This window comes from Clupea harengus, chromosome 16 (genome assembly GCF_900700415.2).
Source record: "Clupea harengus chromosome 16, Ch_v2.0.2, whole genome shotgun sequence".
Lineage (NCBI taxonomy): Eukaryota > Metazoa > Chordata > Actinopteri > Clupeiformes > Clupeidae > Clupea > Clupea harengus.
The window spans coordinates 3,745,527-3,817,615 of record NC_045167.1 but is presented as its reverse complement, the minus strand read 5'-3'; the positions used below and the strand labels follow the sequence as shown (position 1 = coordinate 3,817,615).

General features: G+C 43.5%; 3 protein-coding genes and 1 long non-coding RNA gene across 6 annotated transcripts in view; all 4 read left to right on the top strand.

The window, feature by feature from the left end:
* Positions 1-16,810: 16,810 nt before the first annotated feature.
* LOC116224175 lies at positions 16,811-19,043 on the top strand. The gene is made up of 2 exons (XR_004165483.2): positions 16,811-16,852; positions 18,603-19,043. It is a non-coding gene; the product is annotated as an uncharacterized LOC116224175 (long non-coding RNA).
* A 3,906-nt stretch (positions 19,044-22,949) lies between these two features.
* LOC105904115 (sphingomyelin synthase-related protein 1) lies at positions 22,950-28,082 on the top strand. Its single transcript, XM_031583339.2, has 6 exons — positions 22,950-23,171; positions 23,668-24,054; positions 24,276-24,371; positions 25,379-25,496; positions 26,633-26,783; positions 27,591-28,082. The coding sequence occupies exons 1-6, from the start codon at positions 22,951-22,953 to the stop codon at positions 27,893-27,895; spliced, it is 1,278 nt and encodes a 425-aa protein (XP_031439199.1). The 5' UTR covers position 22,950; the 3' UTR covers positions 27,896-28,082.
* A 6,461-nt stretch (positions 28,083-34,543) lies between these two features.
* LOC105904125 (bone morphogenetic protein receptor type-1A-like) lies at positions 34,544-62,643 on the top strand. Of its 2 annotated transcripts, none has more exons than XM_031583240.2 (13): positions 34,544-34,671; positions 43,917-44,028; positions 47,708-47,885; positions 54,395-54,560; positions 54,661-54,763; positions 54,961-55,060; positions 56,851-56,947; positions 57,221-57,356; positions 59,253-59,445; positions 59,768-60,065; positions 60,415-60,590; positions 61,411-61,541; positions 61,747-62,643. In XM_031583240.2, the coding sequence occupies exons 3-13, from the start codon at positions 47,816-47,818 to the stop codon at positions 61,870-61,872; spliced, it is 1,596 nt and encodes a 531-aa protein (XP_031439100.1). In that variant the 5' UTR covers positions 34,544-34,671; positions 43,917-44,028; positions 47,708-47,815; the 3' UTR covers positions 61,873-62,643. The 2 variants fall into 2 exon arrangements, with proteins under 2 accessions (XP_031439100.1, XP_031439099.1); XM_031583239.2 differs by having other exon boundaries at positions 34,544-34,889.
* An 8,589-nt stretch (positions 62,644-71,232) lies between these two features.
* Positions 71,233-72,089, top strand: part of LOC105904117 (synuclein-like) — a 9,758-nt gene continuing 8,901 nt past the window's right edge. Inside the window, exon 1 of one of the 2 annotated variants that reach the window (XM_031582322.2) lies at positions 71,233-71,816. In XM_031582322.2, the coding sequence (XP_031438182.1) occupies positions 71,696-71,816 (121 nt within the window). In that variant the 5' untranslated portion in view covers positions 71,233-71,695. The remainder of the gene's footprint in view (positions 71,817-72,089) is intronic. The other variant, XM_031582323.2, reaches the window with a different exon arrangement.

Sequence of the window (72,089 nt, the reverse complement as noted above, 5' to 3'; positions counted from 1 at the left end):
GGCTGTTTTTTTTTTTTTTGTCGACAGCCAGAGTGCTGTTGAGTTCTTGTGTTCTCCTCTGTGACGGTTCTACCACATTCAGCTCTGTGTGGGGACTGCCCCATGGGGCCGGCCTCCCCGCCGCGGCAGGTGGTTCCGTGCGGTCAGAACTCTGGGTCAGTTCCTCTGGGGTGTGTGTGGTGTCGCTGGGCCGCCCTGAGGGCCGCTGGGCCGGGACTAGACCTCCGCTGACCTCCGCTGCCTACTCCCCGTGTGCCTCCGAGAAGATTCCCATAGCGTGCTAACAGCCAATACCAAAGTTACTCTTTACAATACTTGTGAGACCAGGATAATTCTTTATTCTTTCTTTCTCTCTCTGTCTCTTTCTCTCCAATTCTCTCTAACTATTTTGGCCTGATGCAGGAAACCTGCCTCCCTGCCCCGCTCCCTACAATACTTGTGTGACACAGGAAGTGTTGTGGTCTCGGTGAGGTGTGCATGGAAAGGCAGACCGTATCAGTGGTGGAAGCACCGTTAACCTTTTGTCTTTTTATTTTAATCTGCAGCACAGCTTGGGCCGTCGTCCAAGGAGCTAATGCATTTGTCAATTACGCCCCAGTGCTATGGAACATACTGCCTATAGACATCAGGGAAGCCAGCTCGCTTAACATCTTTAAAAGAAAACTAAAAACGTACCTCTTCACATTAGCCTTTAACTAGCTACCACATCGCACTATATATATATATATACTAGGAACGTGGAAAACAAAACCTTTGTTTCCTATAAGAAATATAAGCAAACACTTGAGATGCAGAAGCAAAATAACAACGGATGGCCATCACAAGATACTTTATCATTGCTAAGAATGTCATCAAAAAGTGAAGCATAAAAGGAAACCAAAGTAGCATTTTGCGGGAGATATGTAGAGTTTCGCATTTTGTGTGTGTGGTTTTTGGATTTGTGTTTTGAGAAAATGAGCTATGCTTTTAAAAAATGTAAGCAATTGAAAAAAACTGTAAAATACCGAAGACAACTACAGGACACCCCCTCACCCCTTAGTGTTTGCTCTATGGGGATCGGGCTCAGGGCTCTGTAAAGCGTCTAGACTCTAGGCACCCATATTTCTAACCGGATCAAGTCTGTGAACAATAGGAATTACTAACAAAGTGTTCGAGTGCTAGTGAAAATACAGTATAGCTAGCATCTAGCTTTCTTTTGTAGGGTTATTCAGTTCATTGAATTCGTTCAGTATTCCATTAAAACATTTTAGGTGATCTTTTCTGTAAACCTTATAAAAGGGGTGCTCTACTTCTGTGATACCCTGTGTCTTAGTTGGGGGTTGAGATTTGTAAAATCAAAACACTTGCTTAAAGGCCATGGGCAAAAATTCAAGAAAGCTCATAAAGGTAATTACTGTGAGTTGTTTAATTTATCACCCACCCAGAGCTTTAATAAAAAATGAATAATTTTAAAATTGCAATTATACATAAACTACATAGCATCATGTCTTATTTAAAATGACATCAGAGCTTTAATTATCTTGAAATGTTTTGGAATAGGGAGGAAAATGTTGTTGAAATGCCAAGTAAGGAAACAATCCACCATTACCGAAGACACTTTATAGACCCAGTAAACTTATTGCCAATCCACAAACACAGCGAATCTGCAAAATAACAATATAAAGGAAATCATTTTGTATAAGTATGATGTATTTCATATTCTTGAATTCTGATGGAAAAATCTATCTCTTGAAGTTCTTTCTTTCTTTCTTCTGAATATATACTCACCATGGGAATGCTGTTTTTTTTTAACTAATATGAAGTCCTGCAGAAAAAGGTTTCGATGTGGTTAAATTAAATCTATGCTTACTGCAACATTTAACACGTGTATTGTATTTTGTATCTTGTAATAACAAAAAGGGAATATCATTCAAATAAACATATAAACTAATATTTACTATTAAAACACACGCTCCCAGTATGACAGCCTTTAGTGTGACATCCATATCCAGCGGAAACTCCAGTTCATAGTCTCGTATGCCTTCACATTTGGATATGTTCCCTATGACAACGTTTCCATCCAGTGATGTGATCTGTTGGAATATAATGCTGCAAATTTGTATGCTTCTTTGTACTTTTGAAACATGTAATATTTCCTTTTCATGCTGTTTTTTTAACCTTTTTTTTCTTACTAAAAGAGAATGCCTTTGTATATGACCTGCATGATGCCACGCTGAGAGATCCCAAATGACTTGATTTGACTGAAGTAACTAAATACTGCATCAGCTCTGTAGTAGATCATATACTATGGATTACCTGGAAAGTGATCCTGCCAGAGCATCGCATTTTCAGACATGACGGGCCTGCTATCTTCAGCACTGGCTTTCTTCTCTCATTCTCAACGGTCAGTCGGGGCCAGATGGTAGAAGTGTTGCATATGACATACCCTATAGGAAGGCCTGGGGGACACTGGACCTCCAGCTACAGAACATGAACGTGGAAAAAAAACGACTTTCTCTAAGAGAAAACTCTAAGTTAAACAGCTGAACTTCCTGTATTGAAAATGCAGTGCAGGGCAACTACAGATGGCAAAGTTATGCTACTGAACTGATGAGAGCTTTCAGTGAAAAGTGATAGTGTGTACACAGATTTTTCATTTTCTATTATGAAATACATTTGTGCAAATAATACATTATAAACAACAATAAAAACAAATTGACCAACTAAAGGTACAGCCCACGATTCGTATTCTATCTCTAACTGTCTGCTCTGTGTGTCCTGGCACAGACCTGGCATAGTAAATGGGAAGCAAACATAGTGGCTCAGGCTGAGCTATAAACAATTCCAGCTAATCAGTACATTGCTTTGAAAGCACAGAAAGTGGGGGTGGTTGCTGTTGAGGTCCAAAAGCAACAAACTGTCGCCACAGAATCGCGGACTGCACCTTGAAATAACTACAAATAGTATAAACAATTCCAATACCTTAGCACTTTGGCAGTTACAGACATCTGATTTTATTAAAGAGATGGCATGACGGCCAGTGATGTCTGTGACAGGCATGGTGAAGGAACGTCCTGAGCCACAGCACAGGCGACAGCAGAAGGCTTCCTCTTCGTTCACACTGAACATCTTCCGTCCAGTAGTACCCATCACCACGTACATATTACTGCTCGGGATACCAAAACATTCTAGCAAGAAAAAGATTACTGCATGTAAAAAGCAATATAGAAATATAGCAATACAGAAAGCAATATAGTAAGTTATAATATAGCATTAGTATAACAAAGTATAGTTTTAAGATATAAAGGTTGTCTTCATTTTTGTGCAGTGTGTGTCCTACTGTTTACAACTGTCCCACAATCTTGAGGCTGGTCCTCTGTTTGAACCCAGAGATGAGTAAGCTGTGAAAATAAATCAAATTCGTAGTATACATCAGACAATAAAAAACAAAGAAGCATTACTTGTAAGTTGCTGTATGTGCATTTAAACTATACCTATATCAAATCAACATACCTGAGTCAAAGACTGCAGTACAGGTGGACAACGAGAGGCTCTTTCAGAAGTATCCATCAACTCAGTCGCTTCATGTTAAGTTTCAAAGGGACGTCCAACATACGTACATGGTTAAACATATTCAATCATTACAGTGGTGTAGATTCTATTTTCTTGATATCAAGGCAGTGACAGTGGAGGTTTGGGTTAACTAAGCATACCATCTATAACTACTTCAGGAGTGTCACCACAGCTAAGTAAAACTCTGCCCAGGTGTCTTCATAGTATGGGAGATATGTTCAATCATTAGAATTCTTTAGATTACATTATTTATTGATATTGTGTCATTTGTGATCTAAACGTACCCTCTACAACTGCTTCCGGACTATTGTCATCATCTTGGCTGTCAACATCAAGTAGGTTCATCTACAAAAAAATATTACACAAATACACAAAAACAACTACTACTAACAACTACTAAAACAAAGACTAAAGAACTACCTTTCAAAAATATAGCAAGGGGAAGAGTAATGACTTTGTATCCAGGGAGTAGAAATGAAATGGGAAGCATACTGTCACTGCTGTTTCGTACTGAATTAAATGAGTCACCTGGGTTGAGAATTCCTCTTTGATTGAGCCCTCGGAAGGTATCTCAGGGCTTGCCATCATCTCGGGATCTTCTGCTGTTGTGTCAGCTGCAGTAGGAACACCAACACTAGACTGCTGAAACTGTTTATCTCTGTGAACCGCAGTGTGGGTGCTTCTTCATAGTGTTGCCAACTAGTTCACCATATCCTTTGACCTAGAAAGGTTTCATGTTAGGGTCTTTTAACTGCAACACAAAAATCTCTGTTTTCCTCACTTGTCTCTGGGAGGCGAGGGTAACATTACAAGGCAATTAACCTTTTTTTACCAGTCATCCTTACCTTCTAGGTCGAGCATTCCTCAGTAGTGCACTTTATAATGATGCTAAATTCAAATTCAAGGCCGTTTATACAGTAGATGCACAGTATATATAGAGAACACAGAGTATTATGTCACACAAAAAAAATCACTATTGTACCATTCATGATGCATGACACAAACACAGCCTAATCACTGTAATATGTATATGATGTGCAAAGTGGAAACTGATGACATGGTACCTAAAAACATTCAGTCTCCAATAACTTACAGCTGCCTCGAGCCACATCCTGTGCCATCTTATCGGTGTTCATTTACTCTGCATTGTCCTGCTCTCTGTGTGATCAACACCTATATTAGTTCGTTTCAGTAGACCTATATTTCCTATAGTCCACAGCATGCTTTCCCACACTCAGTATTTTCCGGTGCTTGTGGTTAACTGTGCTCTTGTGAGCTGGGGTGGGTGGTTAGGTTAGTGGTGAGGTTGGCCCCATTTCGGTGGGATGAGTGTTCACAGCAAAAAAAAACACTTGTTGGTGTTGACTGTCTTTCAGTAGGTTGCCAGCGAAATAATCATGGTCTGTCATCGTCATGCCGTTGATCCTGGTGTTTCTCCACTGTCTGTTCTTTTAAATGCAGTACTGAGTCATTACTAGGAAGTGAAGTTAAGTAAATGTACTAGTTTGCATATAGCTGTTTATTGTGTGCAAGCACACAAACCAAAAAAACAACAATAGACGATCCTTGTTTTGTGTTTATGATGCATCATCTGTCTGCTCAGGATCTGTTGCTTGCCATTTGTGCCATTTTACCATTTTGCACTGCCTTGCTCTATGCAGTCATTTACATTTACATTTAGTCATTTAGCAGACGTTTTTGTCCAAAGCGACGTACAAGGGAGAGAACAGTCAAGCTAAGAGCAATAAAAAAGCATGGTGTAACAATAAATACTACTTTACATGAGAATTAGAAAAACAACAACCTAGAAAAGAGGAAAAAGAAGTGCAGGAATGTAACTGCTGAAGTGCAAGTTAAGCGCTAGTCAGGTGCCAGTTAGGAGGGGAGGTGCTCTCTGAAGAGTTGGGTCTTCAAAAGCTTCTTGAAGGTAGAGAGGGACGCCCCATCCCTGCCATCTGCCATCTTCTGATCAAGGGGTTACTCTCCAGATCCTCATCACCTAGATCATCTAACCCCGCGTTTATCAGAGTCTGGGAAGCACCCCGTGACAGGTGGGGCGCGAATGGACACGATGAATGGGAGATTTTCCCGTTGCAATGCCTTCCTTTATAGACAATAACGATCATACACCCCCATCGCACTAAACCACACTCAAACAAAGAAATATTGTATTAATTTGCTTATTAAGTATTGTATTGTATGACAGTTTTTCTCAATTGCTTACACACATTTTTTGAAAGTATACCTAATTTTCTCAAAACTCTAAACACAAATCCCAAAACCACACACACAAAATGCAAAACCCTACATATCTCCTGCAAAATGCTACTCTGCCTTCAAAACAATCTTGTCTTCTCAAAATTGTATTTTGTGTTCAAATGACACACACAGACCATCATATGAGTAGACACTTCTAAGCATCTATTGAACACTGATGTGCTAAACCGAAAACACTACTATGAATGGGAAAACACCAGTATGAAGGCCTTATCAGGAGCATTATGCCTTTTCATGTTCAGTGTTACTGTACGCTTACTCCTGTTGTAAAATATAACTGTATAATGTTTTTACTCAAATATAAAACAACACACAAATATATAGTAACAACAAAAATATTTCTTTATTTTTTCTAAAGGTGCTGTAGCCTATACATCACAGCAAACACAACTGGATGTGTAAATGATTTGCACAGAACAAACAATAGAAAATAGGCCAGTACAGTCAACAACACTTTGTATTTGTTTGATTGTTATAGCATTATTTTCCAGAACTATATTGACTATTGCAGTCTCCTGTTCAGCCGTCAAGACACGCTCCCTCCCACCACGTCGAGGTAATCTTTCAGTTCTGCAAAATATACAAATACATTACAATGTAAAATCCTCTAAATACAAAAATACTATGCTCCCGAGTCAAAAACATTCAAACTAGTGTTTTCCTGTCATACTAGTGTTTCTTACCTATTTGCTCTTCTGAATGTCCGGAGAATGGATGCAACTGAGAAGCGGCTTATGTTTGGTTGAACCCTCTGGCCAGCCTCCTGCATGGTCAAACCATGGTTTTCTCATCAGAGATAATGACTCTCCTTCTTGCTCTTCCTCGGTCTCCTTTTCCTCCTCCTCCTCTTCCTCTCACTCCTCTGCCTCTCGAATCACCTCTCACTTCAATGTTGCCATCCATTGTTCTCCCTAGCAGGAGCTATCTAATTGGCCTTTGTGACTTGGCACTGGGAAAGGCACGGCTCAAATCAAATGTGACTGATTTGGAGGTGTGTACCTACATGTATTAGTAATAGAAACTGAACCAAGGTGAGTTTACTTCATCTCTAAACTCAGCCATAGGCCTCTTTCTATTAAGAGGTTTACTAACTCAAAAGAACACCTGTGTTAGTGGCATCAGAGATTTTTGTTGTGTGACAAATATATTTGTGTCAATATTAACCTTGTAAAAAAGAACACTGAGATAAAATAAAAAAGACTCATGCTTGATTGCTGGTTGCGTTTTATAGGTATTGTAGACTCAAAATAAAACGAGGAATAGAATGGCATTTCTCATTGCCTGCAGGTGAAAAGTTAAAAAGATCTTATCAGCTCAAGTTTCAGGAACTTCCTGGACTGCAAATTTGCACATTTTTTCGACTATAAATTTGTGGAGGAACATCTTCTTCAGATGCAATCATTGCTCTGCTTGTAATCATGTTACATAATCATGTATGCATTGTGCCTTTTCCTTAATACTTCTGGAATACTGAAACATTAACACTGGAAATTATAACGAGACATTACTAAACTTCCTTAAAGTAAAGCCGTATGGCTTTGTTTTGCTGAGGACTAGAATGGCATGTCTCATTGCCTGCAGGTGAAAAGTTAAAAAGATCTTATCAGCAAAAGTTTCAGGAACTTCCTGGACTGCAAATTTGCAGATTGCATTGTGCCTTTTACTTAATATTTCTGGAATACTGAAACATTAACACTGGAAGTTATAACGAGACATTACAAAATACAAGTCACTATTGAACATTTGTACACTTGAAAGTGTCAACTTATTTGAACATATTATGACAGTGCTTGTTGAACGACGTCCATGTCAAACTAATGTGGTGTGTTTTGTACCATTTCTGTTTGGCTAAAAAGAAGAATTGCCTGGGGAAAAAATATTCAGGTTATTGTTAACGATAACTTTGGATACACCACACATTTTCAACTTTTGACCAAACATTCACTGTCAGACTTCAAGACATCACCCAACACCTGCATGAATTTGTGGCTTTCTCTTTATCTACAAATATGGACATAGATGATCAATTATCCATGTCCTAATGAATTTCTCAGAATGTACACAAAACTGCACATATGAACCTAATCAACAAAAATGCAAGAATACAGTACTTATTTTATTACTAATTGGTAAACATTCATTTCATCATTACATTAATTGAAACATTTTCTCTGGCCTAAATTTAGAGTTAATGGTTGTGTAAAGGCCACAATATTTCTGTAAATAAATACTATAGCTGTTATACAAATGTTTGTGAGGGCATGTGTGGATATGCATGAGTGTGTTTGTGTGTGTGAGGATTTTTTTTGCAGCAAATACTCACTAGAGGGCACATACTGTAGGTTGTTATCTTCATAGATCCATTGGCTGGAAATTATTTCATAATGAAGTTAAACCGTGGATGTAGACAAGTCAATTCCTGGACATAATCTTTGGATTTATCTTCAATAGACTTCATTTTGGCTTTCAGTGACAACTCAGTTTAATCAGAAACAAATCCAGGACCCAATGTATTCATCCTCCCTTTTAGTATTTAAAGGTTTTCTTTCTGGTGTTTTCCATTTACTCAATCCATAGTTGTCTGTGTGAGAGCAGAGAGTACTTATCCATGCAGCTGTGTGAGCCAACAGATGATTTTAAGATTTTCACACAGCCTGTTTGAAAACAAGCTTATTGTTATTAAATGACAACACATGGCAGCTTCAGTTGTATGCATAGTAGTAGCAGAAATCTTCTCAAAACAGGATGTCAGGAGGCGGAGCTCAGCTAAATTGCTCCAGCCGCTGCCGCCACAATAGTCACTGTACCAACCAACAATGCAAGAACTTACGTCAGTGGGTAGCTTACTTTAAATATTTCCAATATGTCATAAAAATGCTAATTAATTGAATTTGAATACTTGTTGGTTGGGCTAGGCTACTTACACAGTGCCATAGTTGTTTATGTCCGGTAGAAACACTGTCATTGGTATGTTTGAAGATAAATGAAACTCAAAATGCCTAATTTGGTATTTATAACTAAGCGGCAATTTCCAGAGAAAATGAAACTCAAAACTAGCACACCCTTTGGGTGTAATTAAACATGCCCCGGTTGGAATTCCATGGGAGGCATTGTCAGGCTATATTTCCTCATCTTGATCATGGCCTTCCTACAGACCAATAGAATGCACTTCAGGTAACCTCGGCCCCTCCTTTCTGCTCACACACAGGAAGAGGGATGCACAGTTCTGTTCAGACAGTTGGGATCATGTTAAACACCACTTTATCAGTCACTTGACATACATTGCTTGACACACATTTGATCAGGTATGACATGATTTTAAGATGTTAAGTAGGCCTCAAAGACACACAGTTTGAACTGGTGGTAGAATGTGAAGGTAAACAACCCTTAGTTTATTTCAATATAAAAGCTATGTGTTGATCTTTAAATAAACCACTGCATCCTTTGAATTTACTTCCACCGCTTATCAAAAGGCGGTGGAAGTCAATTGTAGAGCTACCTGCTCTTCCTGCCCAGTGGCGTAACGTAGTAACGACGGGCCCAGGTGCAAGATATTATTACGGGCCCCCCTAGTGAACGCAAAAAAAAAAAAAAAAAAAAAAATCGTAGCCTTCCGTACTTCCCCAACCGCGTCTAAAAAACGCTAATCAAAGGTGTTTGTATACCGTAAAAAATGTTAGAAAGCAATAATAATAGCGACCACTATTTACCCAACTTGTAGCCTAGTAATCCTGCCCTACCATAATGTATGTAGGCAATAACTTGTCTTGAAATGTATATCTATCACAATAGCCGTAGGTTACCTGTTGCATGGTTGCTGACACACCACTGACGGCAGAAGCAGCGATGCTAATCCCAGTTGAACTGCTGCACTGCTGACTCCGTGGGCTGGCGACTCGTTGACGGGCTGGTTAAAAAGCCAAAATAATCTAATTTAGGCAGCTTTGCCGCCTTCTCCTCGTTGTTTTTTCTCTTGCCCTTTTCTACTTCCACTCTTGTGCTTAAAAGGCATTGTTACGAGTAAAGTTGTGCTGTGCTCAAAGAACTAGGACCTAATTACTAGGTTATCAGACCTTCGAATTGGTATTGGCTATAGCGTATTGTAGCGTAGCTCGGATTCCGCTACACGGACTGGTGTTGTTGTTATGCCGCGGTGTATTGTGGGAGTACTACACCGCAGCTGTTAGCTTAGCCACAGTGCTATCTGTTGTCTATGTCCCATTGTTGTGTGTGTGGTTGATGTAGAATTGTTCCTGTTCTGTATTGATGTGTTTTGTATATATGACTGAAGTGTCAACCGTGTTTATGTGTTATAGATGTTGTGAATATAATCCTGTGTATTTAGTGTTAATCTTTGTACGAGTATGAATGAGTGTTCGAGAACCAGTAAAAAGTTCTAAAACCATTCAAACGTCTCGAGCCCATTCTTATCTTCGCCACATTGGTGTCAGAAGTGGGATTGACGGAGATCAAGAATGTACACGCCATGGGGAGCACCTGGAGGTGCCACCGGACCGGCGAACTACGCAAGGACCACTCTGCCAGGCTACGGGATGGAGGAGTCACCGCTGGACGCACCACCACGACGCCTCTTCGAGGGAACAGACGGCGCCAGCGGCCTGCGGCAGAGGAGCGACACGAAGGGGACGACATCGCCTTGCCCGCCGTGGACCAGCTGCCCGCCCTGGAGCCGCTATATCCGGGACAGCTGCAGGATCGACGGCTCCCGATGCCCACCCTGGACGCCGGACCCATCTACAACCCGCCCCGGCGAGCAACCATGAAGCTGCCGAAGTACCATGGAGAGGGACTGCTGGAGACCTACTTCGTCCAGGTGCAGCTGGCGGCTAATTTCAACGGCTGGTCGAGCGAAGAGACCGGCGTGCAAGTCGCACTCGCCCTGGAGGGAAAGGCGCTGCAAGCGCTGATGGACATATCGCCGGGCCAGCACGCCAGCTGGCCGGCGATCAGAGACGCGTTGCAGCGCCGTTTCGGACAGCGGGTGTTCACCGACGACGCACGGGAGAAGCTGGCCAACCGCTTCAGGAAGGAAGGAGAGAGCCTCGGGGCCTTCGCCGCTGACCTGAGGTTCTACACCCAGAGAGGATATTCCACCTTTGCGGATGCCGAGCAGGAGGTGCTCACACTGCAGGCGTTTGTGCGAGGTCTGCGCCCAGAACGGCTCCGAGAGCACATTCGCCTGAACTTTCCTCACTCCCTGGCTACGGCGCTGGACGAAGCAGAGCGAGTGGAACATGTCCTCTGCGTCTCAAGACATCAGATACGGCAGGCGGACGTGACCGGGGAGATCGATGAGGACGAAGTGGTGACACGACAGGCAGCGGCGACCGACGCACGTCGATACCCCAGACGGAGCCCCGGACAGCAGAGGAGGCGAGACGACGGCTGCTACCGATGCGGGGAACCTGGGCATGTGGCACGCCAATGCTTGGCGCCGGCACCACGGATCGCACCTCAGCAGCCGGCGTTAAACTGATAGAGGGTGGCCTAATGGGAGGATCGCCACCCTCGTCTATCACCATAGCCCCCTCCCCTGATCAACAGAGACTGGGACGTATTGGCCAAGCACATGGACTGTATGTGGACTGCGACATTGATGGTGTGCCCGTGCGGGCGTTGGTAGACACGGGGTCCACCATTTCCATCATCCGACCGGGTGTTCTACCCAACACCGACCAGCCAACACCACCGGGCTGGGTAGCCACAAAGACACGCATCGCGACAGTAACTGGAGAACAAGCGTCAATGAGAGGAAGAAAAGCCCTGACAGTCTCCATTGCTGGCCGCACTGTCCAACATTGGTTCTGGCTGGCCAATATCCAAGATAAGAGCATCATTGGCTTGGATCTATTGACTCTGTGGGGGGCTACAGTGAACATAAAAGACTCTCAGCTTCACATAGGCAGAGTGACCGTGAGTCTGCGCGCCGTTGGAGAAGAGTCAACGACAAGAAGCGCTGCAGCAGTCAGTGCCGGGCCGGCAGCTAGAAGCTCATCAGCTGTCAGGCAACCGAAGGCTGGCAGTCCTCGACAAGGTCCGCTCCACCAACAGCACGCCCCTCCCAGCCCGGGCCAGTCTCCGCCCACCGCCACAGCAGAGCCAGGCTCCGGAAGAACAACATCACGCCGGAAGCAAAACAACGCAGGGCCGAGCAGTTTCAACACTACGACACCACAGCCGTCCGAGGAAACAAGGCAAGCAGTCCAGGACCTGTGTGCTCGTAGTGAAGAAGGGCTGCTGCCTGCCCAAAAGCTCCGACTACGGCAACTGCTGCAGGGATTTATTGACATTTTCGCTGCACGAGACGAAGAGTGTGTTGGCACGAGATTAGTGCAACACGACATCAACACGGGTAATGCTCACCCGATTCGCCTTCGTCCCCGGCGGTTGCCCCTAGCCAAACGGGAGGCAGCAGAGCAGCAGATTGCGGAGATGGCGGCAGCAGGGGTCATCGAGCCCAGCAACAGTCCATGGACGGCGCCGGCGGTCCTGGTAAGGAAAAAAGATCAGTCATGGCGCTTCTGTGTGGATTACCGACGACTGAACGATGTCACACGAAAGGACTCGTACCCCTTACCACGGATCGACGACGCCCTCGACGACATTGCTGGGTCGAGATTGTTCAGCTCGCTGGACCTACGGAGCGGGTATTGGCAAGTACACCTGACGGCAGAGGCCCGCGCCAAGACGGCGTTTTCCATCGGGCAAGGGCTATGGCAATTCCGAGTCTTGCCATTCGGACTATGCAACGGGCCCGCCACCTTCGAGCGCTTAATGGAAAGAGTGCTCGCTGGTGTGCCACGGAGTCGCTGTGTGGTGTTCCTTGACGACTTGCTAAGCCATGCTGCGGACTTTGAAGGGGCTATGGCTAACCTGCAAGAAGTGTTCGAGGCCATCCGAACAGCAGGACTCCGATTACACCCACGGAAATGCCATCTGCTGCGGAGACAAACAGCCTTCCTCGGACACATCGTCAGCGAGGCCGGCGTGTCTACTGACCCGGGCAAAGTCGCCGCCGTGAGGGACTGGTCAACCCCCCACAACGTCGCTGAGCTACGGAGTTTCCTGGGACTGGCATCTTACTACAGGCGCTTCGTCAAGGGCTTCGCCGACATAGCTACCCCGCTGCATCGACTGACGCAGAAAGCGCAGCCCTTCGACTGGAGCGCGGACTGCGCAACTCATTCAACAGGCTGCGGGCAGCGCTGGTGGAGGCACCAGTGTTAGCATTCCCCGACCCCACTCGCTCCTTCATCCTCGACACCGATGCCAGCGACGTGGGTGTTGGGGCAGTGCTATCGCAAAAAGGTGAGCACGGAGAGCAGGTAATCGGCTACTTCAGTCGAGCCCTTAGCCGACCAGAGAGGAATTACTGCGTCACGAGAAGAGAACTGCTGGCGTTGGTCCTGGGGATAAAGAATTTTCGGACTTATCTCTATGGAAAAAAAATTCCTCCTACGCACAGACCATGCCGCCCTCACCTGGCTGTTGAACTTCCGTGAACCAGAGGGGCAGTTAGCTCGGTGGCTAGAAACACTGCAGGATTACGACTTCAACATCCAACACCGGGCTGGCAAACTGCACGGCAATGCAGACGCACTGTCGCGACGACCGTGTGTGACGACGGAGTGCCGGCAGTGTGAGCGTCACGAGAAGAAGAGCACGGCGACGGCTGAGACAACACACGACCAGCATCCGAGAGAGGCAGATGTCCGCACAGCCAACACCGCGGACGCAGCGCCAGCCACAGACAACGAGTGGGAGGTCTTCGACAGACAACAGCTGCAGCAGATGCAAGAGCAAGACCCTGTCCTCACCAGGCTCCGTTCTTGGGTGGGAGAGGGGCAGCGTCCACCGTGGTCTGCTGTTTCCGCTCTGGATCCAGAGACCAAAACACTGTACTCGCAGTGGCCCAACTTCACCATCAGAGAAGGGCTGCTGTATCGCCGCTGGCAAAAACCATCTGGACAGCGCGAGACACTACAGCTGCTGGTGCCTCCCTGTGTGCGTGGCCAGGTGCTACGGATGAACCACGGCGCGGTGGGGACAGGACACTTTGGCATTTCAAAGACATTACACCGACTCCGGTCACGGTTCTACTGGCCGGGTTGCCGCCTCGACACAGAACAATACGTGCATTGCTGTGACGCCTGCACAGCCAGGAAAGGGCCCGGGCGGCGGTCCCATGCCCCACTACAGCAATACCAGGTCGGGGCACCCATGGAACGAGTCGGCGTGGACTTCCTCGGACCTTTTCCTGTCACTGAGCGGAATAACCGCTACATCCTGGTGGCAATGGACTACTTCACCAAGTGGCCCGAGGCGTACGCCACTTCCGACCAGAGTGCCGCAACAACAGCAAAGTTCCTGGTGAATGAGATGTTCTCTCGATTCGGCGCCCCGGAGGAGCTGCACAGCGACCAGGGGAGGAACTTCGAGGCAGAGGTGTTCCAGGACGTCTGTCGGTTGCTGGGGGTAAAGAAAACACGGACTACCCCACTACACCCTCAGAGCGATGGATTAGTGGAACGCTTCAACAAGACGCTGGCGGAGCAGTTGACCATCACCGGCAATCGACAGGCGGATTGGGACCTCCACATCCCCATGGTCCTGTGGGCGTACAGGAGCGCAGTCCAGGAGAGCACCGGATGCACACCCGCTGCCTTGATGTTCGGCCACGAGCTCCGGACGCCTGTGGATCTGGCGTTCGGACCACCCCCAGAGCCAGCGGTCGAGGGCGCAGCAGGACTGAGTTACTACTACCGGCTGCGCGATCAACTCCGGAAAGCGCATGAGCTCAACCGGGAGGCGCTGCACACGGCGGGTACACGGCAGAAGCGCGCCTATGACAACCGCTCTACTGGACAAAACTTTGCCACTGGCGACCAGGTGTGGGTTTACTCCCCGCAGCGGAAAAGAGGTATGTGTCCAAAGTTGTCTAGCAAGTGGATAGGGCCATGTGTTGTGTTAGATAAACTGTCGGATGTGGTGTACCGGGTGCAGCTAACAGGGCGTAGAAGAACTGTAGTCCTTCACCGTGACCGCCTAGCACCCTACCGGCCTTTAGCTCGCCTCAGTGGGGAAATAGAGACTGTGGGGGAATCGTCCACTGGGACTGTAACACCTCCGCCTGCAATGAGGACGCCATCGAACCACTCAGGGCGTACCCGCAGGGCCCCTGCTCGTCTTCAGGACTTTGTAATGCAGGCTTGGGTTCATGAGGACATGTAACCCGCCTGGAGGGGGCTATGTAGCGTAGCTCGGATTCCGCTACACGGACTGGTGTTGTTGTTATGCCGCGGTGTATTGTGGGAGTACTACACCGCAGCTGTTAGCTTAGCCACAGTGCTATCTGTTGTCTATGTCCCATTGTTGTGTGTGTGGTTGATGTAGAATTGTTCCTGTTCTGTATTGATGTGTTTTGTATATATGACTGAAGTGTCAACCGTGTTTATGTGTTATAGATGTTGTGAATATAATCCTGTGTATTTAGTGTTAATCTTTGTACGAGTATGAATGAGTGTTCGAGAACCAGTAAAAAGTTCTAAAACCATTCAAACGTCTCGAGCCCATTCTTATCTTCGCCACAGTATTGTATTGTCACATGATCAAATAGAGACTTGACATTGGACAACAACATACATATTACCCAGCAATCATCATTGCTAATCACAAAAATACCAAAGAAAATAAGAACTTATTAATTTAATTGAATAGTTTTTTGATAGTTTCTATAGTGTATGTAGGATAAGCATATGATTTTGTTATAAATTGCTACTTTTCCCCAAAAAATAAAAACAACCAGGACTGAGATAAGTTTGCCTTTTCAAGCATATAAATACCATTTGACAACATTCAATGCGGCCGCCGTGAATTTTTCTGCTAAACGGACCTTAACGGTTTCCCATGCATTTCCAATGGTAGTGCTAAACCACTACGGATGTAATATTATTTTGGCCACTACGACTTTTTGGCGCTGTTCCGAGCTCTGTTCCGAGCTAAACCACTATGGATGTAATATTCTTTTGGCCACAACGACTTTTTGGCGCTGTTCCAAGTTTTTTTTAAAGACGCGCGGTCTTTGAAAAAACTTTTAGTTAAGGCAAACTTCTGACAGGAGATTAGCTACATTTATTCACGCTAGTGTCCATCCATCAAAGGTAAGATACATTGGTTGGGTTTAATGTAAATCTACAGAATACATTTACAGTTATATTGCCAGAATTTGGCATAAAAGTTTGCCTGCTTTAACATTAGTAACATTAGTTTTCGCTGCTAATTCGCTAGGTTGATGTTAGAGAGCTGACAGGCTTTACTCTCTCACATCAGACACGTTTGGGGGTAATTATGTGCCAAAGAATGAATTAACATAACAACGTTTGTTTGTATTGTGTGTGGTTTTCATGCTGTTACATGATCATATGTTGTCACCGCGGTACTGACACTAATTTTAACTAGCTATACCTCAGCATCACTTGTTGCTAAGAGACTGATGCTACGACGTGTTGAAATGACGTAATATAATGAATGAACATGATTGTATTTTATATTTATGTGTACAGTTTTAATGTTGTGATGTTAACTCATCTTTACACCATGGATCTGACTTGTAATGTGTTGATAACTCGTCAGAATCGCTGGCTTGGTAAGAGACTACAGCTATTGGCTTAATACATTGCACTAACTAACAGCTTGACTACTAAGGGATTGATACATCTCTCTTTTTTCTTTTTACCAAAGTAATATTACAGTGCACAAGAAGAGAGTGGATGGCCACTGAATTGTTTCAGGCCCAGGGCTGACCGGGGCAGCACAGTGGAACTACCAACGGCTGGTGGACCTTAAGCAGCCAGGTGTCATCCTCCCTGCTGTGTTTGATCCAGTTGTAATGGCTGAGTTGAAGTCTGCCTCCAAGAATCCGTTGGCCAGCCGCTCTCTGCTGGTCCACTGCTAAAGCACGAGATGTCGCCAGACGACCACCTGGAACCTCCAGCAGCAATTGGTAAGTTAACATAAAGTTTTGGACGTACATTTTTGCATCATACTGTAATGTTACAACATGCGTACGTGCGTCTGTGCCTGCCTGCCTGCGCCTGTGTCTGTGCCTGCCTGTGTCTGTGCGTGCCTGCCTGCCTGCCTGCCTGCGTGCGTACGTCTGCGTGTGCGTGCCTGCCTGCCTGTCTGTGCCTGCCTGCCTGCCTGCCTGCCTGCCTGCCTGCCTGCGTGCGTACGTCTGCGTGTGCGTGCCTGCCTGCCTGTCTGTGCCTGCCTGCCTGCCTGCCTGCCTGCCTGCCTGCCTGCGTGCGTACGTCTGTGTGTGTGTGTGTGTGTGTGTGTGCGTGCGTCTGTGTGTGCCTGCCTGCGTGCGTACGTTTGTGTGTGTGTGTGTGTGTGTGTGTGCGCGTGCGTGCGTGCGTGCTTGCGTCTGTGTGTGCCTGCCTGCGTGTGTGCGTGCCTGCCAGCGTGCGTACCTCTGTGTGTGCATGCATGCGCACACACAGACGCACGCACGCACAGTCACAGGCAGGCAGGCAGGCACACAGAGACTAATGCACGCACGCACACACAGACGTACGCACGCACGCACACACAGACGCACGCACGCACGCACGCACACACAGACGTCTGTGTGCCTGCCTGTGTCTGTGCGTTCTTGCCTGCGGGCGTACGTCTGTGTGTGCGTGCATTAGTCTCTGTGTGCCTGCCTGCCTGCCTGTGTCTGTGTGTGCGTCTGTGTGTGCGTGCGTGCTTGCGTCTGTGTGTGGGTGCGTGCGTCTGTGTGTGCCTGCCTGCCTGCGTGCGTACGTCTGTGTGTGCGTGCCTGCCTGCCTGTCTGTGCCTGCCTGCCTGCCTGCCTGCCTGCCTGCCTGCCTGCCTGCCTGCCTGCGTGCGTACGTCTGTGTGTGTGTGTGTGTGTGTGTGTGCGTGCGTCTGTGTGTGCCTGCCTGCGTGCGTACGTTTGTGTGTGTGTGTGTGTGTGTGTGTGTGCGCGTGCGCGCGTGCGTGCTTGCGTCTGTGTGTGCCTGCCTGCGTCTGTGCGTGCCTGCCAGCGTGCGTACCTCTGTGTGTGCATGCATGCGCACACACAGACGCACGCACACACAGACGTCTGTGTGCCTGCCTGTGTCTGTGCGTTCTTGCCTGCGGGCGTACGTCTGTGTGTGCGTGCATTAGTCTCTGTGTGCCTGCCTGCCTGCCTGTGTCTGTGCGTGCCTGATTGCGTGCGTACCTCTGTCTGTGCGTGCATGCGTCTGTGCGTGCATGCGTCTGTGTGTGCGCGCATTAGTCTGTGTGTGTGCCTGCCTGCCTGCCTGTGTCTGTGTGTGCGTCTGTGTGTGCGTGCGTGCTTGCGTCTGTGTGTGGGTCCGTGCGTCTGTGTGTGCCTGCCTGCCTGCGTGCGTACGTACGTCTGTGTGTGCGTCTGTGCGTGCGTCTGTGTGTGCATGCATTAGTCTGTGTGTGCCTGCCTGCCTGCCTGTGTCTGTGTGTGCGTGCGTGCTTGCGTCTGTGTGTGGGTGCGTGCGTCTGTGTGTGCCTGCCTGCGTGCGTACGTCTGTGTGTGCCTGCCTGTGTGCGTACGTCTGTGTGGGCCTGCCCGCCTGCGTCTCTGCGTGCCTGCCTGCCTGCCTGCCTGCCTGCCTGCCTGCCTGCCTGCGTGTGTCTGTGAGTGCCTACCTACCTGCTAATCAAATGTGTTCATTTCAGTGACATAAAAATAATAACTGGTTTATTTTACTTTCCCATTGCTCCAGCCTAACCAGATGTGAAGAGTTTAGCAGTGCACAAGAAAAAAGTGAAGAGAAGACGGACAAAGACCTGTCTTGGCTGTGGACAGCCCAAGTCTCAATAGTGCGTCATTTAGTCATTGTGAAAAGTTATATTTGAATGCTGGCCTTAAATGTTCCATATCATTTCTGAAATGCTTATCTTTATGATTACAATCCACACTTTTACATTTGTATGTTACACTTGTCATTGTTAATAGCTGTTTGTTTGTCATTTTCCTTTGTCATTGTAAGCAGTTATATGTAATTGTTGGCCTTAAATTATCCATATTATTTCTCAAACATGTATCTTTAATTACAGTCCACGCTATTCCATTTGTGTAAATACTGAGACAAGTATAAATTATTTCAGATGTTGTCAATAAAACTATGATGACTAATAAAAATGGAACTTATTTTGAAATATTACACACTGCCTTTTAGTCCTGCTTAAATGAAAGCAATATAGCTTTTTCTCATCTTAATTATACCATCTACAACAATAGGTTCTGTGTCATAAGAATGAATCCAAGTCTGCTGGTTCAGTTTATTTGAGCAGTACAGGGGATATTAATGATAAACACACTTGACAAACAAGGGAAAAACTAAAAAAACATTAGTACATTTCTACAAAGATACTGACAATCTGATGGAGTAGTAATTGTACTATGTTCAAAGTAGTAGCATTACTATAAACTTGATATAAACTACAAAAAAAATAATTTTACATAGAAAGTTGTAATTATTTTTTAATCTCCAAGTATTTCCAATGCTTTCTACTCATATATTTCACATTCGATAACACCTCAATGGGGATACGAACCCTCTATCTTGGGGAATCTAAAATAAATAATTAAATGCACGGACCCAAAAAAATGCTTCAATCCGATTGGCCGGTAATCTGTTACAGCAATACACGGCTGGCCCCCGCGTAGATACCGCGTATTAACATATGTATATCCGAGAAAACGTCACGCTATTGATAATGGGCCCGTCCTACTTGGAGCAGGACCGCTCGGGTCTCGTCGGCCAATCCTTGCCTTTCAAATCCATTCTCAGTAATCCAATCCAGCCGCGGAACGAGAATGGACCTGCGCCAATCGCGGCACTTCTCTCCGCAGTCGAGAACTTGGCTTTAACTTGTGTGACGTTACGTTGCCAAGTTACGCAGAGCGACGTGTAGGGGGCCCATCGAGCAATTTAATACAGTTTTGGGCCCGGCTACGGGCCCCTACACCCCACGGGCCCAGGTGCAGTAGTTACCCCCCTGCTTGACAGGCATGTCAATATCTGTAGTTATGATGTGTGCTTTTGCTGACAGTCTATGCCTCGCTCCTGACGCACTTCCCTCTTCTCTTTTGTCTTTTCCTCCATTTGTACTGACATATTCTCTATTCATGACTTGGATGAAAAATCTTAGTTTTGTCTATTGCATATTATGTTAGAACAGTTTTGTTCCTTGGAGATAGAGACACTTGTATCCACATGTATCCAAATAAACAATGTAAACGAATTGATGCTAACAAACACACAGGTTTCTTTGGCTTTAATTTAACATGCTGGAGAACCAGTTCACATTTGATCTAATCTAGGCTATCATCTTATTCATTGAGGAAATGTAACTTTTTTTAGTCCTCCACTAGAGGGAGCTCTCGGACATCATTTGCAGAGTGCTATACTGCAACTCAGGAAAAAGGTTTTTAGAAAAATAGTACATGAAACAGTAATAAAAGACGAACTAATGAGAATTGGAATATTAAGAACTAATAAAATCACGACACAGTGGTCCATTTGGATGTGAATATTTATTGAGGTATTGAAAGGGAGTTATTAGTGCCTTTGTAGAGGTTCACAGTGTCGTGTCTTCACTCACGGCAGCCTTGACAGAGCAGAGCAGATTGTGCACATTCAGTCCAGCAGGGGGCAAAAGTGTGCCGTGTTCTTCAGTCTCGTAAGGCAGGTGATGAATAATTACAATGTATCTATCCATGTAAAGACTGTGTTTAAAATCTCTGTGAGAAACACACATATACACATAGCATACATCAATATCATATTTTTTTTATGCAGTCATAGTTACTTATATTTTGATATTATATTTGGGGAGCTGTTGTAGGATTTAGCACTTGAGGTGATGTCAGAATTCTTCACTTAGAAGTAAGCTTGAGAGTAACTTTTGTGTAGTTAGCTGCAAAGCAGCCCACTTGTCCACTGTATTTTGGCAAAGTACATTGACTATTTGTGGGTTTTGGCTCATTGTGATCTGTCTGACGTGGACATTGACGTGAATTACATCAATTACTTGGGTGATGTAGATAATCACATCCATCAACTAACTTCACAGGATGATTTAAAGGTGTGTATTAGTATAGAGAAATGTAATCATGTGATTGACATAAACGACTTGGGTGATGTAGTCAACAGATAATCACATCCGTCAACGGACTTCACAGGATGCTTGGGTGTCCCATCATCCTAACAGCCCACAGATTGGCCGTTCATTTTCTACTGAACCGCTTCTGTCAGTCTGCCCCAGGGCAGCTGTGGCTACTGAGGTAGCTTACCACCACCGGTATGACTGTGTGTGTATGACTACTGGACTCTGGACTCTGTAAAGCGACTTCGGGTATATAGAGAAGCGCTATATAAAATTGAATTGATTGATTGATTGATTGATACTGATGCAGTGTGGGTGTGTGTTTGTATCTGTGTGAATGTGATGCGTGGCTCAGCTGTGCTCCCATTACTACTGACTTGCTGTGCTATCTAATTGGCCTTTGTGACTTGGCACTGGGAAAGGCACGGCTCAAATCAAATGTAACTGATTTAGAGGTGTGTACCTACCTACATGTATTAGTAATAGAAACTGAACCAAGGTGAGTCACACTTTCTACTTCATCTCTAAACTGTGTGAATACTTATCGCAGTTAAATGTATTCTTATCTGGGTTTCATGCTAAATCAGAATGATATAGTTAGTACTAAACATGCTAAATGCTAAACTAATCAGCATGATATAGTTAGTACTAAACATGCTAAATGCTAAACTAATACCAAATAATGTTTTCCCCTGACCTTGTGAACTTGTGCTGTGCCAAAGTGTGATTGTGCTTGGGTATGTTTGTGTTTGTGTTTGTGTTTGTGGGTGCAGGGTCATGACCGCAGCCGTGGAAGGGTTGGAGGTCACCGCTGGGTCTGTCCCAATGATCACCTTGCCTTCCAATGCTAATTCCTCTCAATCAGTACACTGTGTGTGTGTGTGTGAATGGGCACACAAGTGTGTTGTTGTGTCATTTGTACTTTATCTGAGAGACTGCTTACTCAGCCTGGCTGATTAGAGGGCAGGACTTTGGAATGGAGATGCTATCAGCTCTGCAACAATCCACAAGACCATCCTAGTGATACCCGCACCACAGGCTGTTGTGAATATATTACACAAGAGATCACAGCTACAGGACTGCACTCATCAAGGGGTAAGTCAAGTGTCTACGGCAGCAGGTCCACTTAGTGTAGGTTGGGTTGTTCTGTCTTGCGGCTGTGCATGCATCTGGGAGCTTTGTTTGTTGAAGTGCAGGATTACCAATCCAGACTGTAGTTAATATGGAACATATATTGCGGGTGAGTTTTGACATATTGATTAATAGACATCTTCAAAAGGACACGTATCTTCTGGTCTCTTCAGGTCGTATCAACTACTAGGCCATACACGCTGTGGTATGCTAAACCACCCCTGAATGGGAGAGAGCTGAAGAAGGAGAAGTTATACTTGTAAGTCTAGTTTTTCTTCAGACACACATTCCACACTTACACAAACACTGTCATTACATTCCTTTGGTGACAGTGAGATGGATGGATCACCTTGTGAGAAATGGGTGACACTGGCTGTTTGTTTGTGTGTGCCTGCTGTATTGTTGGTGTGTGGCACTGAGACGGCCTATGGCCTTTGATGGCCACTGGGGGCAGTGTAAGCTACCAGCAGTCACATGAAACAAGGCAACAGTAGCCAGTGTCTGCCACATGAAATTGTAGGTAACCTGTAGCATCCGGTTTTGTCTCAAAGGATTTATTTGTAATAAGACGTGAAACCAACCCCCTCTATCTAGTTAGCGCTTATTTATAGGTGAAACTCAACTGGAGAACATCGGTTCTTACATTCAGAAGCAGTAACTGTCACCATGTTGTCACATTGTTTTTCAAATCACTCTAAGCTTTCAGCAGCCCCAGAGGATTTTATAACAAAATGTGTTAATTCCCCCCTCATTACATTGTACATGATGTCCATGATGTAATACGTATATAGCAGAGTAATGCTGGACTTCTCTGCAGTTCTCAGGGAAATGGCTCTTCAGGTCGATGGTGACGTGAGCCGCTGGAGTGTTCAGCAGGTGGGCCAGTGGCTGGAGACGGAGGGCTTCCCTGACTATGTGCCAATACTGTGTGACCAACACCGTCTGGATGGCCAGAGTCTTCTGAGCCTGAGGGAGGATGACCTGCGCAAGCCTCCCCTGCAGATGACCGTGCTGGGGGATATTAAGAGAATCATACTGGCAGTGCACAGGTACTGTATGCCGCCCAATTAAACAATGCAATAGACAAATGGACTAGACCCTCGGGGAGATTTCCTTCAAGGCCTCAGAGCTCAGATCATTTTTGCATCTGTTGTCAGAGCTGTCCTCCTGGAGCATTTGTGCTTTGAGACTTTGTAATCGGTATACAATCTTACAACACAGGAAACACATTTGGAAAACACTGAAACCACAGACTAGCTCCAATGGAGGCCTATGTAATCTGTAAACAATGCAACAGGACAACATATTACCATGCAACAATACTAAACAAGAGAACAATAATTAAACTTAAGAGAAATGAAGGTAAAAGTAACCACAGCAATAACATGCAGAACAGGCCATTCCAACACAGCACAGCAATACAAATGAATGAGAGATAATATCTATTGGAAGATTGTACTGCTTGTACTGAGTAATTGGCTCATAAAATGTCCACGGTGTGTTATTTTGAAGAAGTGTATGTTCAAACAGCATTTCAAAACACAGGTTGCAGAGCAAGAATCCTTCAGCCATGCAGGAGCTGGGACTGACCCACTCAGATGGATACCCTTCACTGGGGACCACCACGCAGTGCCATGGCAGACACCCACACGGAGGGGCATGCGAGGGCACAGTAGTGTCCGGACTGCAGGCACCCTGCCAGGGAAATGGGCACCATCATCATCATCATCACAGTCCAAGCCCAGAGCCCTGGCATCTGTCCAACGGGAAATGGAAGGATGAAGAGTTAGATCCTGAGTACTGGAAGACGGCCCTCAGTGTTGTCTACTTCTTGTTTGTTTGTGGTGTCACCGCCTTCGTCATGGTGATTGTACACGAGCGGGTACCCGACATGCGCACATATCCTCCCCTTCCTGATATTTTCCTGGACAGGTAAGAATGTGTGCATGGAAAGCTCAGAGAGCCGCTTGGTTTTTCTAGGATGTTATAGGATGCCCAGTTTTTTAGTGTTTAGGAATTTGTAATAAACTGTATTTGCTGGAGTTCTTTATGAGAATGGTGTTACAGACAAAAAAGACCTCCGCCAAAGTGATTTGCAATCAGTGTGTGTGCTGAAGGAGCCAAAGTTCTCATGGCATCTGTATCTTCCACAGTGTACCCAGAATCCCATGGGCCTTCGCCATGGCTGAAGCATGTGGACTAACCCTTTGTACCATGTGGATCCTGGTGCTGCTATTACATAAGCACAGGTACTTTTGTGTCTGCACATTATACACTTTCTATAGGACCAATACACCTCCATAGGTATTTTTGCACAGATGTGTGTGTCCTCTGTAGCTACATTCAAGTTCATGTCCAGATCAGGCGTGGGAAATGACCCTAAAACTAGCCGTAGAATGATTTAGCCTATTGGAGAAACACAACAACCTTCCGTCATCACAGCATAATATGTACCCATGGGTTTAGACATTTGATCCGGCTTTGTGTCAACTTTGATATTTTGTGTAAACTGGCATATCATGAAATATCAGACCGCCTCTGAAGTGAGGTCTGATTCTGTTTGCAGAGTAAAGAGCTGTTAAGCTCCAGTTAAGACCCTGCTTAGGGTGGGTTCGCAAAATATTCAAGTGATGATCATTCAATATAGTTTGTGTTCAGCCTATAGATGTTTTTCACGCTTTGCCACCAGACAGTCATTTCCTTTATTTTGAAAGAAATTTGTACGAAAATGCATACAGAAAATGTATGAAGATAAGTGTAGTGTGAAGCATTAGTAGACATGGAAGAAAAAAGAAAGCGTGACAGAACCATTAACCTTAGTACTTTAAATGTTTTGCAGCAGTGAAAATGAGGTAGATAATATGGACGTTATGACTCAAGTGTATGCAATGCCAGTCATGGAGTTCTGTTCCCAGGGAGCCCACGCAACTGACAAAGTGTCTACATCCATTTCCTGTGATATCATTTGTTTGAATAGTACCTCTCAAAAACTCAAGGGCACTTTACATGATAAAGAGGACATAAACTAAAACGGTTAAGAGTCCGAAGAACAAACAGTACTGATCTATACTATACTATATTTATTACTATATATATTTATTTATTTATTTGATACTATCAAAATAAATACAGCTGAAGTGTAGGTGAACAGTGGACATCATGTACTATATATGTAGCAGACTGAAAGCATAGAGGCAAAGAATTCAACAATGTGGGGTAACAAAACAGCTGTGCTTGTGTGCTGTTTGTCTTTTAGGTCCATTTTATTCCGCCGCCTGTGCTCCTTGGTGGGGACTGTGTTCCTCCTGCGCTGCATCACCATGCTCATCACGTCGCTCTCGGTGCCAGGCCTTCACTTACAGTGTTCAGCAAAGGTACCTCAACACTCACTCACTCACTCTCATCACATCACATCGCTCTCGGTGCCAGGCCTTCACTTACAGTGTTCAGCAAAGGTACCTCAACACTCACTCACTCACTCTCATCACATCGCTCTCGGTGCCAGGCCTTCACTTACAGTGTTCAGCAAAGGTACCTCAACACTCACTTACATCAAATCCCTCTCGGTGCCAGGCCTTCACTTACAGTGTTCAGCAAAGGTACCTCAACACTCACTCACTCACTCACTCACTCACTCACATCACGGCCCTTTCCAAAGCTACCTGGACTGCACATAAATATTTGTATCAATGCAGTGTTGATAAATGACCCTTGGTCGACATATGACGAATACCTGGAAAGCACAAGTATCCCACAGTCCTACCTTCAGAGGCTTTTTGAGGGATTAACAATAAATGTGTACTTGACTGGAAATGACGGTTAATCAAACCTGTGTATCAATTTGTCCACAGAGGACAATAACTTGGATTAATCACACACATATCTTGGAAGTGATTGCGCACACCGTTTACGTACAGGTTTATGCACGTAGCGCTGATAAGTGACGCCACAGGAGGATATCCGTACAAGTTAGGGTGTGAATTAGGCGCTCTTATCAGCGACAGCTTAACTGAAGGAGTTCGAAATTTGTCAAGGCTGCATTGCTCATTCATCGTTATCATTGCGGTTGCCCGGCAACAAGAAACGTTTTGCTTTGTGATCTGATTTGGAATGTGGACTGCTGCAAAGTTCAGGTGTCTTTAGTGGCCAGAATGATCTGATAGTTGTGCTGATCTGTACAGCTTGTGCAGTGCGATTACATGATAAAATAATCAGATAAAAGTTGGAATTCTTAACAGACAGGCAATCATTTTGATTTTAAGTGGTCAAAATAGCATTTTTAATGTTTAGTCCATCCCAGCTTGGTGAACCAACCCTAAGGTTTTTTTTTTTGTCATCCTCGGACATATAGGTGTTTATCCAATCAGGCAGATTTAAAAGGCTGTGGCATTTGTATTTTGGGTACGTGTAACTGGATACCTTCTTAATCCACTGACAGGTATTTTTACACTCATATCATGCCTTGTTGTTAGAGGTAATGTGATTGTGTGTATATCTGTGTTGTGTGCAGGTGGATCTTGACAACTGGGGAAAGATACAGAGAGCGCTGACCATCTGGTCCGGCATGGGGATGACTTTGACTGGAGTTCACACCTGTGGAGATTACATGTTCAGTGGGCACACGGTGGTCCTCACCATGCTCAACTTCTTCATTACTGAGTGTAGGTATCCTGGTGTGTGTGTGTGTGTGTGTGTGTGTGTGTGTGTGTGTGTGTGTGTGTGTGTGTGTGTGTGTGTGTGTGTGTGTGTGTGTGTGTGTGTGTGTGTGTGTGTGTGTGTGTGTGTCAGGCATATGTGAGGAACTGAACAACAATAGCTTCCTCTAGACATGAATCAACTATATGTCTGCATGTATTCCTTGAAATATTTTTCAAAATGCTCTGTCTTTTTTTTATTAGCTAGCAGCCTGGCTTTTTCAAGGGTCATTAATGACGTCTCAACTTGAACAGCCTATGTCCGACTTCTAGGATGTTAGATTTTGTGGATCCTGTTTGTGACCACTTCAGAGCACTTATGGGATTTATAAAGGGTACATTTGGATTTGATACAGGGTACATGTGGCAATGCAGGGAAGTTGACTAAGAAGATCCCTAAGCTGCCCTTTAGCCTTGAGGATGGTCTAAAAACTCGCCAGATAAAAAAATAAAACCAGAGATCTGTAGGAAACTAATGTAGAAATGACTGTGAATAAACAGTAGTGCATGTAGAACTATGAAAATAGGGCTTTAGAGTGTTTCATGTGGTGTTTAGAAGTCCAGATCTGGCTGGAAGATCTGATGCATTAGTCTTATCTGTGGACAAGTGTTTGCAACATCAACAGAACCACTGGAGACATTACAGTGTGTATATGAATTTGGGTGTGTCTGTGAGAGATTGTTTTTCTCTGTGTTAACATGTAACATTAACACTCTGTGTATAATATAAATATATATATATATAATTTATGTGTGTGTGTGTGTACATTGCAGACACTCCACGAGGCTGGTATTTCGTTCACACTGTGTCCTGGGTGTTGAATCTGTTCGGGATCTTCTTCATCCTTGCTGCGCATGAGCACTACTCCATCGACGTGTTCGTGGCCTTCTACCTGACCACGCGGCTGTTCCTGTACTACCACACGCTGGCCAACACACGGGCCTACCAGAGGAGCCGCAGGGCGCGGGTGTGGTTCCCCCTCTTCTCCTTCTTTGAGTGCAATGTGGACGGGCCCGTGCCCAACAGGTTCTGCTGGCCGTTCTCCAGACCACATCTTCTGAAGATAATTATTGGCTAGAGAACAAAGGGAAGGGTGTGTTTGGTGTGTCAGACAGGGAACGCTGGATTGGACTGGATGGGACTGGTTGGTGAAACCTGAATGTGTGTGTGGACAGACAATGTTTTGTCCACATACTTTATGTCACACAAGGTTTCAGTTATCTGTGATTTACCACGCTCAGAAAATGTTTTAAATGGTTATATGGTTATGGTATATAATACATGTTTTCAATGGTTATGGTATATAATACATGTTTTAAATGGTTATATGGTTATGGTATATAATACATGTTTTAAATGGTTATATGGTTATGGTATATAATACACGGTTCACAAGTTGTATATTCTGTGCCATTCTAGGTAGCCTTTCCACACTGTGGTGCTTAATATGTGACTCATGTCTTGAAGCCCTTCTTCTTTCTCTGTTCTTGAGTCCTCCATCCTCGTTGTACTCCGTTATAGTTTTCTTCACATTTGTATCAAAGGGAGGGGTAGGACGCAATGAAAGGAAGGAAGGGATAAAGGTACAAATGTTGTGTACAATATATGTTTCATTGTGCCATCGTCTATTGAAGGTTAAGAAAAAAAAACGTCAGAATCCTGTTAATTCAAGAGAGAGTCTCACATAATTTGTATTAAAGTATGTTATAATTGTTTTATTTTTATTATTAGTTATTGTTGTTCATGTCTTATTGTGTGTCATTTATAAATTAAACGTTATCATGGGTATGTATGTACATGTAAGCAAGTTATATATGGTGTGAGCTGCTAGCCTCGGTTTCGGTTATCCACAGCAGTTCTTGTGGGCACTGCTGTACATCCCTTATATAATACATTCATTTGAACCCTGTCGATAACCATGACAAATATGTGGGCTTGGAATTATATTATTTATATTTGTGATATTTATGGATTCTCACCCAAGGACTCTTGAGAACTTTTATGAAATATGTGAGGCTGCAAAAGTATTTATTTGATTGTATTTTAACTTTTAAAAATGTGCTACAGACAACTACAGCAAAGAAAATAAAAAAATAAGATAAAATAAAAAGTGATCTGCTCTGTGAACTTCCTTGGTCAATCCCTTGGTCCTCCAACACAGTAGGCACACAGTAGCAGTGGAAAGCCCATCATAACACACCATAATGGGCACTCATGTTAACCAGATTCCTGATATTTACAGTAGAAAATACATACACTTCAAAATGCAAATATAGGTGATCTCTGTATTTGAGAATGTAAGAGAATGGCTGAAAAAAATATACACTTCTCCATACATGTACATACAGTACATGCCTTTTGAAACAATTCTTTAAATGTTAAAGGCCAAGGATTAAAGGAACAGTCTGTGATTCAAAGCCCAAACACTTTTTGTCCAATTCAGCGAATTGCTCCTCACGGCATCATTGCAACTCCATCTGGACAGACTCCAACATCCAATGCAGTTAGTCAAGCTTATTCCATTTGACCTCAAAAACATTCAAAAACAACTTTTGTCATTCCAGTAATCCTCAAATATCACAAGCTGAATCTTTCATTTCCTTTTTCCTATTCCCATACATTCCCTGATAGTAAAAAGGCTAGTGTTGTATGATATTAACATCTTCGTATTATTTATGTTAGATGCATAATTGAATTGAAGCATTTTGTAATGCTGTAATGTAATTGTAATTTATCAATACTTCCGTATGTGTCAGAGTTTGAGAGTTGATGGGTGCCACAATTCACTTAAAACACTACATATGAATGCCAAATGTTAAATGACTCATTCTAATCTCATTTAAAAAAAGAAATGAGTGCACACAAATGTTTGTGTATTTCAATCGTTTTAAATAATGTCCTATCATCTCAAGGGCCCCTTGCTGCTCCCTGAGGGCCCTGTGTGGGCCCTGGCCCTCCTGTGGAGAACCACTGAGGCCCCTGTGTGGAACCTGGCCCTCCTGTAAATGGGAAACATAGTGGCTCGGACTGAGCCAGAATCAACCCCAGGTTCAGGAGCACGGAAGGGAGGGGTGTGAGCTGAGTTGGCTGTTGAGCTCAAATATCAACAACCTTTTGCGAAACCAAATTGCGGACTGCATCTTTAATATATAGAGGTCTTGGACCGACTTGAATTTTCACAATGATATCTTTCCTCAATGAGAAATCATTATGAGTCACGGGTTTTGACAAATTGAAAAATAATATCCTGACTCTGACCTGATTGTTGGACTTGTTTTTTAGGTTGTTTTTCATTACGCAATTGTGATGAACAGTCATAAACCAAATAAGAGTTCAAGATAACATTGACTGTATGAATAAATTCCCCTAAAGGCAACTCTCCTACAGTGGTGTACTACACATACTACAGTTAAACACTAGCGATGGCTAACACCTGGATACCTGGTAGGGGTATAACTGAATGTGTCATTCTCTCTAGGTGTATATTGTAGAAAAATAAAACCAGACCTCACTTCTAAAATCAATTTATTTATTTGTATGTTTTTTGCTTGTAATGTATCACTTACCAAGATCGAACGATCAACTCCAATCTGATCACTGACGCAATTTCCCATATTCCCTCAAAGTGATCACATTCAATTCATTTCATTTCATATCCTTTAATCTCATTAATGACTCACTACTCCCCTTTCTTAACTTTCCTCCACCTATACCTTTGGGTTAAACAAATAGAGACGTAGAAGAGACGAAAAGGTCACTACTATTGCACTTCTGGAAGTGGACATTGTTTATTTTAAGGGTTTGACATGGCAAACATTTAATGGAAGGAGGGATCAGAAGAAGTATAAATGGGACTGACGGACTGCATCACAGTACCACACAACCATCAGCACCCAGCGCCAACACATCCACGGAAACTCCCCTCGACTGCAACCATGGTAAGAAAGCTATACTTTGTCATCTAATCTGATTTCTGACCTGAATTGTTTTCCGTCTAATCTCATTTGTCTTTTGAGCAGGTCCATGGTGAAGACAGTGAGCAGAAAGGTTACTTTGAGGATGATGGATAGATACATTTAATAGATTTTGCACTAGAGAAAAGTTAATATTAGAATGTTGTTCTATTCTCTACTTCAGTCATATCTCTTGCTTTGAGTTGCAATACACTTTCCAACGCTTTCTGTGACACAACTCAACTCAAGAACCTATTCTGACTTCTTTCCTTTCCCATAGGACGCTCTCAGACTGTGTTCCTTCCTCTGTGTCATTGCTGTGACTTATGCCCAGTGCTATGTTGAGCCACTAAGCATTACGGACATAAACAAATTACCAACAGGTACGTCAGCCACTGGTTTATATTTTTGTGTAAACAAAGACTATAGCATGGCAATATCTGTCAGGGCAACATATCCGTTGCATTCTGCATTCTGCATTCTGCATTCTGCATTCTGCATTCTGCTGCAAGAACTGTGACTGTTTATGTGTAGGCCCACGTTTCTCTTTATGTTATCCAATGGTGTACTTTTAAGAGTGGACTACTACGTCTTTATGTTCTCCAATGGTGTACTTTTAAGAGTGGACTACTACGTCTTTATGTTCTCCAATGGTGTACTTTTAAGAGTGGACAAGTACATATTTATGTTCTCCAATGGACTAGTACGTCAGCTCTAACTTGCCTATTCACTCACTCAGGTTGCCAGGACACCAAAGGGGATCTCCATCCATTTGGTTCTAGTTGGAACACTGGGAGCTGCTATCACTGCTCCTGCTCAGAGTATGGCGCAAGTTGTTGCAACCAGTAAGTCAACCCCCCCCCCCCTTGGAATCATGTTATACAGCAGTGTTTCTCAAACTTTTTCAGGCCAAGGACCACTTAGCCAATAAAAAAAAACTCGCGGACCATCTAACTAAATAGTATATCCCCGGAACAACAGGCCTCCTACCCAGAACTGGCACCAGGCAATTGTTAGCGGCACGTGATTTCCGTGGGTGGGCACTCCTTTTTCATCGGTAGGCTAGTTATAGATATGACAATGCGCTAGGCAAAGCATATGGAACCCTGCTCCATGCGTGACTTGTTTAAGTTACAAACTATAGTTCGCTCACAGCCTCATACTCCTATCACACACTCAGACACGCCAATGTATCACTAAACACCAATAAACACAACGATGCGCATACCGACCACGCGACCGCAGTAATTCACTACCAACCGTAGGCAAGCCGACTGGCATTAATATAGCCATCCTAGTAGTCAACTTTTCATAATTATGAGTTGTCATTATCCAACGTCACACAACACTGAATAAAGTTATCATCTTGCTGTCTCCGCAGCGGGAGAAAAAATGCTGTTTGAATGCAGCTCCGCGGCGGGAGTGACCCTTCTCCTTGTCTGTGTCAGAGCCATTCTCATTTAATTTTCTTTTCATTGTCCCTGTCTTAAGCCACCGATCCATGACCTTCTTAATAGATTAGGCTACTCTTTAATAGATTAGGTTTCTACTGACTGTGTTCTCTTCGTTCTGAGTTGTATGTTAGAAATGTCGCAATAATTTACTTGTGGCCGTCGCGGACCATTACGGGGCACTGGCGGACCGCGGACCACACTTTGAGAACGACTGTTATACAGCAAGCCAAGTAACAGACAAGGGTAGTAGCCAGTACCATTAACAGGGTTAGGGTTAGAAATCTGTATCTGGGCTGGTGTTTGTAGGCTGACAGATAAGCACAAATATCCTTTTACCTTTCTCTCATTAATACAACTAGCATTTCTCTCCCCAACACTTCTAACTAACATATGCTTTGCTGTGAGGGTGTAAAATTGTCCGCAATGTAGTCAAAATCCCAGGTTTCATTTAGACTGAAATGATGTAATGGATACCATGGTGAAGACAGTGAGCGGTAAGGTTACTTTGAGGATGATGGATAGATACATGTTTCTGATTATCTGCTCTCTCTCAATAGAATCCCTCAAATTGTCCAGAGCCCTCCGGCTTGCAAGCTGCTGGTGGATAAGAAGACCTGCACATCTAAACTAGTGCTTAAGTCCGACCCATCCGTTGCATGTTCTGGTGGGAGTGTTGTAATGACTATATGAATCACGATCACATACTCTCATTCCTTTTTCTTTACATTTTTCATGTTTTCATACTATTGTGCATATCATTGCTTTGAAATTTCATCTATGTGTCAAAACCTTCCATAAACACAACTGTGATCATAAACAAGTTTGTGCGCTTATTGTAATCACCAATGTGTGTGTGTGTGTGTGTGTGTGGGCTAGAGCTTAGAATGGGTCCAGATAAGAGTGGAATTGTATTCACTTCTGCATAATTCACATGACTGTGTTTACTGGTCTACTAAGATATAGGTTAGTATGCCTATTAGTATAATAGCATTAAGTGTTCAGGTAACCTTTTCATAGAGTGGGTCCTCAATCCCTGATTTGAGGTCCCATTATATAAACGTTAAGGAAATGTCTCCATCTAGTGGCCACATACAACACATCCACCTTCAACTGCATCAATAGTAGACGGAGAAACGGGCAAAAAAATCAGAAAGAAAGAGTAGAATGTTGAGGTAGATGTAGAGTAGCGTTGATGATTGTTTGTAGAACAAAAAAAACATTTCTGAAGAACATGACAATCAGGATAGTGATCACTCACACATACCTGTAGTGAACTGGATTGATTACTTCGCTAAATGCAGGCAAATCCATTAAATGTATTTTACTAAATGTTGCAAAACATGACACGGGCTCTTTACTTGACAGACCTGTCATTATTAGCAGCAGATTGAAAACATGTCATATTTCATTCAAATAGTGGTATCTGGCCCACCAACCTAAACCTACTTACTATGAAGACGCCTCACCAAATATTCCTTTAAGTTGGTCTGAAATCACTATTGATTTATATTAATATCATTATTGATATCCTCATATTTATAAGAAATGTAATGTCCTAAAATCCCAGGCCTTCATGGTGCAAAGCATATTTATTTTACATATAAAACATTTTGAGATGTAGATGAAGTAAACTTAAACCTCAATATCCTCCTTATGTTTAGGCACCTATATGGTTGTTCTGAGTGGTCCATTATCAGCCTTCTCTCAGCCTGAGGGGGTGAGAATTGATACCTAGTCTCAGAGGATATGCTTGACCTCTCAATGCAATTTCTTTTCAAATGTTAGTAGCAAATCTACATTTTTAGTTTCTCCAACAATAACTCTCTACTCTACATTTTATTATATTATATACATCTTTCTACTTTAGCAGTGTGGTGTTGGTGCAGTTGTGTGGTGTGGGTGTATGCGCTTGCTAAGGGCTTAGTTCGTTTTTGTCATGATTAATAATACATCTGCAGAGTAGACTGTTTTTACAGCAAAGTAGGCCAATTTGTTATGCTTTTGTTGCTTCTCTTAACCTCACACTATCACTATTATTTTAAATTTAGGAAGTGTGGTGTGTGCACCCACTAGATCTTAGTATCAGCGAGAGAATGTGTTTTGTATCATATTCCAGGCTCTCGCAAGATTCTGTTATGGATGCAAATATTGGCCTACTTGCATTCATCTCGACACACCTTTATGAACCAAAGGCCTGTTGTACACCAGGTGGCGCTTAGTTCCTGGTTTCTAGAAACCTTTCCAGCCCCTCCCTCATTTCTTGGTCCATACCTTTATTTCCGCTCAGCGATGTCTGGTCGTTTGGGCTGCACTGATTGGAGGATAGAAAGAGTAATGATGTCGTTACGTACAGGGCGAGAACGTTCGCCCTGTTTGAGGCACTACGGAGGGGGACTGACGATGAACCTTGAGAAAAACAATAAAACTGGATAAGATACCAGGAAACTGTACGTGGATGTCAAATGTGTGAGCAAATTTTCTTGAGATTTTCTTGATTAACTTTTTTAAAACGTTTAAAAATTGAGGATTATCAACTCCAGACGCACACACTCAGGAGCGGTAAACGGGAATTCCGGATATTTGCTCGGGGATGTCCTTTCCGGTAGTCGGAGAAAAGTTTGTTGATTTCACGGTGGAGATATTCCTGGAAGATTTTCTTTCCCAGGTATGAGCTGAATAATTAGTTAATATACCCAAATAATGTATATAAGGTGTTTTTAAACTGTAGCTACTCCTAGCTCGGTTTGGCCGTCGATTAAAAAGCCACGGTACTACGATGGCAAGTTATTTTTGTCACTCAGGGTATTCCATTTTACATTCTTGCAAAGTATGTTAGAAGATTTTGAGTTGTTTAAAAGTGTAAACAAGAATGAACAAATATACCTTTAGCGAGTGCACAATTTAAGTACAATCATAATAATGTCAAACTTTGTACCTTAAACAACGTGGTACACGTCGTGATTTTTGTATGTTAATCGTTTCGTATTGGTTGATCTACGCATTTATTAGAAACGCTACTGTAGCTAATGGATAGTGTTTGCATAGATACCTATGCTGGCAAGTTGCAGCTTGCTAAGTATGGCTATAATGTTACCATCTTCTGACGAAGCTATTTCAGTAGTGTGTCTCGAGCTTTATGATGACCCAAGGCTTTTTCAAGCCACCAATGATTTTTATTTTAACGTCACTCATGACACAGGTTTGTTGTGACCAGAGCTTTTAGGCCTGTGTTATTTTGGACTGTCTACAGGAGAGTTTTGCGATGAATAAGATGTGTTTTGTTTGCACAGAAACCTTGCCATTAGCTGAACAGCCACATTATTTAATAAAATGTTGCTTGAATTTGAAAAACCATGTTGCATTGTAACAATCCGATTTATTTATATACCTAAAAAAGTGTGTTGGGTATAGAGAATTGTAACTTTTCTGTTTTCAGCAGCATGCTTGAAAAGCTCATACAGAGCTGTCACTGTAGGTTATGATCAAAGACATCCCTGGTCAGACATGTAAGCATTTCACCTTTTTCAAAAGATGATTTTCATAAACTGCAGCCAAACAGAGAATGCTTATTTTTGTCTGAAATTAAATTAAGTTTGTTATCTAATGTCACAGAAATTCAGGATATATAGGGTCCAGAACATTACAAATTAAGCCAAATCCATACAGTCAGAATATGTCCTTATCAAAGGATGTGAAAAGGCTTGTGATTTGTAAGGCTGTTGTAACTTTGTCAACTCTTTTTAAAGCTGTGCCTGAACAAAGTAGATAGACCCCTAGTCTGCTAGGCAGACAGGGCTATTAATAGATCTTAAATTAGCGTGGTATTGCTCCTCAGGATTCCAGGAAAAACACAGGGCTTAAGAACAGAGCACGTTTGGCTCCTGGCTCCTCAAAGAGATGCTCTGTTTGGAAAATGCAAATAGATCCCATTTCTCCTCCTTGGGACCGTGCAGTAGTACAGGCAAGACTTAAGCGTTACCAGAGTTACTACATGCAAGCTGCAGAAAATGTTCTGTGATTTTAAAAACAAGTATGTTGTGAAAGAAAAAGCTTTTCAGTTGGCAGTTAAATTAGGTCAAATGCGTTTGCTGTTTAACCACCATTGGAAAAATAACACAATTGCATTTACTGTTCAAATGGCTGCTGTTCTAATAATTAGCCAAATGATTAATGTATTTTGGATGCTAAAGCGGTCTACCTACGTACCTTTGGTTTTGTGGCCAATGTGGTCATTTCTGTTCTCCCTAGCAGTAATTATAGCCTAGGACAAAGCAGAGAATGGAGATGCTAATTCACAGCTAGCTGTCTCTGACTTCAGGCTATGTGGACACAGCCAAGACTAATTATCAAACACAAAGTCTGAAAGGTCCCACGAGGATAGAGCTTCTCTAGCTTTGCTGCAAGTGTTTTTGTTGCCAACTCATTTTGACTTGTTGTCACTCATTCAACTCCTCTTCCGTCTGGGGCACATAGCTGTAGAAGTGGCCTAAGCACAGCCTTTGAATTCTAACTTTTTCCATGAACACAAGGATAATTTAGGCATTAGTAATAATAATAATAGTAACAATAAGGCATGTTAGACATTTATGAGATGATGATAACTTGGCAATGATTTATTATCCTTTTAACTCTAAAACTCTCTAACTCTTTAAATCCTTCGAGTTCTAAGGCTTGATTTGGCAAAAGCATATGAATTGATATCATGACTCCATGCTGTGTTGGTTGATCATTCATGATCACATAGTGACAGATTTGCTGAACATATATACATTAAATGAAAGATTCTTATTGTATGGAATTGGTCAATTTTCAATGTGTTCAATTTTATATACGTATCTGATTCTATATATAAAATGTTACACAAAGGTGCCTCTCTGTTGTTAGTTGCTAACTGCTCCGAATCGTCTCTTCAAACGGACATCTAAATCTGAACAGTCATCGAATATATTTGGTTGAATTTGTAGAACCATTCAGCGGAACGACATAAAGAATAATAAATTGAAATGGCACAAAGTCAAAGTAACTTTTAAAAAGCACCAATGGAGTGCTGTAGAATAATATGCTGCATTTCTTCAAGGAAATGTCTGTGCTTCTCTTCGTTTGAGTTTGTTTGTTTGAGCCCACTTGTTTGAAGGTGCCTGTGACATAGGCGGCACAACAAAGAGCTTTTTCCCCCCACTTCTCTCTCTCTCTCTCTCTCTCTCTCTCTCTCTTTTCCCTCGGTCTCCCTGCCCACTCGTTCCCAGTAAACCCTCTATCTCCCAAATGGACCATGTAATGGCTGCACTAGCTCTGAAATGTTCTCTTTGCTCCACAGTGAACATTTCCTGGAGGGGGAGGGGAGAGGCTCCACAGAATTGAATTTTCTCCCTAAGTGCCCGGTTATCTTTATTTATTTATTTATTTATTTATTTATGTTTTTCTCTACCGTGTTTGAGGAAGAAAACAATGAATACCTCCTCTCCCCTGTCCCTCTGTACACCAGCATTTGGTATCCACTCCATGAAAGGGAAACTGAGTTGAAACAATTGAGGAGAGGAAAACGAAACCTTCCTACTGAAAATACCCCTATATGGATTGAGAACTTGGTGATTGAAGTCTTATGATGCATACAACTCCTTACTGACGAGCACTGCGGCTCTTGTGCACGCATTGGTTCTGTTTCACCTTAATGCGGTGAGAATGGAGCTCAAACTAAACTAAGACATCTCTGTGTGTTTGTAACTCTTAATCATAAGAACTATAGAGAACCACCACCACCACCACGTCTTGGCTGGTACTTACATGGAGCAAGCAACAAGACCATGGGAATACAGCTCCTTGTATTTTGAATGAGAAATAATAGGTCAATTGCATTGCGGAGCATATGATGGGATGAAGTTTATTGATCCTTGAAGGGAAAATGAGACAAACCTTCCAATGAAGGGATGTTGCTTAAAATAGTGTTGATTTTATAAAAGGTTCACACTCATTTGACCTTGACTGGAAGGGGATGACTTGTATAACACATGAGATCTGTGACTTTACAAGTTACACAAGTGGGTGTCTGTAGGGAAGGCAGAGGGCTTGAAATTACAATGACAATCTGATCTGCTGTCAGTTCAGAGAAAAGATATTTTCAATCATTCCAATCTAATGTGGACACAGAGGAAGGTCTATGACCATTGCGCGTAGTGTTTTTCCCTCCAATGCCCTGTAAATCTCCACAAAATTGTAGTGTAGGCCTAGTGTACGTTTAGGTAATTTTCCAACAACTAAGCCAGAGCATTTATGAGGTGTATTCCAAGTGTCTTTGAGCAATGGAAGGGAGGAAGGATCGTTACACTGGCCTGGACTTGGCTTTTATGACACAGTTTATCACTGGGATTGAAAGAGATATTGTGTAGGATTTTCCTTGGTCATGGTATAATGTGAAATGGGTCAGTGCATAAATACTGAGCTCTGGTGTTTTTGTGTGAAGAGAGCAGTGTGACCCGAACGAATGAATCGGAATGCCCTTGAGTACCGGTATGTTCACTGATTCTTGGGACCATGTCACCAGTGGGAGAGATTTTCCACTGTAGACTGTTTTTTTTTTTCTTCCACATTGAAAAGAAAGGAAAGGATACACCCAGGCAGAGCCAGTATGTATTGGTGTTCTATACAGCTAAAATAAGAATCTGCTTCATTATGAATTCCTGATTTTCACATGAGATCAAGCAAATATCAGGCTGTTCCTGAGCTGTGCAAGCAAGTCATGCATGTAAGAGCCAAGTGTCTACTCTGCTAACACCACTAACAGTTGTTTCCACAGCCTGAAATCCTTTAAATCTTATCTTATCATTATCTTACACAATGTGTAAAAGTTCTGAGTTAGATATATATATATAGTTACTGTTGCTCTTACTGTGCTTGATAGAATAATAACCGCTGCAGTAGTATCAGCGAAGCTAGCAGTTATCTCATAGCTACCTCACTAGCTCACAATAGTAATAGGTATTTAGCAGTGGTGCTTACTTATCCTTGTCAATCAAATTAAGTTAGAAAATTCCAATGATTTTATGCTTCTCTGCTTTCCTAATGCAAACAATGGAGCTTTCAAAACATTATTCATTGCATAAGTCCTTACAACCTGCTACATTTTATTGCGTAGGGAAGTATGTATAGTATAGTATGAAGGTTAAACCTGTGCATTGTTGATCATAAACTGTCCTGTGTATTTGCAAGCAGTAATGCTTTGCCTCTGTGCTGCAAGTATGGCTTGGCTGTTACAGCAACCAAAGTAGCAATAGTGTCCTCTAACTTCATCAGAACATTTACTGATGTTGTCCATTAGAGCCGAACCAGATACATTATTTCATTTTAGTATCGTGTGTGTGTGTGTGTGTGTGTGTGTGTGTGTGTGTGTGTGTGTGTGTGTGAGAGAGAGAGAAAGGCAGGCAGGCAGGCAGAGAGTGGCAGGCAGCGTAGGAAATGGCAGTCATGTGGCTTTTGTTAGCGAGTGTTTCTCTCTGTTTCAGGACAAAAGAGTCATGTTGTTTGGTATTAGCTGGAGCATGAAAAGAACACACGCACCCATTATTAGGGGATCTTCTCTTTGTTTGCCCTAGGGGAAGAGGAGCGGTGTGGTCTAGAGCAGGGTTTCCCAACCCATTGATGGGCCGCGGAGCACCTTCCAGTGGGCCGCGAAAATGTTTCAGGTTTTTTTTTTTTCCCACGAATTTTCCACGAAGAACTGATTTTTAGTTGGGAACAATATTAATTAGGACTGTCAAAGTTAACGCGTCAATCTATGAGATTATTGTGGCCGAGATTAACGCGATACAATATTTTAACGCAGTTAACGCAACTTTGTTTAATTCCGGTGTGCGTTGACCAATGACACGATACCGCCGCGTGCCTGAAGTCAAATCAGTTAAAACCGAGACGGTAGTTGGAATATGGAGAGAGCTGAGGGATTGTTGGGCGGAAAGTTTCTGTTTAAGAGGCAAAATGACGTAACAATCGACAAAACTAAAGTTGTATGTAGCTTTTGTCAAGCTGAATTTAGCTATCACAGAAGCAGCTCGTCTTTAAGTTATCACCTTAATGCAAAGCACCCGACAGAAAGCAGTCCCAGGTTAGATGGTCGCCAACCCACACTCCACGACTTCTCTAGGAAAATAACTAGACCAGTCCGTGAAAAGGTTACCAACGCTGTAGCAGTTTGGGTTGCCGGTGACTGTCGGCCCATCAACATAGTTGAAGACGGTGGGCTGACTGAGGTATTCCGAATTGCTTCAGGGGACAATTCTAACAATTTATCGTCGATGTGCACCATTGTGTCTCGCATACATTCCTTGTATGACGGCGAGAGAGCACGAAAAAAATACGATTAAACAACAGTGTCTAAAATACACGCTGTCTGAAGTGATTACTCGTTAATTTATAAGATTTAGTCTTTAGAAGCTGTATCTATTGACAGCTCTAATATTAATACAATTTATGATTGAAATTGGATGTTTTAAACACAATATCAAATATATAAATAGGCATAACAGACAGATCATGAAAATAATATCCTATCTCTATCAAACTTTACAGCGTCATCAAGTCACCTGCTCAGTTAAGGTTGAGTCTGTGGCGATATTAGCGGTTTCTTAAGCGGAAGAATGATAGCACTGGTAATGTCATACTACCGAAAACTACTGAAATTCAGCGTAAATACAACCCTGATTAAATTAGATTTGGTTTTCTGAATGGAGATTGAGCCCAGGGCGCAGTGTGTTGAGTGCGTTTTAAAGCTGTCTAATGAGGCGCTCAAACCTTCAAATCTGAATCGACATTTGGAGACGCAACATCCAGCACTCACGTAGGCTACAGAACCAGGTCCTGGAAAGGATAAAAAGCAGCCCGACCCTTTTAAAACAAGATGGGTCGACGGACGTCAGTAAAGCTGCATTAGTGCTGTTTTTTGTGCGTTATCATTGGAGTGGTATTCTACAAGAGGACATGCTTTTCTGTGGAGAATTACCAACTCGAACCACTGCCCAGGAATGCTCGGTGCTATTTATGTTGATAATAGATTGCAGCCACAGATTTAAATCGTTATTTCAATTATTTGAATAATTGTATTGACCTATTTTAACCTACTATTTGCATGTCTGAAGCATCACCTATTTTAATTCGACCTAGCTGAGTGGTCTTGTTTGCATGTTTCATCACTTGTTTTGAGTGCATGCTATCTTTTGGGTCTATTCTGGTTTTATTTCCTTGCTTTTTTGCTGTGCACAAATAGGCCTAGGCCTACTGCAACTAAGTTCTCTGTGTGGTTTTATGTTGTTTTCTGGTGCACCATACAATTTGGATGCAATATCTAGAGTTAGATTTTCTTTTATTCATTTCTAGGCTTCCACCTGTAGCAGGTGCTGATGTTGCTTTTTGTGACACATAACAATCACTTATTAATTAGAATGAATGGATTATAGATTCAATTAGCCTAATGGAATATAGATTAGCTAAAATAAGCGGGGTGTCTGTTGGGCCCCGACCTGTTACAAATACGAAAAGTTGGGCCTCAGAGTCGAAAAGGTTGGGAACCCCTGGTCTAGAGAGACCCCCCTCCACACAAACATTGCCTATGAGGTACCAGTAGAGACTACAAGAGCTACATGGTGTTAATACATCTCATTGAGCTCTGATTTCTTGCCTTGTATTTTGGGATAGGATTAGTGATCCTGTTTATTGGAGCTCACTTCGTCACCTTTACTGTGTAGTATAGGATTTTAGGGATCAGAGGAATTTAGTTTCTAACTGGTTTTCCATTACCTGAATAATTCACTTATGTACGTATTGTTTCAAGCACTTGCATAACATTGTAAAGACGTGAGCTGCTACTCTCTGGAGAACAACATAGCTGGTCACTGCTAGGGTCCTTCTGACTGGAGTTGTTGTAAGATTAGTAACTTAGTTGTGTGGCAGCATAGACTACTGAGTCAAAGGGAATATTACTGAGCTTGATGGAAGAATATGAGCTTCATTGATTTGACTGTATGAAGAGAATGCAATGCTGTGTGTATAGCATCATTTGTGTACATAATGGTATCCTTTTGAGACTGATTATGGCTGCACAGAAGAATAACAGTGCAGTTGATGCTGTGTTTGTTTAAAACCGCAAGAGTCACTGATATTTTTGATCATTTTTATCCTTGAAGGTATCTATGGTTGACCTCTGTGTAATGGAAACAGCATTCCGTTCTTCCACATGTACATGCAGCCAAACTAAGTGTGCCCTCAAGCATTGGCTACAAAGGAAGAACTACAATGGAAGGTTGTAAAATAGTTGCATGACAAGTGTTCCACAGCGACCAGGATATGCATCCAAGTGCCAGTCCATCCTTTACCTAGAATGACTCATGCTAATGTGTGATTCTGCAGCCTTGGATAACCAGAAGATGAATAACATTTTCACATAACATTTAGAATGTAAACATGAGAAATGAACCCCTTTCAGCTGGACACTCCGATCACTCCTAGATGAGCTGGACACTCCTATCACTCCTAGTTCAGCTGCACACTCCGATCACTCCTAGATGAACTGGACACTCCGATCACTCCTAGATGAGCTGGACACTCCTATCACTCCTAGTTCAGCTGCACACTCCGATCACTCCTAGATGAACTGGACACTCCGATCACTCCTAGATGAACTGGACACTCCGATCACTCCTAGTTCAGCTGGACACTCCGATCACTCCTGTGCTGGTTTCCCACAGCAGGAGCCCCAGTGAACCACACTAACCGCCGCTCTTCATGGGCTTTAATTTCCATTAGCTATGGCTGATCGTTCACTTTGATCTGGTCGCCTCCACTCTCGGCGCAGGCTCTTTTCCCCGCGGCCCCCAGCTTTCCTGTTGGCTTTACTAAACCGTCTGGAATTATCGCTGCCGATGGAAATCCTCACGTTTGATTTCCACTTCCTACGGCTTGCCCTCCATTTCCCGCGCAGGGACACCCGTCACAAACAGTGATTCGCCTCAAGATTAGCAAAGGCTTTTTGCCACAGTTGTATTATTTGGTGGATTAGTGTTGGCTCTGAGTATGTAATTGCAACTTAATAACAAAAGCTAAAAGGATTTAGTTAGTCGTCACCCAGTGTTAATAAATACCAAAGGGATAAAGAGGGGAATGTTGGTAAGGGCTGGAGTGTTCAGAATTTTGTGGACTTAAATAACAGTGTCCATTTCACAGGTCTATTGGGTTTTTAAGGCCCAAAAGGTAATTTTAGTGTTTAGTTACCAGCTGCAGGGACAAGAATAGAGGCTCATTATCTATTGTTATCTGCCTTCTCCACAGGTGGCCTTTATTAAAAGATGGGTAGTGTGCCTGTGATGCAGTCATCAGGACACCAGAAACATGGAAAGGTTTTGAACTGGAAATACCTCTCCATGAATGTCAGTCCTGTCTGTTCAAAGTAGTGTACTGCTTGAGTGCTTTCCTTTGTACTCTATTGGTCATTCTAGTTGGTGGCTGTCTGTGCTGGTCCAGTGGTCATTATGGCTGGTAGCAGTGTGGTCCTCAGTGCCTCGGTGGATCTGTTTGGAGCGTCTTTTTTTGTTCATCAGGCTTTTATTATCAATGGGCTGAAAAATGAAAGCACTGCTCAGCCAGAACCACTACAATGTTAGTGCAGTTGCACACGATATGACAATCTCTCTTCTTCTCTCTTTTTCAGATTTGATGCTGCAGTAGCTGTGTTCCTGTGCCACCACCCTGACCATGACAGCGGGACTGTTTGAGAGAACTATGACTCTAATCCTGCCCTGTCAGTTCGGCTGCCCTGTGAGGTGAGTAGCATTGGCAGTTTTGAACCTCTGTCTGTTACGTTGTTGTAACTTCTGTTTGTTATGTTCAAGTGCTGTGTCTGTGCAAAATATTTAACCAAAGGGTGTTCCAGTTTAGTCCCTCCTCGTGGCATATTAGGATTCTCTGAATATATAGAGAGGTGTGTTGTGCTGGTGCCTTTGAACAGGCCTTTTTCCCCATCATGAAAATTTCCTTTAGTAAATGTGTAACTTGGGGGTTTTATACCTAGGTGTGTGTGTGTGTGTGTGTGTGTGTGTGTGTGCTATCTGTGTTTACATAATCCTAGTCTGGCAGTTGATGCGGTATGATCAGCAAAGTGAGACTGAAATATACACACGGAAACCAAGAGCCTAGTACCGTCATTATCCTAACACACTACCCCTTACATGAACAGACAGCAGTCACTGTTAAGGTGATGGGATCAATCCTTTGGCTTTTCAGTCTGAGCTGGTTAAAGTGCATGCGTACATAAGGGGCTAGCTTGGCTAAGTGAGTCGATGGAACACTTGTTTTTATTGTCAAGGAACGGTAGTATAGTCAACAGCGTCTCATCTGTGGAGGTATGCTGCTGGGAATGTGGCGGTATCTACGATGGGTCCTATGTTCGTGAGGAATCCAGATCTGACGTTTGAGCCTCCAAACATCTGTGGCGTTGTTCAGACCCCTCAGGCCCCATGCTCTGGGATAGACCGGGGAGCTGGAGCCGTCCGTGGTGTGTGCCACACTGTCATTACCCCGTGACGCACTCCGACTCAAGATAGCAGCTTCTTTTTTGGATTCCAGAATGTGCCTGAGCTTGTGCATCCCTCCAAAAGCCAGCGCAGTATTTTCAGCTGGATGGGATAATTATAGGGCTGAGCGCTCTGCTGCTGCAAAAGGAGACTCATCCTATAGCTTGAAGGATCCAAAGTGCTCCAGCCACATAGTTCAAAGCACCTATGCTGGTAAAGCTAGACACAAAAAAGAAAACTTTTTTGACAGGATGGGAGATTGTTGTTGTCACGTGGAAGTTTGGAGGTTTAGGGGCTGTTGCATAATGGAGAAGAGTCACAGTGTTGAACAGCAGAAACAGAAGCCTTTGGGAGGATGAAAGGGAGAGATTGATGGTCAAAACAGCTTTGTCATTAGTGAGTGCTGCCAGATTATTACAACAATCTACACTTCAAAACCTGCGCTCATACGTGATGATACTTAAACAGGTCGTTGTTCAGGTTATTGGTATGGAAGAAATTATTGTAAAACTTTGTAATTCACGGCATTACAACCTGCAATAAGCCTTTTTTTCATCCAAATAATGTCACTTAGAAAATGTGTCTTTCCTGAAGCTGTGCTGTGTACCTGTAAATTTACAATTCTCTGTTTTACGGCGCAACATCAGAGGGTTTCTTTTTGTGAGCGTCAGATTGATTGTCATTCAGGAAACAGTGTTATTGCTGAACTCTAGGTGGCCTTGCACACCCCAGTGGCTCATTTGCAAGGAACCAGACCTTGTAGTAAGCCTCCCCTATGACATCATGCGAGGGCGGGCTCTATGACTGTACCTTGTCACCTATCTCAGCCAACCATAACCAGGAAGTCTTTCATTTCATTCCGTGATCCCTCCGAACGACGGCATCCCAATCTTTCTCGTGGTGTAACTGACCGTGGTGCATTTATACTGGCGCAGCCCTTATAAGTCAGACAGCCGCACTGCTGTTCCAAGGCTCCGGCACACATGTGCCGTACTATCTCCATCTGCATCTGCTGCAGAGGTCACGGAGGTCACGGAGGCTAAAGGTTTAATGACTGGAGGAGGGGTTTGGCTGGGCGGTTGTGTGCCTCTCCAGGGCCTTCCTCCCCTGGGCCATTTTCTCGGTTAGCTCCCCAGTGATCGATGATGTAGGAATATCTTACCACACGACCTGCCCCATTTTGCGCCCCACTGACTTCCAGAAACATAGCAGTTACTCCGAATGAAGTCACTGTTAAGGGCTGTCCACACTGCCAACAGTAACTATAACGACAGCTGTAACTCTAATGATATGAGCGTCTACACTGACCAGCTATAAGGAAAACCTCTCACAACTGTTTTGAAAATAATGCCCAACAATACCGGTTTTCATGCTGTTATTGTTACCGTGTGTGGTGTGGACATGACCGTTGTAATGAGCTAGAGTGATATTTAAAACCATAGTATTTATAGTCATTGCTCTAGTTGGCGGTGTGGATGGGCCTTAACTCTTTCTGTCTGTCTTTTTGGCATCTACTCCTGGCTGTGTTTTTCTTGATTTAGTGTTTTTATTCGTTTATTAAAGGCTTTTTGTGTAAGACGTCATGTATTATACGAGTAACCAAACAATGACACTGAATAGTGTATGGAGGGAATGAAAAGTGAAGAAAAATGAAATGCTAAAAGTGTTTGCAGCTCGAGTCCCCCAGGCTGCGGGGTGTAGATATCCATGTCGAGACAGGGCAGGATGTCAGCACAAATGAGCTCAGCACAGGCCACCCTGTGTGTGTGTGTGTGTGTGTGTGTGTGTGTGTGTGTGTGTGTGTGTGGGGGGGGGGGGTGGGTGTGTGTGTGGGGGGGGTGTGTGGGGTGTGTGTGGGGTGTGTGTGTGTGTGTGTGTGTGTGTGTGTGTGTGTGTGTGTGTGTGTGTGTGTGTGTGTGTGTGTGTGTGTGTGTGTGTGTGGACGGACAAATGAGCTCAGCACAGGCCACCCTAACTCTTCTTACATCAGCTAACCCTGCATTCCAAGCAAGTTGGACCTTGGGAAAAGCTGACCTACCACATGAAAAAATGCAAAGAAATAGTCATCTCAATTTCAAATTCCATGTTGAAATATAAGGCAAGATCCTTACGCCCTGAGTAGACTAAAAAAAACAGACATGTGATATAAGCAGGATCAGCATTACATATTTGAAAGGGAAGGTGTTCACCATACTGTAGATAGCACTTTTAGAATGTCCTTGTGTGTATCAGTTTAAAGTAGGATGTAGTGTTGTTCTATTAACATGTATGTATCATTTTAAAGTAGGATATAATGTTTTAATAATGTTGATTAAAACTAACTAGCTAGATGTCTTGCTGGATAACCGCCATTTAATCGGTATGTAAATAAATATAAATCTGCAGTTGAGGGTCCATGCATTTTCTAAGATGTCGTAGAAGTCATTTACTTTGGAATGATGCCAAGACTCCAATTTTAGAATGGCTGACTTCCAAGTACTAGTGGACTGCGCCATGTCTGCATTGAGACCGAAGGATCGCCTACTTTATATGTACCGCTCATACGCAGGGAAATGTAGCTGTCAAGTTGTAGCCAAAGCCTGCTGTCATTTGGCCATATGTTTTGACCTAGACTGAATGGGTCACTCCTGACATTGTTTGATTATATTCAGGACTACATTATTTTTATATTCAGTGAAAGACATTGCTGTGACCCCTTTTGTCTCAGTGTTACCAAAGCCCTCAGCATTCGGTGAATTACGAAGTGCTCAGTATCTTCATATTTTTGATAGATTTACGGTGCAAGCGCCATTATGGAAGCGGCGTGTGATTAATACCTCATCAGGGCATTAGACCAACGCAGAGTGCTCTGGCCCTCTCAACTCCTCCCTGCAATCTTCACATTTATCATTCAACCATATTCTGATGCTGTCTTCTGCCTTTGTTTCAGGGTCAGGAACCAGTGAGAGAGAGACTGCGAGGATCTTCAGCGCGTCACTAGAAAGCTTCGTCTGGGGTACAGCTAATTGAAGCCACAAATCAAGACACTCCTGCCAGGATGACTAAAACAGTCCTCGTCTTCATCACGTGCCTGGGGGTCTGCGTTCTGTCTGCTCTTCCTGCAATAGGTAAGGATGAAATAAAAAAAATACAAATGAATAAATAGAAATATGTTTAGCATTTCATGAAAAGTAATTAGATTAACATTCAAATAAAATAAACACTGTTCCGTGTGTTTAACTCACATTGTGGTATACATCATTTAGATCATGATTTTTAAGGCTGGTCTCCATGTCTTTTGATGTGCAGTGGTGTCCGTCATCTGCACTGGACACAATTTCAACCTCCCGACTCTTTGTGCTATTTCTGTTTCTGCAGAAGAAGCCGCTTTGGGTAAAAATGGCTTTGGGAAGCCATTCCTCATTGCTTGTAAACCCAAACCAGACATTAACAAAAGGGCAGGCATGTTCAGCGACAACACAAGTCTCCCTTTAAATAGCTTCTAGCATGATAAGATCAGTGTCTGTGGACCGTTGCAGCGAGCTTCTGAAGAAGCTTCTGTTTTTGAGAGTGCCTTGTCCTGGCTCGGCCAAATTTGGTTTTCAGTGGTGATCCAGTTTATTCCAGGTCCCAACTGAATTACCTCTATTCCATAAACAAGCCCAATAGCTCCCTTTTTATTTTCTCAAAAAATATTATACAAGCATGGCAAGCGCTTTGGCTTGGTCACCTGACAAAACTAGCCGCCGAATATCCATCATGTGTTTTTATTTTTACCCCAGTCTAGGAAAATCAATCCTAGACAGAGGACCTTGTGTCATGGGAAACAGCAAAGTTACAAGCCAGTTGTTTTTCATCCCAGCTCAAAAAAACACAGCAGCTAATATTACCAGTCTGGCTCTGCAGTCTTGAGCTACAGCAGCTAACATTACCAATCTGGCTCTGCAGTTTTGAGCTGCAGCAGCTAACATGACCAGTCTGGCTCTGAGAGTCTTGAGCTGCAGCAGCTAACACGACCAGTCTGGCCCTGAGAGTCTTGAGCTGCAGCAGTAGCAGCTCCATGAGGGGGGATCTCAAGGCTCTTTTATATAAACTGCCGTTCCTTTCAGGTTGCCATCATTCCGCCTGTTCCCCCAGCATCATGCTTTGCTTTTCTCACCACTCTGGCCTCATCACAACTCCGTTCCCCTCTCCTCCCCTCCTCTCCTCTCCTCTCCTCCCTCCCTCCCTCCGCCCCATCCCTCCCTCCCTCCCTCCGCCTGCACTGGGCGTGCTGCCCAGGCCCTACTACAGGAAGCTTGTTGAGTCTATTGTAGGTGCTCCACATTTCCCTCCCACACTTTTAACCATTTCCTGTATTGCAGCCGGCGGGTGGCCGTTTGTGGAATAAACACACTTACATGCTCTCAAACGCTCGCTGGAAACAATGCTCGGCAGTCCGCGATTAGTGGGTGGACAGTGGCACGTGTGTGTGTGTGTGTGTGTGTGCTTAATGCGTAGTGAGCTGTTTTGCAGCATAATTTGTGTGGACATTTAGTCTACCAGTGACACTGCACAAGTTCTGAATTCAAACAAAATAATTTTAAAACGTTTTATTATAGTGTGTGTGTGTGTGTGTGTGTGTATGTATTTAAGAAATTGGACACATTTGTAATAGTAATTCAAAGGACTTCCAGAATGAATATGGATATATAAATAAATAATTAAGACTTAAGTATGCATAATCACTGACAGTTGTCAACAAATTTGGGGCTTAAAATGTCATGGCCGTCATGTTTATTGAGGTCACCAGATAACTGTCCTTGGAGTCCTTGGGCAAAGTAATAGTTTTGTCTAGTGCTGGTATAGTGGTAGTGGTATAGCCATTGCTCGAGCCTCAAGGGCAAAGCAAAGCACTCATCCTCAGGCAGTCTCTAGGTATGGGCGTATTTATTTTGCCGTTTTGAAGCCGTGGATGAGGTGAAAATGGTGGCATGACGGGTGCCTGTCCCTTTAAGAGGTCCCGAGTTCTCTGGCTTTCTGCAGGCTGAGAGAATGTGGTTAGAGGGAATCATTACAGCACAAGCGCTGCCAGACCTCAGACTCCAGCGTGACGGCCAGCCAGAATGAAGCACACATGTTGGAAGAGAGAGGGAGACGGGGCAGGCATGAAGAGAGAGAGAGACGGGGCAGGCATGAAGAGAGAGAGAGAGAGAGAGAGAGAGAGAGAGAGAGAGAGAGAGGAGAGAGAGGGAGAGAGAGAGAGACGGGGCAGGCTTGAAGAGAGAGAGAGAGAGAGAGAGAGAGAGAGAGAGAGAGAGAGAGAGAGAGAGAGAGAGAGAGAGAGAGAGAGAGAGAGAGAGAGAGAGAGAGAGAGAGAGAGAGAGAGGGAGACGAGGCAGGCTTGAAGAGAGAGGGAGAGAGAGACGAGGCAGGCATGAAGAGAGAGAGAGGGAGAGAGAGACAGGGCAGGCTTGAAGAGAGAGGGAGACGGGGCAGGCATGAAGAGCGAGTGAGAGAGAGACGGGGCAGGCATGAAGAGAGAGAGCGACGGGGCAGGCATGAAGAGAGAGAGAGACGGGGCAGGCATGAAGAGAGAGAGAGACGGGGCAGGCATGAAGAGAGAGGGAGACGGGGCAGGCATGAAGAGAGAGAGAGACGGGGCAGGCTTGAAGAGAGAGGGAGAGGGAGACGGCGCAGGCTTGAAGAGAGAGGGAGACGGGGCAGGCATGAAGAGAGAGAGAGAGAGAGAGAGAGAGAGAGAGAGAGAGAGGGAGAGAGAGACGGGGCAGGCTTGAAGAGAGAGAGAGAGAGAGAGGGAGAGAGAGACGGGGCAGGCTTGAAGAGAGAGAGGGAGAGAGAGACGGGGCAGGCATGAAGAGAGAGAGAGGGAGAGAGAGACGGGGCAGGCATGAAGGGAGAGGGAGAGAGAGACGGGGCAGGCATGAAGAGAGAGGGAGACGAGGCAGGCTTGAAAAACTATTGTGGGGTTTTTCCATTGGCACTTTTGGCCACGCCGAGCTGGGCTGTGCCGAGTTAATTAGCATTTCCATTACAAGTTGAACGGCACCAAACTGCGCTGTGCAGCTCTCATTTTGGACCTCACCTGAGCAGGCCCAAACCACGCCGGGTCCACCTCCAGACGCACCGAATGACCTTGAAGATCCAATCTCTTTATTATTTTATCATTATTCAGCTAACAACATCACTCATGTATATCAAGACATGTATGAAGCAGATTCAGTTAAAAAGTTGAATCTGGAAAGTTTGAATAGTACTTATAACAACGATGAGAAGTAGTAAACTGCCCATCGACATTCTTACCACAGTGAATGTATTTAGGCAGACATTGAATTGTCAAAATAAACGTATTCCCTCATTGTGACAAGTGGTATAATAATATGTGATAAATGCCATGGTTGATAAATTCCATGGTTAAATAACATTGTTGTCTGGAGAACTGGCAAGCTGGCAAGCTAGCCCACAAAGAATTAGAAACGGCTAACATTAACGTTAGCAATGATTCAGCCTTAGAAGTAATGGAATCAAGTTTAACCAAGCAACCTCCATGTCCTTTGGCTAAAATAATAATTACTAGCCTGGCAAACAGGTTGGTTTCTTTTTAGACTAAACCAAATATTTCCTTTATGGGCTAACGTCATACATGCCTAAATACACGTATGGCAACTGGGGTGGTAACGCAGGAAACTAACGTCACGCTTTGTGTCATAGTTCGGTTTTTTTGCCTCCAGTTCGTTGAATATTTTTGTATGTTGGGACACCTTGGTGGCCTTCATACCATTCTTACAGACACACCCTCACGCGAGCAGACCAAGTGAGCGGTATGGATATGCAAGTCCAGGCTGTGCTTGCTAAACTGAGCGAAGCTGTGCCGGGCGACGCCATTCATATGGGAGAGAGAGAGAGAGAGAGAGAGAGAGAGAGAGAGAGAGAGAGAGAGAGAGAGAGAGAGAGAGAGAGAGAGAGAGAGAGAGAGAGAGAGAGAGAGAGAGAGAGAGGGGCCATTAAAAGCTCCAAGAGTAGAGGGGGATGGGAATGAAGGAGAGAGCGAGATGGAAAGAGACAGAGCTGCTGGGAGGGCTGTTTTTAAGAACTCTGTGTGAGAGAGTGAGAGAGGGAGGGAGGGAGGGAGATAGAGAGAGAGAGAGGAAAACAGGGCTCTTTCTTGCAGTTTACTGACTGGCCAGACCCCCTGGAGATTAGAAGTAGTGCATGTTACTGATTATTCCATTTTTTTTTTTTATGTTGATCTATGCTTTGCTTTGGGGAAGAGAGGCCAAGGGAGATTATGTTGATGTTTAACTATGCTTGACATATTTCTATGTTTAGTTTTCTGCGTTGAACTCCGCTTCACACTGCTCCAAGTGTTGGGCCGTAGCCCCTCAGGATCTCAGTCCTTCGGAGACTACTGGGCTTAAGTGTCGGCCGTCGGCTCCTGGGTCTAGCGCTCCACATTCCTCAGCCCTGATTTACGGCCCCTCTCGCTGAGCAGGGCTTCCTCCACAAGGGGCTCGAAGAGCTTCCACGTACCCATATACGCTCGTAAAAGCCATGTTTATGTGACCGGGTTTCACCTCCATAATCACCAGCATGTTCCGCGTTTGACGAGGATGGCGCCAAAGTGTGGTGTGATCACTGATTTGAGATTGAGGTGATTTTTTTTTTTTTTTTTTATTCATTGTTTTGTTCTGGACGTTTGTTTTCTTTCCCCCCCCCCCCCCCCCCAGAGTCGATGTTATCACAGTTACGACACTCGCATTCATGTCCTTTTCCTCTTTTATCAAAACAAAAGCTGACAAAATCCACAGAGGATGTTTATCGTAATTGACTCGCTCTGCTCGCTCGCCGCTCGTCTGGCAGGCAGTGACTCATGCGGAGGGTGGGAGGAAGGGCGGAACACAGGAGCAGATGAAAGGGATTAGGGAAAGGTGGAAGATGGAAGATGGGAAGGAAAAGAAAGCAAGCAAACAAAGAACTAAACAAGACACGGGGCATAAAGAACGGGTGTCAGAGTCTGTCTCATCTGCTTTTGACGGTGTGATATGAGGTGTCATTCACACTCTTACTTTGAAAGAAATGTTTTGATTTTTGTACCATCCAGGCCACAATGATTTGAAAGTTTCCATGTACTATGCCCCCCCACCCCCACCCCCATCCCCTACATTATCCTCCAGTCCTTACCGAAGCCCTGACTCCTGTTGACATCTGCTCTGGGAGTTGCTCCTCTGGCCTTCCTGGGGGGGGGGGTCAGGGGCCATGTTGGAAAAAGAGCCAAAGCAGCCGGTGCCATTTACTGCCCCGTTTTTAATGTTTGTTTTCACATCGGGTCTAATCCTAATCCGGGCATTCTCAGACTCGTTTTCTCAGGCACACACTTACTCTTGCCCCGGGCACTTCCATATCTTGTAATCTCGACCCTCACACTCGCTCTCCCTTGACTAATCCTGTTGACCGTAATCAGGCTTCATTCCGTGGGGTTTTTTTAATTGCCTTTTTCCCCCCATGCGTTACCATCAGACAAACAATGAGGGCACACTAGACAGACATACTAGACCGGCATATTCCACTACCACCATATTCCATATCTGCCTAATCCACTTTTCACCACAACACTTGGATTTGTTATGAACTGGAGGAAAACACACACAGGTCCACAGAGCTGGATGATTATGCTATGTGTGTGAAATGCTGGAATGTTCTGAATGTTCAATTTTTGTGTGTAGACATGAGATATTTAAGATGTTTAATTTGTGCTACTTTGACAGCTGCGTTTGGATGCGTGGTTCTTTAAAGACCGGGATGGAGAACTCTGCTATGTTGTATAGAGAAGGGATGTTTGAAAGTTCTGTGTTGTCAGACAGGGATGGTGTATTGTACTGTTTATGAGAGAGAGTGCGGGTGTCTCGCCTGGGCATGTCTCTGCTCGCTATGGCCTGAAGGTGTAGTGTGCTTAAAGAATAGGACACAACCCCCCCCCACCCTTCCTACAGACAGACAGACGCACGCACACACACACACACACATACCAAAACAACAGAACCAGACAGGTATATCAGGTTACAGCTGCTTTTGAACATGCTCCCTGTCTCCATTTTTCTTCACACTCAGCTGGCTTTGATCTCTGTGATCTGGTTTTGTCTTGAAAATGCTTCATTTAACATAACTGCAAAAGAGCCAGTGAGTTAGAGCTGTGGGAGAAGAGCCAGTGAGTTAAATCTGTGGGAGAAGAGGCAGTGAGTTGGAGCTGTGTGAGATCTTGTATTCTGTTACCAAAAACTGTGCAACTCTAAAAATCCTCTTTGATGAGTAATGCTTCTACTGTATGATTTAAAACATTTGTCTCTGGACAACCAAATAAGCTCTGCTGTTGCTGTTGCCATATAATCGCACAGAGAGGCAAACAAACAAAGAGAAGACTAATTGAAGATACAAAACATAGACCCTTGGGAAGACATGGCCAATTCCTAGCCCAGAGTTAGGACCTAATCCACGATCTAGGCCTAACTGTATTCCTAGCCCAGAGTTAGGACCTAATCCACGATCTAGGCCTAACTGTATTCCTAGCCCAGAGTTAGGACCTAATCCACGATCTAGGCCTAACTGTATTCCTAGCCCTGATTGCTCCCTATGTTTCCAGTCGGGCAGAACCCAGACTACGTGCTCCAAGGCACAGGGGTGAAGCCGGAGCCCAAGAGGCCCCCAGGCCCGGACGGCTCCACGCTGGCCCCTGAGGACGCCGACCGCTTCCTGAGCTGCTACTGCTCCGGCCACTGCCCCGAGGACGCAGTCAACAACACCTGCATGTGAGTCAGCCTACCACTCACCCCACTGCCACTCTGCCCAAGTGTCTCTACCCACACACAGCACCTGTGAACCACGCATGTGTGTGTCTGTTCTGTACAGGACCAATGGGAAGTGCTTTGCCATCGTTGAAGAGGACGAGTTTGGAGACATGCTCCTCACCTCGGGGTGCATGAGATATGAGGGCTACCATTTCCAGTGCAAGGTACACCTCACCCACCCACAAAAAACGTTAAACCATTTCCATTTTCTAAATCTGCTGTATGGGAGATGAATACTTTCATTATGATGTGGATATGTTTGGATCTGTGAGTGAGTGAGTGAGTGTGTGTGTGTGTGTGTGTGTGTGTGTGTGTTTGTGTGTGTTTTCCATCTTTCCAACACTTGTCCCTTGTGCTGTAGGATTCCCCAAATGCACAGACGAGAAGGACGATTGAATGTTGCCAGTCTGATTTTTGCAACAAAGACCTGCAGCCCACACTACCACCTCCAGTCATCCAAGGTAGGGAAGCCTCGGAACTCCGCTGATTTTGTTTAGATGTTATTTCCTGTGATGTCAGACACATTAGGCGGGGGATGTGCCAGCAAGAGACTGTAACCTGATAGCATGGCATGAAATCAATAACGATATTCCACACTCAGGCTTGAGATCACAGCAGTCTGGCTGATGAAAGGCTCTCTTTGTGACTATATGCAACATTGGTGTTGTTCACTGAATAAGCTGCACACAGTTTAGGGTTTGTGACACATAGCTAGATATATAGCAACATGGCAAGATAGATAGCCACATAGAAAGATAGATAGCCACATAGAAAGATATATAGCCACATAGCAAGATAGATAGCCACATAGAAAGATAGATAGCCACATAGAAAGATAGATAGCCACATAGAAAGATAGATAGCCACATAGCAAGATAGATAGCCACATAGAAAGATAGATAGCCACATAGAAAGATAGATAGCAACATAGCAAGATAGATAGCCACATAGAAAGATAGATAGCCACATAGCAAGATAGATAGCCACATAGAAAGATAGATAGCCACACAGAAAGATAGATAGCAACATAGCTAGATAGATAGCCACATAGAAAGATAGATAGCCACATAGAAAGATAGATAGCCACATAGAAAGATAGATAGCCACATAGCAAGATAGATAGCCACATAGCAAGATAGATAGCCACATAGCAAGATAGATAGCCACATAGAAAGATAGATAGCCACATAGCAAGATAGATAGCCACATAGAAAGATAGATAGCCACATAGAAAGATAGATAGCCACATAGCAAGATAGATAGCCACATAGAAAGATAGATAGCCACATAGAAAGATAGATAGCCACATAGCAAGATAGATAGCCACATAGCAAGATAGATAGCCACATAGCAAGATAGATAGCCACATAGCAAGATAGATAGCCACATAGAAAGATATATAGCCACATAGAAAGATATATAGCCACATAGAAAGATAGATAGCCACATAGAAAGATAGATAGCCACATAGAAAGATAGATAGCCACATAGAAAGATAGATAGCCACATAGAAAGATAGATAGCCACATAGCAAGATAGATAGCCACATAGAAAGATAGATAGCCACATAGAAAGATAGATAGCAACATAGAAAGATAGATAGCCACATAGCAAGATAGATAGCCACATAGAAAGATAGATAGCCACATAGCAAGATAGATAGCCACATAGAAAGATAGATAGCAACATAGAAAGATAGATAGCAACATAGAAAGATAGCCACATAGCAAGATAGATAGCCACATAGAAAGATAGATAGCCACATAGAAAGATAGATAGCCACATAGAAAGATAGATAGCCACATAGCAAGATAGATAGCAACATAGAAAGATAGATAGCCACATAGCAAGATAGATAGCCACATAGAAAGATAGATAGCCACATAGCAAGATAGATAGCCACATAGCAAGATAGATAGCCACATAGAAAGATAGATAGCCACATAGAAAGATAGATAGCAACATAGCAAGATGGCGTGTGCTTGAGGCCCAATGTCTTCCTAATGGAATGTGCAGGTTTTTGTGTTCATGATTGTATTGATCAGTCCAATAAAAAGAGTGGCGGTGGAAGGCTCCATCTTTCTCTGTTGTTCCAGCCTGATGGTGTTGCATGTACTAGTGATTGCACAGCAATGCACGTGTGTATGTGCATGGCAGCTTAACACCGACTGAGCCTTGACGAAGCAGTGTCTGGGGTGTTTGTAATGCTATGAAATGATATTCAGCGGTCGTCTCTGTTCTGTTGTCACAGACCCTCTGTTTGGCAGTGCCCACTGGCTAGCCTTCCTCGTCTCCGTGACCGTCTGCTGCTTCACCCTCATAACCATCACAGTCATCTGCTACTTCAGGCAAGTGGGTCCCAAGGGAATGGAGGTCTATATAATCTCTCTCTCTCTCACTCCCCTTCCTGCTCTCTCTCTCTCTCTTCTGTTTCCATTTGTATCCCCTTACAAACCCTCTCTTGGATACACGGTGACGTATGAGATGAACTTTGGGTCGAGTCTTTATGACAGTGCTGTTACAGCCATGCACTCAGAGGGTGGATCTTGTCAAACTTCAGATTGATCACAAGAACTCTCTTCCTCTGCTGACTCACTGATGCCAATGCTGTTGCCATGCAGATATAAAGTGCAGATGGAGCGGAGGCGATACGAGCGGGACCTGGAGCAGGACGAAGCCTTCATGGCCATGGGAGATTCTCTCAAAGAGCTCATGTACCACTCCAGCACAGGCAGTGGCTCTGGGCTCCCCCTGCTGGTAAGAGCAAGCGCTGCCCATCAGTGCATACTGCAGTGCTTATTTTTTATGTGATTGTGCAAGCAGTCACAGGTTGTTGTTAAGTTTTTATTATTATTATTATTATTATTATTATTATTATTGTTGTTGTTGTTGTTGTGGATGTTTTTGTTATTAGTGTGATTGCGTCAGTCTTCTTTTTTTTCCCCCTTTCCGCCCATTTTCTTGGTGCCCCTTCTGCTCCTAGTGTTTTTAATAATATATATGAATATATAATACTATACTATATATACTCCATAAATATATATGCACCCCTCCTACTCTTGACACGTCCGACCAGATCAGGTGCGCTGCTCGCATACATTTGTTGCAATCTCCACCAGCCAGTCATTATATATATATATATATATATATATATATATCCACCATCATTATTTCGTTTTTTTTATTTTTTTCTATGAAGTTTTCTCTATGAAGCCTATGAAGTTTCACGAAGGTCGGCTATTTACACTGGCAAATATTGACTGCTGTAATGTTAGTGGTCGTTTAATGCCATTTTGATGAGCAGGCCAATTGTAACTTTAGGAAATCAAATGAGGCCAAGAATAAGTACCGTATACCAAATTTCACATTTTTACATGAAGCGACTCTTGAGATATTAATATGTCAGTTGTAGTGCCCCCTTATGGGGAAACTTTCAGGGAATTAGGCGGGCGTCCAAAGAATGTTGTAGTGATTGTGTGTACCTAGTTTGGATCAGAAGATATTGACCGTAGAGTCATTATGGGCCACGGCTTCAAAAGTGACAAGTAACTTTTGTCAGAACAAATCCAATATGGTTAGCTAGCTAGAACTATAATAATATAAAACTTGTAGGGCCTGTAACAAATACATTAGAATGACAGATGAGTTCTAAAGAGGTGAGTCTTGTATGTGCCATGGCTGACACTTGATTAGATAGGTCATTCCACCACCAAGGAACCACTCTTGATTGCCATCTCTTCTGGAGAGAAGGCACAGACTTCTCAGAGGACGACCGAAGTAGTCTTCTTTAGACTCTTAGGGCATCCTAGATCTTGATCAATTGTCTTCTTTAGACTCTCAGGTCATCCTAGATCTTGATCAATTGTCTTCTTTAGACTCTCAGGTCATCCTAGATCTTGATAGATTGTCTTCTTTAGACTCTTATGCCATCCTAGATCTTGATAGATTGTCTTCTTTAGACTCTCAGGTCATCCTCGATCTTGATAGATTGTCGTCTTTAGACTCTTAGGTCATCCTAGATCTTGATAGATTGTCTTCTTTAGACTCTTAGGTCATCCTAGATCTTGGTAGATTGTCTTTAGACTCTTAGGTCATCCTAGATCTTGATCAATTGGATTGCGTATAATGAATGAAGACCATCAACACATGAATGTTGACCGATTCATATTTTAATTTAAGCAGTGTGTGTGTGTGTGTGTGTGTGTGTGTGTGTGTGTGTGTGTGTGTGTGTGTGTGTGTGTGTGTGTGTGTGTGTGTGTGTGTGTGTGTGTGTGTGTGTGTGTTGTCTGTTGTCTGTGTGTGTGTGTGCCAGTATGTCAGGTTGGTCATAGGTGGTAGAGGATCGCCACGCTGCGCCTTGTTAGATGATATTTATTGCTCCTCCAACAGGTGGTAGGAAAGTCAAACCTTTCTTTTGTAGAGCAAAGTGTTAGCATCCACGTAAATGCATAGGTTATGGTATGCAATGGCTGATTGCTATTGTGGCGCAATCACACTTCACATTTCCTCGTGGAAATGCATCTCTTGTTGTATTTCAAAGGTTAGACATGCAGTACGTTTTTATGTTACCCTTTTAAAAGTGTACATGCTTAAATAGCAGCATGATTGTGGTGTTAGTCAGGTGTGTCTGTTAACTATTTCTCCTGTGTCCAGGTCCAGCGCACCATCGCTAAGCAGATCCAGATGGTGCGTCAGATCGGGAAGGGGCGCTACGGCGAGGTGTGGCTCGGCCGCTGGCGGGGGGAGAAGGTGGCCGTCAAAGTCTTCTTCACCCGCGAGGAGGCCAGCTGGTTCCGAGAGACGGAGATCTACCAGACGGTTCTCATGAGGCACGAGAACATCCTGGGTACGTGTTCACTCTTTAACAGGCATCTCAGGCACACAAAGCATCCTCTCAGATGCATTGTCAGTATAAGGTATCTCTCTGTCTGCCGAATGTGCTCAAAACTCACTCCTAACTTCTTAAAATGTACCGATTAGGTTATAGCTTCACACTTTAACTACTACCTGGATGCCAGCAAATCCAACATCATTCTGCAGTTTTTAGGGTGTCTTTCAGATTTCCTAATATTCATTCATTTATTCCTAGCATTTGTGAGGTATTCAATTATAGCGTGATCTTAGAATAGGCTAACATGTCTCATCAATTTGTCGTCTTTTCTCTGCAGGCTTCATTGCAGCAGACATAAAGGGCACAGGATCCTTTACGCAGCTCTTCCTCATCACAGACTACCATGAGAATGGCTCCCTGTATGACTATCTGAGGGCCTCCACGCTGGACCCCCAGGCCCTGCTGCGGCTGGCCTACTCTGCCGCGTGCGGTCTGTGCCACTTGCACACGGAGATCTATGGTACCCAGGGCAAGCCCGCCATTGCACACAGAGACCTGAAGAGCAAGAACATCCTTGTGAAGAAAAATGGCACTTGTTGCATTGCAGACTTAGGACTGGCAGTTAAATTCAATAGGTACAGTACAACTCTACCCTGTTCATTCCCTAATGGTTAACTTACTGTTCTTCGATTTAGTCTGCGCTGCTGTGAATGGGGATTTGTCTTAGAAACTCTGCAGATCATTTTCAGACACCATTTAGACGAGACTCGTATTTTGCTTCAGATTCAGATGAAGCTCACCTTTGAGTGGAAGATTACGCTCACAAATATGGGGGATGCTGTTCTATCACTGATGGAACTTCTGACTTTATTGTTCAATAATGAAGGAAAACAAATTGACTTAATTGAATAAATATTCTGTTTGCTGTGAAAGGTTAAATAAAGAATGCATTGTTGAGGGACACCTGTGGTTCTCGTCCTCTAGTGACACCAATGAGGTGGACCTGCCCCTGAGTACCCGTGTGGGGACACGCAGGTATATGGCCCCTGAGGTCCTGGACCAGACCCTCAACAAGAACAGCTTCCAGGCCTTCCTCATGGCGGACATCTACAGCTACGGCCTTATTGTTTGGGAGATAGCCCGTCGATGTGTGACAGGAGGTAAGTGTGTGACAATGTTGTGTTCTATTTTATTAACTCTTGGGCTACTTTATTAACTCTTGGGCTACTTTATTAACTCTCACAGAATACAGCAAAAAAAAAATATGATTTATAATGAAGAATCATTTTGAGAGGCTTATGTCTTGTCATTTAATGTATGTCATGTATGAATCATCACCTATTTATATTTGACATGTTTGCATACATGTTTTAGAATACCAAGCCATTGTTCAATTCAAGGCATTTTTGATTTATTTCACCATTGTTATTATACCAAGAATAGTGTCAGTAGAGTAGCAGTAGAGACCATAGATATATATAAAGGCTAGATGTCTCGTCCAACGGAGTCGAACGTCCGCACATGGTGGCCATCTTGCCCCAGGCAGCTCGCTCACCCATACCATTGTGTTGGTAGTGGTATGTACTTTTTAAATAACCATAACTTGCTCAATTTTCAACGGATTTACAAATGGTTTGGTTTCTTACAAACGTTATTAACGTGGTTATAATTCGGGATGCTTTTGGGATATTTTTAAGAAAATAACATAATTATTCATAAGTATGCAATGTCATAACTACATCTCTGACGTTTATAACAAACCAACCCGTTTAAAAATCGGTTGAAAATTGAGCAAGTTATGGTTATTTAAAAAGTACATACCAATACCAACACAATGTTATCGGTGAGCGAACTGACCGGGGCAAGATGGCCGCCATGTGCGGACGTTCGACTCCGTTGGCCGGCAACGCGGACGAGACATCTAGCCTTTATATATATCTATGGTAGAGACCCCTCAACAACTCCATTCCCTATCCACAGGTATAGTGGAGGAATATCAGCTGCCATATTGGGACATGGTGCCTTCAGACCCTTCCTTTGAGGACATGCGGGAGGTGGTGTGTGTGAAGGGCTTACGGCCAGCGGTCACCAACCGCTGGAATGGCAGCGAGGTGAGACACTCAGTTGTAGTTTTAAAACATGAAAGATTTCTCAACATTTAAAAAAATAAAATAAAAAATGAATTAGTTAGTCTGCATTGCTTAGTGGAACTCAGTGTCAGTAGCAGTAACCGTATGTTGTGCTTTTTGTGCATTTTTTTTCCTTCTCTCTCTCTCTCTCTCTCTCTCTCTCTCTTTTCCACTATCCCATCTGTAGTGTCTGCGTGCTCTCCTCAAGCTCATGTCAGAGTGCTGGGCGCATAACCCCGCCTCCCGCCTCACAGCCTTACGCATCAAGAAGACTCTGGCCAAGATGGTGGAATCTCAAGACATCAAAATATGACCGCTGTCCTCCGTGCGATACGACCGCAACTCGACACATCCACAAGACAGACACCACAGCCCACCCAGCAGCCTTACATGAACACAGAGAATCCAGAGCGCGGGGGCTCGTGGGTTGGTACGCACAGGAGCACAGCACTGAGCAGTACCGGAGTGACCTGCCTCACGGTGCAGATACACACTGACCCGGGTGCCGCCTTTTGCTGGATGTTTGGGAGCTCCTTGTGGATGAAGGACGTGGGGGCCACCAGAAAGACTAGCTCTGTGGTCCAAGGCAAGGTGACCTTATTGGGAATAATGCTCTTTTGCCAACAGCCCCCCCTCCCCCCCTCCCTCTTTTTCTTCGGTCCCGGCCTCTCTTCAGTTTGGGAGAACATGGCCCGGCAGTCAGCCAGTGCTTTCCGTGAAAGCCATCGATGTATAAGGCATGTCCGTGTGAGGGGGAACCACGGGCATAGAACTACATGATGAATACAGACTCGGGCGAGGAATGCATTTTGAGGGGAAAGAGTAAATCCTCTCTTCTCTCTATGTGGAGGACTAGTATCACTCAGATACACTTCTGAACAGTTCTTTGTCACTATATAAGCAGTTTTTTTTGCTGAAAACAAATACTATATTGACACTTCCACAGCTATTTAAGAATTAATCCTGTAAAGAATTAAATTGTCTGTTGTTATGTGTTGTTTTGTTCAATATTTCCATATTATTTACAGATGCAGTGTGTGTGTGTGTGTGTGTGTGTGTGTGTGTGTGTGTGTGTGTGTGTGTGTGTGTGTGTGTGTGTGTGTGTGTGTCTTTGTCTGTGTGTGTGTCTGTATGTGTGTGTCTGTGTCTGTAGCTATACAGTATGTGTGTCAACCATTTTGAAAGGGGGAGTTCAGCTAAAGTCAAATTTAACAGATTTTCGGTCTACTGTCCATACAGTTCATCCTGCAGTATACTGCCAGTCTGCTAAATGAGTAAATGTAAATGAAGTCTTGTCTCTTTTTCTTTGATGGGTCTGTAGCATGCCAACTTATTAACAAATAATGGGACATCTTGTGACTAAAATTAGCATTAAGTTAAATAAATGCCACTTCACATAGTGAACACCATTTCACATTAATGATATTGTGGCAAACCTGTCACCAAATGATATGATGCCCAAAATCACACTGGACATGCATTAAAGGATTGACTATATGGACTAAAATAGAAAAATCAGTTAAAACATGACTTTGCTGAGCTATTCCTTTCCCGCAGTAACATTAATGTAATCTGACGGTGTTGTTAACTCAAGGCTATTATGTTGTTTGAACCTTTGCTATATTCCGTGGCAGCCTCCAGATACACTTGCACCTTCTCAGGCCTTAAGAGCTCAGATCAGATGACTGGTGGCGTTATTATGGCAGGGCTTTATGAATGCTTACGACATGGAAATCAATGTAGACTGGTACTACACTAACTAACTAGCTATCACCTTTGTATGAAAATCCTCTCCAACATAGCCATAATCTCATTATAGCCTTCTCTATACTGAATAGATGTATCCCTCTCACACAATGGCCTTGGACTGGAAATATGTTACTCAATATCAAGTATGCCCAGGCATATGGAAACTGTCATTATGTAAGGAACATTTTGTTTTGTATGTAAAACTTTACGGATTTCTGCATTACCCTTGCAAGTGAATTCAATTTTGAACACGATTTCCAAATTTTTCAAAACATACTTTTAGTTTGCAAACCATGTGACATTTACAAAGTATACATCAGATGAAAATAGAATCCATCATGATCGAAATCAGCTCTAAACTTCAAAACGCTTTTTTTAGTAAACACGTTTCAGACTGTTCTTAAAGGATTTGGATTTAAGGCACCATCTTCAAAAAGATTGTTGATAATCGTGGTGATGCTGTATTTTGGAGGGCAATTACAAAAACATAATCAGCAGAGAGTCTGTGTCTGCTGATAACCAGTTTTAGTGCCATTACGAGCTGCAGAGATGTGGAATGTAGAGCCACCTCAGGTCAGCACAAGAGACCTCACCATTACTTGGCAATCTGTTACTTTTTCTCAACTCGGAAGTACTTAAATTAGACATACTGTTGGGAGGGGATATGCAATGTGCCACATTTCTTCAGCTAAATTGCCTCAGTGTTATGATTTAAACCAAGACTGTTTGTCACATCCATGCCACTGTCTGTCTTTTATTGCAAAGAAAAAAACACCTAACAGCAAGGTTAAGCTCAACTGTACACAAATCAAGTTAATGTACAATTGAACATTGTCATCTGTCTCCAATGATTAATGTAAACATTACTTACAAATGGCCTTTAAATGCAACTGTTTTGCTTGTGTTTTGTGCAGCATCTGGTTAAAGAAAAAGGTGCCTTCTGTTTACCAAGGAAATCTGTTCTGTGTACAGACTGTCAAATGTACCCATTTCTAAGTAAATTACCTTATTTTAGTACACAAACAAGCCTGTTTTGTGAAATTTCATTACCAAAAAGCCAGGAATTACACATTTCTAAAGATATCTTTAATACTTATCATAAAACAATATCAAAATGTGAATAAGAGTTGATCAATGAGTTACTGGAACTGCCACGCATCAGACAGGCGGAGTTGTGTGTATGTAGTGTAATCCCTTCTCATTGTGTTTCTGTATTAGTTAAAGAAGGCGCATCAATGAAATGATGATTTTGGTTTTCATTGCGGCACGTTCTCTTTACGTCTCGGTGAAAAGCAATGCCTGTTTGTTGTCGCTTTCCACATGGCACGGTTTGTGCCGGTTGAGTAAAGCAATACGTCATGGCGATTGTTCCCCCCCCCCCCTTCATCCCAAAGTCGTGTTTGCATTCCAGGGTGGCACGTAGGCGTGTGCGATATGATGATATTCGATCGTGAACGATTCAAATGTTTCTATCATCTGTGTTTACATTCTATCAGTTACAGCTCGTTGGTCCATATATGCATCCAAAGTTGTTTTGGTTCTGACCCTCTCCCTTCGACGCCCTCGTAAAAAACATGACGTACTTGGAGGGAGGGTAATCGAGTCACCACTTGGGGGTAGCGTTCCTAGGGAAATTAATGGGATTCCCCATAGAGACGGTTTTTAGAAAAAATATTTCTCGGTCAACATCGACAAATTTGGGGGATGGCTTCGATGACATGCTTTGAGATACATTGTATTGACTCTGGTGATTATAGTTTATTTTCAGCGTGTATTTGTATTGTTTAGATTTTTTTTGTAACAAGGTGATAAGGAACTACAACAAATATGTCGTAGAGATGATGTCACCGGTTTGTGCGTCTCACCGATTTCATCAGAATGTCAATTTGCATCGCTTGGTTGGCTGAAGATTTTTTGCCATAATAAAAAATGCATACCGTGTGGTGATAACCATTATAGGTCAGAGCATGTGGAGCGATGCTGCGACTCCCAGGCAGAGCTGACAGGTGGCATCAGGACTATCATGAAAGACGATGCATTTGCGAGGATGAACAGGGCACGTGACTTGAATTGTAGTCCATTTATTAAATGAAAGGAACAATTTCAAAAATTGAAAGAAAGCGAAATATGACGACATTTTCACAATTTGTAGGTTATTACTGTACAACCACTGAAACATATTTGTTTTTGATAACTTCACTGATATGGCTTTGTAGTATTTTTGTTTTGATTTGACATGTAACCTGCTCTCCGATAGGAACTTTCCCTTATTCTTTTTTTTATGAGAAAAAAGTGCCAAATACCCTAATTCGGTCTGTCGGCAAGAAAGTGGCCAGTATAATCTTCTTCAGCTGGAAGAAAAAGAGGCACTTGAGTAAGGCTCAAAGAGAGCTGAAACTACCTCAGCAGAAACGCATCTCATCTCTTCCAGACACAACTTGATTGAGATTGTACCAGGAAAAGGTCATTTCTAAGGTCCTGAAGGCGGACAAGAAAACGAGGGATTTGTGTGTTATCTAAAGCCAGTACTTCGCCTTTTGAAAGGCAACACCTTGAACCTAAATGAAGATGACACTGAACAAAAACAATGAAGACAACCATTCTCGATTCCCTCACTGCCAAATAACAGGATCCCATTACTGATGACCTGGTGGATATGGCTTCGCTTGTTGATCCAAGGCTCAAAATCCAATACACTGACAGTGACAAGAGAGAAGTCAGGGTTGTGTCTGAGATTGAGTCCCTGCTGACTGTACCAGCACAGCATCCGTCAGCATCGTCTCAGCCTACATCCACCTCCGCATCACAGAGCCCCGAGGCAGAACAAACACCACCAAAGAAAGCAAAGCAAACATTGACCAGCTTTTTTGAAACCCTCAGGTGCTGCAACTGCCACATCTGCTTCTTCATCTTAACAAATGAGGCAGTAGATAGGGCATTGAAGGCCTACCTGTCCAAAAGAGGCAGAAGATAGGGCATTGAAGGCCTACCTGTCCAAAAGAGGCAGTAGATAGGGCATTGAAGGCCTACCTGTCCAAAAGAGGCAGAAGATAGGGCATTGAAGGCCTACCTGTCTGATGGAACTGGAAATATTGCTATTCTGTTGTTGTAAGACATTAACTCCTTATTTTGTATCTGCAACTCATTTTGGATGTGTATTCTGTCTGTCTCACTAAGACCTGAACAAGTGGCATATGAACCCCCTGGGCTCTGTATAGCCCCCTGAGACAATTTTATTGTTTTGGCGCTATTTAAATAAAATGTAATTGATTAAAATCTGTTAGAAAAGGTACTTTGACCTACATGGTTTTAGGTTTTGCTACCTTGTAGGGCTATAGTTTTGAAATAGGGAAATTAGGTGGTTGTACTATTGAGTAACTTGCAAAATAATATTTGTTAACTACAAAATGCATTTCCTGAAGGAAATACCAGTGCATGAAATGCAAAAGTTAAGAAAGGAAGAAGAAAAGAAAGAAGAGTGAAAGAAGGAAAGAAGAGTGGAAGAAAAAAGGAAAGAAGAAAGGAAAGAAGAGTGAAGCTGGGAAAGAAGAGTGGAAGAAGGAAAGAAGAGAGAGTGAAGAGGGAAAATATTGAAAGGAGAGAAAATGGAGTGAAGCAGAGAGATGGAGTGTGAGAGAAAGTAGAGTGAGAGGGATAGAGAGAAAGATAGAGAGAAAAAAAGTAGAGTATGGAAGGTGTCTCTTAATATTCCTAGTTATACAGTTGAATGGAGAGGGACAGAGAGAAAAGGAGCCTTGGAACCTTGGCGCAGGTGTCAGTGAAGCACAGGTGCAAGCCAGTTTAATGACCCTATTATGATGTCATAATGGCACAATGTAAGTCAATGGGAAAATTTGTATTCGTTTTTCTTTAATATCTTAAAAAGTATAAAGTTTACAAAAATGAAAAAATACATAGCATAAGTGTCCTTTACAAGACCCAAAGTTTGAACAGAGTTTCTAAGTTAAGGGGTTCGAGCTGAATTAAGTGCAGAAGTTGGTACAAAGAATAAGAAGAAGAAGTAGTATAAGAAACAAAATAACAATACAGGGCATTTCATGCACTGTAATAATATATGAGATTGTGAATCATGAACAGTGGCGTTTCTACATTAGGGGCACGTGGGGCACTGCCCCACCAGATCCAGAGGGCGCTGTTGTGCAGCTCAATCTGTGCTTTGTGGCAAAATATATCTTATTTAATTTAATATGCAAAGTAGCGTGAATGTGTGTGTGAATAAGCTTGACTCACAAGCATTATAGTCCTGTTTTGGAGTAATTTGATTCGTGTGTGTTTCTGTCTGTGTGCTTGCTCTGTGGAATGCTGCTCTCCGCTATGGAGTTAGATTTGTTTCATAATTCACAAACAAACGAAACGCGATTCAAACAAACGAAACGCGAGTCACAAACAAACGAAACGCGATTCAAACGAATAAACCGCGATTTACAAACAAATGAAACACGATTCACAAATGTATTTCATGATTCACAAATGTATTTTGTGATTCACAAATAAATGACCCCATGACATTTGTTTGCAACCTGACGAACACGAGTTACAAATCCCTGCATTCGTCCGTGTGGATTTTTGGAAATTTCCTAATGCGTTTAGATTCACAAATGCATTTTTTCTCAAATATATTCTCTGCAGCCTATCAGATCTCTTCCAATTTTAGCCAATCGCATTATAGTGTCTATGTGGACTACAAACCACCCGTCATGGTTATGGACATTGTCCTAGATCACGAGCAATGGCATCTGGTAGCTGCTCACCAAATGTTAGTGAAATGTAGCTTGTTAATCTTATTAAACCGATTATCATACGTGGTTGAATATTCTTGAGAATGGCAGGATCCATGTTTAGTCATTTTAAGTGTTCCCTAGGCTAACGTTTAGCAAGCTAGCTAGTCAATGTCTAACATAACATTGGCCTTGCTAACATGGATAGAGCTACGCTTGCTGAATTAGTTTGCTCTCTAGCCAGGTAACATCTTACATGGGACTTTAGTGAACAGATCATTAAAACGATTTTTTTTTTACAAAGCAGGGGCTGTCAAGTCAAGTGGAGGCATCAGCACATGTTCTTGTGCAAGCCCTAGCTAGGAATATTTCCCTCAATGCCAGAGAGATGAGCAGCAGAGAGCATAGTTAGGGCTGTAACTATGGCCCCTACCATACCTAATGCCGCCAATACTAGGGTGAGACAGGCTATGAGAAGGTAATAAATACATAGTGCACAGACACACATAAGGTGCTTCAGAATTCTACGGAATATTAGCCTAAATTCGAATGAATGGACCATCCCAGCATTCAGATGTCTGCTATAATTTACATTGGGCATGAAATTACCAATTTCTAGCTACCGATGCTTAACTACCAAGCTACTGCCACACAATTTTATTTGTTATTTTATTATTTTGACATGCCACACAATTTAACCATGTAAGATGTGGCTAGAGAGCAAACATATGCAGCAAGCGTAGCTCTATCCATGTTAGCAAGGCCTAGCTTGCTAAACGTTAGCCTAGGAAACACTTAAAATGACTAAACATGGATCCTGCCATTCTCAAGAATATTCAACCATGTATGATAATCGGTTTAATAAGATTAACAAGCTATATTTCACTAACATTTGGTGAGCAGCTACCAGATGCCATTGCTCGTGATCTGAGACGATGTCCATAACTATGACGGGTGGTTTGTAGTCCACATAAACACTATAATGTGATTGGCTAAAATTGGAAGAGATCTGATAGGCTGCAGAGAATATCTTTTAGAAAAAATGCATTTGTGAATCTAAACGCGTTAGGAAAGTTCCAAAAATCCACACAGACGAATGCAGGGATTTGTAACTCGTGTTCGTCAGGTTTCAAACAAATGTCATGGGGTCATTTATTTGTGAATCACAAAATACATTTGTGAATCGCGTTTCGTTCGTTTGAATCGCGTTTCGTTTGTTTGTGACTCGTGTTTCGTTTGTTTGAATCGCGTTTCGTTTGTTTGTGAATTATGAAACAAATCTAACTCCATACTCCGCTGTCCCTCTCTGCTCTGTGGGGCAGCAGCGCACGCTTAAGACTGTTGCCATGGAAACACCAATGCGCGTGAACCACACAGGCCAAAGTTAACATTGGGAGATGGGGCACTATCAGATGAGCCCCAAGAAATCTGCCTAGCAAATCGACTTGAATATTGCGAAAACCGCGAGAACTGTACCCCGTGACCAAGAAAAAGAAAACATACAGTCAGATCATATCAGACAGACCAATGCCAGTAACGTTACTGCTAGTTAGCTATGCTAGTTTTCGAGTATTTTGGAAGTGTTTTAATTCAGACTACAATGAATAATGTAGACTATTTGTTGAGGGTGCAATTTAGTACATTGTTGTTGGAAGTGAAATTAGAAATAAAACGTTTTGGGCCACACAGACCAGACGACTTGATCCCGCTGCAGCCTGGTGAGATAGGGACTCGAGCTTTCAAGACGGAATGGTATGACAGAAAGACATGGCTAACTGCTAGCACATCAAAACGAGCACTGTTCTGTTTCCCATGCGAACTGGGCCTGCATGGTCACGACAAGTCAGCCGACTCAGTAAACCCAGGCATTTTTAAGTGACGATGTGCAAAGGCGACACCAGGCTGAAAATACACTACGATTCGGTGAGTCAAACTTTATTTTTTGGAGCTGATGCAAGGACATCGTGTTTTTACAAAGTTTTGTTTATTTAGCAGCATGTTTTGTTGCTGTTATTTGTTTCAGTTGTGCCTTTTGCTTCATATTGTATGCCACACGTGTGCCACAAGCTTAATGAATTATGCAAGTTATTTGAGCTATGTGTCTGTCTAATCTTTTTACTTTGTTGCAATCATTTTACTTTATTGCTGTATTATAGGCAACATCTTTGTGTCGCGCTGAAGCATGTGAAATGTATTTGAAATAGGATTTCTGCTCCCTGCTGGCACTCAAAATGCAGCCCATAGCATATCTTACTGGTCTATATAGGCCTACTGCTTATAATAATCAGCTACCTCTATTTTTGTGAGGTGACATGACGTCATACAAAATTGCCCAACAGAAATGTCAGGCTAAAATCGCCACTGATCATGAATCTGCCTGAAAAAATGTTTTCGTCATATTACCAATTCCTATTTGAAATGGAATTTAGCTTCTAGATATTTAGCTTTTTTAGTAGCTATTGGTCCCCTCACAGTCATGTGAGTGTGCACCATATGCTTCTAGTGCTCCCACTCCCATCTCTGCAGTTTAGGGTGTCTCACTGTCGTCGTCATGACAAGCAACCAATCAGCAGCTGACAAGAAGGGGGGAGTTAGAGCTTTTCAGCCAATGGCTGCACTGGTAGTTCTTCAGGCTGCCTAGTATTATTTTTTTTTCTTTTTGCAGAGGCGGATCTTCATGTGTACCTTAACGATGGAGGGGGGAGTGATTCAGCTTTTTTCCTATTATTTATTTATATATATACCTCCCCACTCCACCCCACCTCAACAAAAATGAACGACCCCTTTAATCTCAAGCTATTTTTGGGTTTGTGTGTATATTCTGCATAGATTAGTAGTATGACACCAGAGTGCCTCCTTAGTGGAAGGATGGACATATTCAGTTGAATTTGTGCATTCTTTGTTTATTCACAGTGGGTATCATCATGATGGGTATCATAATGAATGACGTTTTACTATGCCAGTTCAGCCAACAGAGAAAAGATTGTGCAAAGCCCTTTGGATTTAATGTGTCATCAGCCAGTTTTATGTTGCAGAGGGAATGAGCACGTTTTATGAGTGTGTGCGTGTGTGTGCGTGCGTGAGTGTGTGTGTGTGTGTGTGTGTGTGCTTGTGTGTGTGTGTGTGTGTGTGTCTGTTTAAATGAAGGGGGGTTGGTAGCCTGAGCACGACTTAAATGTGCTGCAGCATCCAGCAGGTTCTGTCTCTCTGCATCCCGTAGTCCTGCGCGCAGCTCGTCTCGCTCACTCGCTTGTTCTCCTCTCTCTCACTCACTCTCTCTCGCTCTCCCTCTCTCTCCCTCACTCTCCCTCTCACTCTCCCTCTCCTCTAACCCTCTCTCTTCACCGCTTGTGCTCTCAAAAGGTGTCCCAGTCCATCCGGTTGAGCTCAGACCCGCTGCTTAATCCTCTCGTGCGCTCGCTCTCTCTCGCTCTCGCTCTCTCCCTCTCTCCCTCACTCTCCCTCGTGCGCGTTTCCATCTATCCTACACACCCACACACACACACACACACACATAGAAAGAAACAGCTTGTGCACGGACACATACACACGCACGCACATACACACACATCTTACACACAAACGGAAGAGCAGAGCAGGCCTTTCATCCAGCAGGTCCTAGGAACACCTCACACCAGCAAGTCCAGCATGGATGTCTTTATGAAGGGTTTCTCCATGGCCAAGGAAGGAGTGGTGGCCGCAGCGGAAAAGACCAAGGCAGGAGTGGAGGGGGCAGCCGCGAAAACCAAGGAGGGCGCCATGTATTTAGGTGAGTGCTAATAGCAGCATGCTCTCGGGAGGAAGAGGATGCTGCACTTCATTTTCTGCCAGTGAAAACCAGGTTCCAGGATAGGTGGTAGGATGAGGGAGAGAATGAAAAATGTGCCTGTATAGAGCAAGTGACAGTAGAGATCATGGTTTCATTCAGAGGTAAGGCATAGGAAGGGAGCAGAGAGAGAGGGGGGGGGGGATCACCTCTCCTAAATGAGATCCTGTGGGACTCCGGGTCTGGGACAGTTGCTGAGGAGACTGTGTGTATTTT

Excerpts from the sequence above, each read along its gene's own strand:
- LOC105904125 (XM_031583240.2), top strand. The coding sequence starts at position 47,816 with ATGACTAAAACAGTCCTCGTCTTCATCACGTGCCTGGGGGTCTGCGTT. Across the intron at positions 60,591-61,410 it reads CCGTCGATGTGTGACAGGAG|GTATAGTGGAGGAATATCAG; the intron begins GTAAGTGTGTGA and ends CCCTATCCACAG. Across the intron at positions 61,542-61,746 it reads ACCGCTGGAATGGCAGCGAG|TGTCTGCGTGCTCTCCTCAA; the intron begins GTGAGACACTCA and ends TCCCATCTGTAG.
- LOC105904115 (XM_031583339.2), top strand. The coding sequence starts at position 22,951 with ATGGCTCTTCAGGTCGATGGTGACGTGAGCCGCTGGAGTGTTCAGCAG. Across the intron at positions 24,372-25,378 it reads CTGCTATTACATAAGCACAG|GTCCATTTTATTCCGCCGCC; the intron begins GTACTTTTGTGT and ends TTTGTCTTTTAG. Across the intron at positions 26,784-27,590 it reads CAACTTCTTCATTACTGAGT|ACACTCCACGAGGCTGGTAT; the intron begins GTAGGTATCCTG and ends TGTACATTGCAG.